The sequence below is a fragment of the Eleutherodactylus coqui genome, chromosome 6 (assembly GCF_035609145.1).
Source record: "Eleutherodactylus coqui strain aEleCoq1 chromosome 6, aEleCoq1.hap1, whole genome shotgun sequence".
Taxonomy (NCBI): Eukaryota; Metazoa; Chordata; class Amphibia; order Anura; family Eleutherodactylidae; genus Eleutherodactylus; species Eleutherodactylus coqui.
The window spans coordinates 95,727,732-95,799,820 of record NC_089842.1 but is presented as its reverse complement, the minus strand read 5'-3'; the positions used below and the strand labels follow the sequence as shown (position 1 = coordinate 95,799,820).

Below are 72,089 nucleotides of genomic sequence, written 5' to 3'. Positions count from 1 at the left end.
CTGGGCCCCAATGCAAAATCTTAAATTCAACTCCCAACTGTAATACTTCATTTATAGTACTGGTCTCCTCATATGGGCAAGAGAGACACTATGAAAGCCTTGCAACCATTCCCACTAAAGTTACATGGGTACACCCCTGCATCAAGTATATTAAAGCTAAATTCCCTGGAAATCAGTTATAATCTGTGCATGCATCCAGCAGGAAGTGCTTAACTTCTCTCTGCGCCACCACAGGAGAAATGAAGTATTACACAGTTCTTTTTTAAATCAATGCATATTCTGTGTCATACATTAACATAGTGGGTTTTCCAGGGCAAGAGATGTTCTTAAGGGCTCTTTTACATGGGCTGATAAATCATTAAGATTCCTGCACCCAGCCGCCCGTTCCACCTCCCTTCACTGAACAATGCTTGGATGACCCGTTGGGCATCTGCCACTGACAGGTCGTCCCTTGTAAAAGGGCCCTTACACTCTGGTTTATGGGACCCCTCACTATTTACTCAGAGTTAATAGTAAATAAGTAAATACGTTTTTTAAACCAGAAAAACATTTTGATTTTACATCTCAAGAATACATACATACCAAAGTCTGAAGGGGTTAAACAATAAAACTCCCCTCAGACCAAAATTTGCTTTGGAATGAATTAATATTGACATTAGCCAAAGGGAAGTAGTTCATAGTTTTACATATGAATGCTAACCAGGAATATATCCATCCTACTTAGTAAACTGCTCGCATTTCTATGTAGAAGTACTTTGCGTTTCAAATTCTTACCTTTGTTCCAGTGATCCAAATGAGCTTAAAAGGGGGTTTTCCAACATTTCAAAAAGTGTCCCGGGGAGGGGAGTGTAAAATTGTGTAAAAAAAAAATAAAACGAAATAGCCATTAATCACCCACTTGTTTGATGTCATTGCTTCCTGTATCAGCAGAAGGGTTAGCGTTGGTGGCAATGTGAGGATGAATAATGGCTACGTATTTAGCATTTTTTCACCATTTCCTACCCTAGAGCACTTTTTGTTTTTTTTAACTGTAAGAAACACCTTTAGCCTACTTTTACACTGGATCAGTGTCAGGCTCTTAAGCGTCCCACAGACATCCCAATGATTATTGCTCCTATCCTTTCACAAAGGAGTGACAATCGCTCACTGAATGGAGAACTGTTTAGATTGGCCAACAGTTGCTTGGATTTTATTGTAGGTGAGCTAAAAAACAATGCTCTTCCCATGTTTACGACACAACAGTGGTTCATAATTGATCGTTTGAGCGTTTACTCCGGCTACTATCAGCCCGTGTAAAAGTATCCTTAAAAACCTAAAGCCTAGTGAAGGCTCCCAGGGCTGCCATGCATGCGCGTCTATTAAGCCCTGACTGAGGCATTGAAAATAACAATATAGTGCTATACTGAAGTATTGCAGTATATAGTACAAACAAACAAGTGATCGCAAGTTCAAGATTTTTGAATATATAAAAAATGATAATTACATTCACTGGTAATTTGATTTTCCAGAACATAGTGATAATTTTTTTTCTGTAAAGTCTTTGGTTCAAAAGAAGAGTATATAAGAGGCCAGTGACCGAGGCATGTCCCTCTGTTATACACGGGCTTGTCACAGCTTGCACTCCTCTAAACACTCAGGAAAAGAATGTATTCCTTTATACATTTATATAGTAACCCCTTGCTCTCCCCCGGCACCCATCTAAAGTTTCATGTGCCGGTCATACACTGGATAAACTGTGAAACCCATTTTTTTTTTCGGCAGAGCCCCGGGTGTAAGCATGCAAGAGGGTGATAACTAAACACAATAACCAGTATATAGCATAACTGGAGAGCAGACGGAATCACTCCTATGGTGCAAACACCTGTACACTCGCACAAGTGCACACACCTACAACATACACAAATACTGGGATGCAAATCAAACAATAGGCAAACAGAGAGGCAAGAGCACTGAGAAGCAGAATTACTTCAGGGTTGCCAACTGTCCTGCATCGGCAGTAGTTCTGAAGAGGCGGTGGTCTACCCATCTCAAAATTGCTTAGGTGGTTTTATCCCAGTGATACATAGTGCATAGTACAGATGTGTCCATCCTTAACTTGTCTCTATACCCAACATATTTCGAATTGCATACTGTGAGATATTAAACAAACATTAAAAAAAAAGTTTATGTCCAACGGATGCCACCCACCACCTATAAACTCCCATATTAAAAAAAAAGAAAATATGCAATTAATATTATATCACTGTCAGGGTGGTTCACATCTTTCAGAACCTCCGGCCAAAGGTTCCATCACCAATGCAGCTGAAAATACCGGAAGAGAAAGCACTGCAAGAGCAGGAAAGTGAAATCCTCAGCACAGACATGAAACCACCCTTACCGTAAGGAGACATTGGGGAGCACTGATTTCAAGTTGCAACTCCTATTCAGTCATCGTGTTACGGCACTCTGCCCCCCAGAGCGCCAGGTGGGGTGCCCTGATCTTCCCGCACCCCACTGTCCCTGCCTACTTGCCTCGGTCCTGGCTAACCCCAGGCGGACAACTGGGCGGCGGTCCCTGCGCTGGCTAGGGACCTGGCGACTACCTAGATGGAACTACTAACAGGGGACAGAGTGCCGACAGAAGAGGCAGGTGGAACAAACCAACAAAACTTACAAGCAGAGTAAGTCTGGAGATGGAGCTCACAGGTAAACAGACAGGCTACTGACGAGCAACTAGCACAGACTGGGACAGACCTGACTAGAGGCTAGCAGAACCAATAACTGGCAGTGAGCTCAGGTCACTGCCAGCCTTTTAACTAAAAGCCTCCGCCCAGGGGCAGAGAGTGGGAGGAGCCGACTCTCCCACTGTTGCATAAGGAAGGTGGAGGAGAGCGGGCGGCACCCTACGGGCGGACACGCCCACGCCGCTGCACGCTGGCTGCTCCACGCCGCTGCACGCTGGCTGCTCCACGCCGCCGGGAGAGCCCCGACAGCAGAGCTCTGGGACGCCGGAGCCGACATCGGAGCGCCGCGCGCCGGCCGTGGGAACCAGCGCCGCCCTGCATGGCAACATTACCCCCCCTCTGACGGGGGACCTCCGGGCCCCCGGAAACTCGACCAGGCTTATACGGAAAACGACGGTGGAACCGCCGTACCAACACGGGAGCGTGAACATCACGTGCGGCCACCCAGGAGTGATCTTCTGGTCGAAACCCCTTCCAGGCCACCAAATATTGTAGGGTTCCTCGACACCGACGAGAATCCAGTATCTCCTGGACCTCGTATTCAACTTCATCCCGGACCAGGGTGGGCGGAGGGGGACCGGAGGTGGGCATCACCGAAGGGACAAAAGGTTTCAATAGCGACTTATGGAATACCCTGTGAACCCTCCATGTGGGTGGCAGCCCCAGCTCGTAGGCAAGAGGGTTCACCACACGTGTGATGGCAAACGGCCCTACGTAACGTGGCGCCAGCTTCAAGGACGGAACCCGCAATTTGAGATTTTTAGAAGACAGGTATACCTTCTGTCCCACCCTGTAAGGTTCAGACACAGACAGACTCTTCCCACTACGCAACTGCATACGGGCCCCCGCTGCCTCCAAGTTCCTCTGTACCTCTTTCCATACCCCCTGAAGCGTATCTGTGGCGACATCCGCTGCAGGGCAGACCGACGGGGTAGGGACTGCTGTAAGGAATCGAGGATGCTGACCGTATACACAAAAAAATGGAGACACCCCAGTGGAAGAACAAAGGCGGTTGTTTAGTGCAAACTCTGCCAAGGGCAGGAACTCTGCCCACTGATGAGCCTTTTCGCTAGCAAACAACCGTAAATATTGCACTAAATCTTGGTTCTTCCGCTCAGTCTGACCATTAGTCTGCGGGTGGAACGCTGAAGAGAAGGAAAGCGACGTTCCCAGGTTTCTGCAGAAGGCACGCCAAAACTGCGACACAAACTGAACCCCGCGATCAGATACAATATTTTGGGGAACCCCATGTAGGCGAATTATTTCCTTTACAAAAATCGTGGCGAATTCTTTTGCCGAGGGTAGCTTTTTTAACGCCACAAAATGTGCCATCTTGGAGAACCGGTCGACCACCACTAAGATAGTGGTGCACTTCTGGGATTCTGGAAGGTCAGTGATGAAATCTACTGATAGGTGCGACCATGGGGTGGAAGGAACCGGTAGCGGTCTCAGAGGACCCTCCGGAGGACGCCGCCGACTCTTATTGCGAGCACAGACCGAGCAACCCCTCACAAAGTTGCGGATCTCCTGAGACATGCCTGGCCACCAGAAGTGTCTGGAACAAAGCTCCAGGGTCCCCTGGAACCCTGGATGCCCGGCGAGAACCGACGAGTGAGACTCATCCATGACTCTAGGGCGTAGGGTCTCAGGCACAAACCATCTGCCCTCCGGCACCCCCGAAGGAGCGTCCTGCTGAGCATCCTGTAGTTGAGGGACGAAGTTAGACTCCACAACTGCCACCACCACGCCGGGGGCTAAGATATTCTCGGGAGTCATGGTCTCACTATCCGGTACCCCGAAACTCCGTGACAGGGCGTCCGCCTTCACGTTCTTCTCTCCTGGGATATATGTCACGACGAAATTAAACCTGGCGAAGAACAGCGCCCACCTGGCTTGACGAGCTGTGAGTCTTTTAGCATTGGCGAGATATACCAGATTCTTGTGATCAGTATATACGGTAATTGGGTGTCTAGCACCCTCAAGATGGTGTCGCCACTCTTCCAGGGCCCATTTGATAGCCAATAGTTCGTGGTTACCCACGTCGTAGTTGCGCTCTGCTGAATTGAACTTCCGCGAAAAGAACGCACATGGGCTATACCCAGACCTCCCACTGACTTCCTGCGACAATACTGCTCCTGTCCCCACTTCAGACGCGTCTACCTCAATAAAAAAAGGTAGTTGTGCGTCCGGCTGTATTAGCACCGGGGCAGTCGTGAATGCCTTTTTTAGACGGCTAAAGGCCTCAAGGGCTGCAGGCGACCACTTACCCAAGTTGGCCCCCTTCTTAGTCAGGTCGGTACGATGGAGGACCCCAAGATTACAGTTCACGGTGGGGATCCTCCACTCGGAAGAACTGTCCTTCCTGGTTATGGAGAAAATGTCGGTTGATGTGGTGCTTGGTATGCCCTGGTTGGCACTGCACAATCCCCAATTTGATTGGTCCACCCGGGAATTGACTCATTGGGGATCATCCTGTCATGACCACCTGTCTACCATAGCTGTGTGCTCCGCAGATACGGTGCTCATTCCGGAGTATTTGTCAGACTTTCAGGATGTATTCTCCAAAAAACTGTCTAAGGCTCTGCCTCCTCATAGGGAGTGGGACTGTGGTATTGATCTGATTCCCGACAGCCCCATCCCTAAGGGAGCCATTTTCAATTTGTCAGGCCGTGAGCATGAAGCCCTCAAGTCCTATGTCTCGGAGGCTCTGGCCAACCGGCATATCCGGCCGTCCAGGTCCCCTGCCGGGGCGGGTCTCTTCTTTGTAGAGAAGAAGGACGGGACACTAAGGCCTTGTGTGGATTATCGGGCCCTGAATAAAATCACTGTGAAGAACCAGTGCTCCTTGCCCCTAATTCCTGACTTGTTGAATCAGGTGGTAGGGGCCCACTGGTTCTCCAAACTGGACTTGCGGGGGGCTTACAATTTAATTCGCATTAGAGAGGGAGATGAATGGAAGACGGCGTTCAACACCCCGTTAGGACATTTTGAATGTCTGGTCATGCCTTTTGGACTTTGTAATGCCCCCGCTGTGTTTCAGGGTTTTATGAACGCGGTCTTCCACGACTTTCTGGGGGTATTTCTGGTCATCTATCTTGACGACATTCTGGTGTACTCGCCTGACTGGGACTCACATGTGCGGCACCTGAGGTTGGTCCTGACCCGTTTGCGCGAGTATCAACTTTTCGTCAAGTTAGAGAAATGTACGTTTGGTTCTAAACAAATATCCTTCCTTGGTTATGTAATCTCACCCACAGAGATTCAGATGGAGTCTGATAAAGTAGCAGCAATCTCCCAATGGGTCAGACCAGACAACCTCAAGGCTCTTCAGCGGTTCTTAGGTTTTGCAAATTTTTACCGCAAATTCATTAGGAATTACTCAGTTATTGCTCAACCTCTGACCGACCTGACTCTACGGGTTTGCCTGTCCTGCTTCCTAGACCTGAGCCTCCTGTCTGCCTTCACTGCTAGCTCCATAGCCTCCCTTAAGGACCCGGGAACGGGATGGGAAATTGACAGGTCTTTAACTGCGTCCGAGAGGCCCTGCAGAAAAACGTCTTTCAGCGCGCTATCGTTCCATGCCGTATCCCCCGCATAGCGTCTGAAGTTGGAGCAATAATCCTCCACACAAGCCGACCCCTGCCGCAGCGCCAACAACCGCGAAACCGCCAACCCCACTCGGTCCGGTTCATCGAAGATACCCCCGAGTTCCTGAAAAAAGGAGTCCACAGACTGCAGGCAGGGGGAACCCTCGGGGATGGAAAAGGCCCATGTCTGGGGAGAGCCCCGCAGCAGGGACATTATCAGCCCGACCCTCTGAGCCTCTGACCCGGAAGAACGGGGACGCATCCGAAAAAACAGGCGGCACGCCTGTCGGAAAACAAAAAACTTGTTCCTCTCCCCAGAAAACGCCTCGGGAAGAGGGCACTTGGGTTCGGGGCTGGTTGCGGCGTCCGATCCCTGCAACACCCCCCGCTGCTCCTGGGCCACCATGCGGGCAGATAAATCCTGGATCACAGGCACCAGGGCCTGCAGCTGGTTTGTGAGGGAACTGATCGCCTCCATGACAAACGGTTTTTAAGGGCCAGTTATTATGTTACGGCACTCTGCCCCCCAGAGCGCCAGGTGGGGTGCCCTGATCTTCCCGCACCCCACTGTCCCTGCCTACTTGCCTCGGTCCTGGCTAACCCCAGGCGGACAACTGGGCGGCGGTCCCTGCGCTGGCTAGGGACCTGGCAACTACCTAGATGGAACTACTAACAGGGGACAGAGTGCCGACAGAAGAGGCAGGTGGAACAAACCAACAAAACTTACAAGCAGAGTAAGTCTGGAGATGGAGCTCACAGGTAAACAGACAGGCTACTGACGAGCAACTAGCACAGACTGGGACAGACCTGACTAGAGGCTAGCAGAACCAATAACTGGCAGTGAGCTCAGGTCACTGCCAGCCTTTTAACTAAAAGCCTCTGCCCAGGGGCGGAGAGTGGGAGGAGCCGACTCTCCCACTGTTGCATAAGGAAGGTGGAGGAGAGCGGGCGGCACCCTACGGGCGGACACGCCCACGCCGCTGCACGCTGGCTGCTCCACGCCGCTGCACGCTGGCTGCTCCACGCCGCCGGGAGAGCCCCGACAGCAGAGCTCTGGGACGCCGGAGCCGACATCGGAGCGCCGCGCGCCGGCCGTGGGAACCAGCGCCGCCCTGCATGGTAACACATCGTTCCATGGAAGTTAGCACTGGGACTTATCAGTTCTGGGCATCAAGAGAGGTTCCAGCATCAAGACCCCCACCATCACCCTAAAGTGACTTCTCGAATATGATTGATATGTATTTGATGACATGTCTGATTATGACTATGATGGCTAAGCGGTTAAATTACATAGTATAGGTTTCATATTCTATACTGAGGTAAAACTTGGAGCATAGTCTTTGAGAATCTTTGACACCAACTCAGATTTCTGCCTAAAGAATAGAGGGGCCTTGGAATCCATTAATAATACTCCTTGTTAGGCCCAACCTTGAATCTGCCGCCTTTTTTACGGAAAAATAACGCTGCAGACTGTGTTATTTTTCTGTAAAAAACAAAGGAAATCTGACAGGATGGAAGCAAATGCAAACCTTTCAGTTTGCTTTCCGTTTTTTTTGTTTTGTCCCGTTTTGCAGGCGTGGTTTTCCCTAAGGCCGGGATCGTAGACATGAGCAATGTTTTGCAAAACATCGCATCTCCTATTGTTTTCAATGGGGCTGGCGGCAACTTCGCACCACGTGCTAGGTGCAGGTGGTGCATTGCGAGGTTTCACCATTGAAAACAAAGGGAGAAAGTCTACGATCCTCAACTGCGGCTGAGGATCACTACTTCACCGAAGTGATGCGAGGCGTTTTAGTTACAAAAGCGCCTCTGTGGCAAAATCGCATTTTGGGGAGCCTCAGGATGCAAACAAGAATGTTCCGAGCAACCAGAGGTCTTGTAAAAGGTGAGAAATAATATAAGTAAAGCTGAGCGAGCATACTCGCTAAGGGCAATTACTTGAGCGAGCATTGCCCTAAGCGAGTACCTGCCCGCTCGAAAGAAAAGATTCAGGTGACGGCGGGGTGCAGGGAGCAGTGGGGGAGAGCGGTGGGGGGGGGGAGCTAACGGAGGGAAGATCTCTCTCTCCCCCGTGCTCCCTCCCGCAACTCACCGTTCACCCGCGCCGGCACCCGAATCTTTTCTTCCGAGCGGGCAGGTACTCGCTAAGGACAATGCTCGCTCATCTCTAGACATAAGTCATCAGCATGTTTTTGCATTCAATGTTCTATTTCTTCAAATGTATACAGGATGTTTGCCAAAGCCATAATTTGAATAGCCATACAATGGATGAGTGGACCTTGCAGTTGGATGACTAACCAGTTCCTCCTGCTGTTCCTACGACCCTGGCATTGAAGCTCTATTTCTGACCAGCCAAGACCCAACCATGATATTGATGCTGTCTATATCACACCAACATATTCCAATATTGTGGGAGAACATACAGACTTCATGCATGGTCAATTGTGAATCCAGGTTCCCAGCTCTGCAAGGTAACAGTGCTAGCCTCTGAACCACTGTGCTGCCCATTTCACTTAGCATATATTAGTCCTTGAATCAAGACTATTTAACTCCCAGGGGATTGTCTAGACTGGATACAATTGCAGCAAATTCTCAGCTGTGAGGCGTATTAAATGAAGTTCATCACCATCTTATTCTCCCATAAACACCACAGTGCATGCGCCTATTGAAGTGTGGTGCACTCACAGTGACTGTAACGTACATTGACTGGAGATGTCATTCGTAAGGCAAGTCAGCTGATAAGATGGTTCAGGAGAGGAGATATAGGGGCTGCAAATTGAGCTGTCAGACGAGCTCAATGATGGATCTGCTAGTGAACAGCTTTCTGCAGCTTGCTATATACTGTGATATATAGGAACTGCAGAAACTAAATAGTGCAACTTTTTTAATAAAACCCTATTGCAAAAATGTTTTTCAGCCCAAAATAAAGGTATACAACAAAAAATATGCCGTGAAGGAACTAGAGCCTGTAAAAGGGATTATCCAGGCAGAGAAAGGCGTTTCAAAGCAGCTCAAAGTGGAGGCAAAAATGGTTCATCAGGTGAGGTTAGTATAACGTTTTATGTTTTGCCTATTTTAATTTCATTTTCTGCCTGGATAACTCTTTTAATATATAACATTTTTATTTGAATCCAGAATATTTCTACCGACTCTGACTCCACAGCCTGAGTATAGGGTCGGACCATACAGAACCATATTTCAAGTTTGGCAATAGCGTGGGCGTGACATGACAGGGGCCTCTTTTGTTTCTTCACTGTTATGTCTCTCATAAAATAAACTCCAGTTTCACCGTCCGGACCCGATGAATAAGAGGAGGCTGAGTGCTCACAGAAATGATTAGCAGGAAAGCTAAAACAATTAGGAAAACAATGTTGGCAGGAGGCGTGCAATATGACACTTGTCAGCGGCATTCATTTCTAGGAATTCATATGGCTGCACAAAACAGGTTGTACAACAAAATATTAATAGTCAGGAAATCTGCAATATTTAATAATGACTGAAACCTATACAATATGTTACGGAAAATAACAGAAGGGGGTGGTGTATGCCGGGCAGGACCATTTCTATCTTTGAGGAAGGACCATGGCGATTAAAGGGTAACTAAACTTTTTAAAAACTTTTGACATGTCACAGTGGCACTTCGGACGTTTTGATTGGTGCTGAGACTCCCACCGGTTGCTAAAATGAATGGACAGAGGAATTAATCTACATGCTCTGACTGTTCGACTGTTTCTGCCACTGCTCGGAGCAGTGTAAGGGCTCTACAGAAAGCCTATCGAGTCCATACACCACTTGCTTTGACAGTTGAATGAGCCCAGCGCCCAGCTAAGTGGCTGCCCATTTGTTTAAGCATCGGGGGCTCCTTCCAAATGCTTTCCATGTGTTATTTCAGGTTTTTGCATTGGTTCTAACCATCCTAGAGCATAGGGGTAGAATAATACAACGCTTTGTCATCTCTCTCCAAGGGCTCCATAATAGTCACATGGTCTTTTACTATGTTATCTATACTCCTGTGTTTCATTTGCATTGTTAGGCCAATTCCCCAGCTGTTCTGGAAATTGTCACTTTTAATAGTATCCACATTTTCTAGTCTAGTGCAATACAACATCCCAATGATGATGACCAATCCCTCAAGTCCCTCCATACCCAGTCATCCATTGCCCCAAGGTGCACCAGGTATAGCAGCACTTCTGGTACCAGATGCGTTTGTCAGAGAAGCTACCCCTGGCCTATCCAAACTTAGTCCATTCCCATGAATGTTATGCAAGGTTTCTCCTCTCTGAAAACAAGTGACATCAGCATGGATTAGTGTCCATAAGATGCATCATGTACATGAGCTGGGGAGCCAGTAAGGGACACCTTGGATTCAGCCAGTGGTGTCTGGTGGCCGCTTATTTCCGTTTCCGCTAACATGGTCTGCCAGTCATCAGGATGACAGGTAAACCTACTGCGTAATCACAGTTCACAATAGAAGCAGTTCTACATATGAAAATCAGGGGTAAAAAAATTAGATATCGCTGCGATGAACGCACAATCAGACTTGCTTGGACAGACAGATTTGTAGTCTATCGATGCTGTAAACTTTATTATAAAATAAACTTTACTTTGGTAATAAATAAAGAAATCCTCTAGTTCTCACCTGAGTATTAGTGGTGGGATAATGCTTATTGTTGGGTTCTCTTACTGATTAGCAGTGGATGGTTTTAGCGAACCAAAACAGTCTAACAGACAAACCCAAACCTCGGGTGATTCATCTTGGCTGAACTCACTAAAATGTTCTTCTTCATCTTCTCATAGACACCAGTTGTAGTGGTGAAGTTCCAATTCGGTTCAAACTAATTTGGAACAAACCAAATTTTTTTGCCAAAATTCAGCTAATCAACCAAACTGAATTTTCAAAAAGTTTGCATATCACTAATAGTGGATATTGTGTAAGATAATGTGTGGCAACCATGCAGTAATAACTACATATATTGTATGTGGAGTACAACACCGAAGCCCAATTGGCAGCCTATTAGTCACATCTGACTTGGACCCAGCAGAAAATATCTTTTTAGGGTGTAGACTGCCTACGGCCAGCTGCTCACAACCGGGTCGGATTCTGCATGCAAGAGCCCTCAGCAGAATCTGACCCTGTGCCCAACCAGCATCCACACGTACCTTTCATTTCTTCTTCTTTTCTGTACTACAGATGGTTCACACAATATCAGCAGTACAGGTTTTTTTTCTTAAACCCCTGCTTTTCCCGCATCATCGCCTAGCGATGACACAGAATCCGTGACCTTCCCACAATGTCAATTACAGCAGGGCCGAAGGTCGGACGCCCTCCATTGACTTCAATGGAAGCCGTACACACGGAATCCGCTTAATAGAACATGCTGCAATTCTTTCTTGGCAAGCGGAAAATCGCAATTGATTTCCGCTCGTATGCAGAAAAAAGCATTTTTCAATAGCTTATTATGGGCGGTATTTGCTGCAGAATCTGGAGGCGGACGCCTACTCTGGATTACACAATGCAAATCCGGCAGCCAGCCTAATAATGAATTTTAAAGTCAAATGGGTTTCTCACAGCTGACACAGGGCTGCTCACTTAGATAGGGTTTTTTGTAGCGCTAGAACCCCTTTCCACAAGGTATGAAGATGGAAAAGCTATCATAAACTTTCTTGCGATAGTCCATAATACAGGATAATTAACAGGTACGCGCACAAAATGTGTTACAGCCGGTATGAAAACTTGTAAAAACTTGCACATGAACACAGCCCCCCACAAAGCAGATGGGTATAGTTCGCGTGAAACTTCTTGGGCTCTGGTGGATCAAGTGAAAATTATGTAAATTATATATGTAAATGTATATGTAAATTAGCTAGCTCTGGTGGATCACGTGAAAATGATGTAAATTATATATGTAAATGTATATGTAAATGAGCTACTGCGCAGGTCTGTTTCCTCTATCGCCAGAGCCCCAAAAGTTTTGCATGAACTCTACATAAACAATGAAATATCAAAGAGGTAAATAAGTTCTATGTCTATTATAAGTATTATGTACACAATCTGTGTAGGGTGTATTATGTCATTTACAGAACGTCTAAACATTAATGATGACCTGCCTAAATGGAGTCCGCTCATGTAGACCCCTATTTATATTTCGTGCAGCCCCAAATCTTTTTCTTGCTGACATGGACCCCCAGCAAGTCAAAATTGACCCCTGGGGGTTCATATAGACCACTTTGGGAACCACTGGTCTAAATGAAGAGAGAGCATGAATTTATTACTTATATAGTTAAAGGAGATGTCCCGAGGCAGCAAGTGGGTCTATACACTTCTGCATGGCCATAATAATGCACTTTGTAATGTACATTGTGCATTAATTATGAGCCATACAGAAGTTATAAAAAGTTTTATACTTACCTGCTCCGTTGCTAGCGTCCTCGTCTCCATGGAGCCGACTAATTTTTGGCCTCCGATGGCCAAATTAGCCGCGCTTGCGCAGTCCGGGTCTTCAGCTTTCTTCTATGGAGCCGCTCGTGCCAGAGAGCGGCTCCGTGTAGCTCCGCCCCGTCACGTGCCGATTCCAGCCAATCAGGAGGCTGGAATCGGCAGTGGACCGCACAGAAGAGCTGCGGTCCACGAAGGTAGAAGATCCCGGCGGCCATCTTCAGCGGTAAGTATTGAAGTCACCGGACCGCCGGGATTCAGGTAAGCGCTGTGCGGGTGGTTTTTTTAACCCCTGCATCGGGGTTGTCTCGCGCCGAACGGGGGGGGGGGTTTAAAAAAAAAAAACCCGTTTCGGCGCGGGACATCTCCTTTAAAGCTTTATTATCAGCCCCTGGTGTGGATATTCTAGCCCTGATTGAAATAGCTGTTTTGATAAAAATGCTAGAACTACTATAGATAACATCTGTCATGTTGGTACAAGGCACAGACCATAATAACCAACAGTCGGCATTTGACTAAACTCTTAGGCGTCATGTCCACGGGGAAAATCAGGCCCGCTACGGATTCTCCATGGAGGATCCGTAGCAGGTCCCTCCTGCCCCGCGGACATGAGGGCTGAAAATAGCAATTACTCACCTCTCGCACGCTCCAGATCTTCCCTTCTTCGCGGCTTGATCATCTCTCCATCGCGGCCGGATCTTCTTTCTTCAGCCCGGCAGATCTGCACGGCACACCGGTTGCGCGCCCTGTGCATGCGCCGGCCCGGAGAAAAAAGATCCGGCCGCAACGGAGAGAAGATCAAGCCGCGAAGAAGGGAAGATCTGGAGCAGGTGAGTATATTCTGACTTTAGGTCTCCCGCGGATCTGGACGGCTTCCATAGGCTTCAATAGAAGCCTGCGGGAGCCGTCCCCGCGGGAGACCCGCACCTTTTATTGACCATCCGCAGGTATTTATCTACCCGCGGGTGGATCCACGTGCGGGTGATCCGCTGCTGATTTTAATTATTATTTTGCCCGTGGACATGAGGCCTAAGACATCATCATAGCCCATAAAGTTGGGTAAGAAATCAGCATGTTCAACATGAATTTGCAATTTCTACTGCAAAGTGGGAGGGACAATCGTGGGAATGGGATGATACAAGGTTTGTACTATTGTAATAGGCAGAAGTAGTTACCTACCTCTAACATTACTAGAAGCGATTTCTCTATATATTTCACATAGTTGTGTTATGAAATTGACCCAAGAATTATAGTATGTAAGTTCCTTATTGCATTATGTACATAACATATCTGCTACTCTCACACTCAACTCTCTTTCAGGGGTTGAGATACGCCTGCCTGTGAGCGATCACTATCAGTATGCAAGTTCTGTGTGCCCAATTACAACACATAGGCAAGATGAGACCTGCACAAATTCAGAACATTCCTCAACTATTACTATGATCTGCATTATTAATACCAGGGGCAAGACTCTACTGAATGCCTGTCCATGAGATCTAACTGCAATAGTAGATGAGAAGGGTTCTCTGATAACATCTCTCAGAATGAGTGGAACAGGCGCGGGGGGATGTTGCTGCACTTATAACCCGTATACTGCCCCAGGGGTATAAACATATCTCAAGAGTACACTAAAAATAGTCAGGCAATAGGCATTTACTACCATAACTAATAACGTAACCATGTCTAAACTGACAGCACAGCCAGCTTTTCATGGAATTGAAGAATAATGTGTCAGCCCTACTTATCAGGGGTCCAACAGGTCAAGTGTACTCAGTCAAGAATTTTAATAGGTTAAACATGACTTCACATTCACCTGTATCACTTTGAAAAGTAATTAAAAGAGTGAAATGTGCTCAGTAGACCCATAGTGAAAACCAAAATGGAGCCCTTATGTTGGTGCTGGAAAATGAAGGCCTATATTTTTCACCCCTTCCCACTCTTGAAGGAGATAAGGGCAGGATGACCATGGAATCGTTGCTGTCGGCCATAGTTTGTTATGGGAGCTGCACACTATTGGATATATGCGTTATGCTGCTGCTCATAAGCCGTCCATTAGAAAGCTTATTGCCTCGGCCTATCTACAATGGTACCAGGAGCATCGTCATTGGACAGTTGAGCAATGAAGGACGTTCTATGGAGCAACAAATCACGCTACTCCATCGTCAAATCCAATGGACATACCTGGGTATAGAGGATGCCTGTGAAACACCCTTTGCTTAGGTGTGTTGTGCCAACAGTTAAGTACGGCAGAGGTTCCGTTATGGTTTGGGGATATTTTCCGTGGTATAGTCTCGGTCTGTTGGTTGTAATGGCAAAAACAATGAACACAACAGAGGTATACCTTAACATTCTAGGCAATAATGTGCTGCTGACAATGTGGCAATACTCTGAGAATGGTCAACAATACGTCCAACAAAACAACAAGCCTTGTCACAAATCTAACACTGTTTTCTGTTTGTTTGAGGATATGAACGTTCTATGACTCGACTGGCCTGCACAGAGTCCCCACCTGAACCCTTCTGAACATCTTTGGGACAAATTAGAATGGCGGATCACGAAACATGAACAACATCCATCTTTTTTGAAAGAAGTTGCCAGACGTTTGCAGGATGAATGGAGGGAAAATACCAGCTGAAGTATATCAGACATTAGGATAAAGTATGCCACAGATTAAATTATTCCTGTGGACTGTAGCATGTAATCTGGTAAAAATGAGCAAATATTTATTTATCCATCAGGAAACTTGGTGGAAACAATGCTTAGAAGTATATTCCAATGATCCAATGGGCATTATTGATGTAAAGATGAACTACCTAGCTTCTTCCCAAACTTGGATAGCTGGCAGCAGGAGAGATATCTGGTTAAAAACAATGACAAAGAATGGGATTTGAGTAACTGTAGCAGTAACCATTGTGAACCCTGAGCCACAGATCGTAATATAATGGGGAGCATAAATCAACTTCAAGAGTATAAGAAGGTTGTATATAATTATCTTCTATACCTAAAGCACCAACATATTCTGCAGTGCTGGACAATAACTTCTCATACAAGTCAGTTCCGGTGCGGACATACCTTAGAAGTAGGCACCGCTGCTCACAGTTAACTTATAGCCATGTTCAGCTAATAATTACCTCTCATCTCTGGGACCTCCTGTAGTATTTCAGGAAAGCCCCTTCTTCTATTTATTGCTTCCTCCAGGGACATGTGTGATCTCTAAGGTGCTTATTATCTTAATGTATTTTTCATCATATGTTTATGCCAGCTCAGACATGGTGGTAGAAATAAAAAAAAAAACATTTCCCCCGCTGATTAACCCTTTCCATTGCACTCTGTAGCCACACAAGGTCTATGAACATAAGATGACTCGTTGAAGTGGAATCTGCTTACTTTAGGATTAGAGATGAGCGAGTATACTCGCTAAGGCACATTACTCGAGTGAGTAGTGTCTTAGCCGAGTACCTCCCCGCTCGTCTCTAAAGATTTGGGGGCCGGTGGCGGCGGGGGAGAGTGGGGAGGAACAGACGGGAGATCTTTCCCCCCCCCCCCCCCCCCCGCTGCAACTCACCTGTCACTGGGCATGGGTATTGACATTCCTTTAAGTTGAAGACATAATTACTGGGTAGCACACAAGGAATTGCTAGTTATGCAGTTCTCTAATATAACCTTAAAGAGATTGCCCCACTGCTAGGATTGATAACCTATCTTCAGGATAGGTTATCCATAGCTGATCAATGGGGGCTGTCGTCCACTACCCCTGATGATCAGCTATTTGCCGGGGCTGGTGTTCGCATGTATGGAGCTACTTTGTGGCCATAAGCAGACAGTGCTGTACGTTGTGCAGTGGCCCAGCATGGTATTGCCGGATGAGTCCCATAAAAGTGAATGATGAAAAGTTAACAATCTTAAGATACTTTTACATGTGCCAACAGTCGTCCAAGTGATCGCTCAAAAATTACGGGCAGCTGTTGGGCTGTATAAACATGGAACCGAACAGGGAAAGTGAGTTGGAGTTGCTTGGTTTTCAGCTCACCTAAACACCAAGTGGCTATTGTCCCGTGTAAATAGGCAGTAGTTTATCTATGAATGACTGCCTGTTTATTCTGAATAGAGGTGGGCGAATGGAAGATCTGCAGCACACTCTGCTTCCATTCAGTGAATGATTACTGCTCTTATGTTAAAGCACAAGAGCAATAACATTGGGGCAGCTGTCAGATACTCAACCATCATCCTATGTAAAAGTTTCCTAGAAGTAAGATAAGTTAACCCTTTCAGCGGATACAGTACAGTGTAGGGTTGTCCCACCGTGCAGGAGAGATAAGAGGCAAAACGTAGCAGCAAATGATAAATATCTTTACTTGGCAGCTGAATAGCAGTACAGTCACAAAGTTGCCAACAGGAATTAACAATACGGCCACTTCAGGTAATACACAGGAATCAATGATACACAGTCACTTGAATTAGTTTATGAGTTTCAACAGTACGGGCACTTTAATGGCTTATGGATTTCAAACGGTATGGGCACTTCAAGTAGCTTACAGGTTTCATCACTACCTGCATTTCAAATAGCATATGAGTTGTAGAACATTGCAACACAGTTTCAAATACTGTGGCTATATAACCTGGAACACTCAGCACCATAGAACTTGGAATCTTTGTACATTGCATCAGATTGCGGCTTTTTCCAGAATCAAGTACAGTATCTTAACTACGCAATAAAGCCTTCATAGTATCACAGTCCCAGGACATGTATTCATCAATACTGACCTCCGAACTTCTGACACACTCTGGACTTCACCACCTACGCAGGTACATCCCTGCTCTTTATGTATTCTCAGTTGCTTAATCTTCCCAGACACCTTTATATGCAGTTTCTTTATAATGCCATCTCTTTAGTACTCAATCTCTTTGTGTTACTTATCCGGCTTTGCTTACTCTATGGACATACATCTCATCTCTGACTGGTTCATCCTCATAGTCCTATGATACTAGACACTCTGGACAGTTTTGATAAAAAATACCATGGACCCAAAAACACACAAAAAGTGAGAAAAAAATGCCGCAAATGCTTGGTTTGTAGTGTGTTTCATAAGTCCTAATTGAGCTAAAGTTAACATCTGGGATCCCAGCATTTTTGCTGGGAAAAACACCAAAAACACCTGGAAAAATGAAGCAAAAAGTGCTACTATAAAGCCACCCTAGCAGATCCATAGATAGTGCTAGATATTGCCAAGCACTAGGCTGACAGCGTACTTGAGTGGATGAGTATTCCTTGCTGTCCCTCTTGACCACATACATACCTTGTTAATTGTTATTGCAGCACTTGTAATCTAAGAAGCAGGTGCCCGGTACCTGCATTAGGAGAACAACCTCCGAAAACAGGTGCTCCAGACTCTACAAGTGACTTACAAACAAGGACCATGAATGTTCTTCAAGTGAGCGAAAATCTGTAGGCGATGTTCCAGCGAGGGTAAACAGATACATGGTGGAATACTGGAAGTGCAACATTCCAATTACTGGAAGTTACCGAGCTGCACATCTCTTCTGCAATTATTTCCAAGAACAAAATCAACTTGTTTGTGTATTTTTTTAAATTGATTTTTGATTATAAAAGCTAAGGTCTATGATAAGCTTAAGGCTCCTTCCACACGGGTGACGCGATCGCGCCACGAGGAAATCGCAGCGATATCGCATCTGTGTTCTGTGTGATATTTCTGTGTTTTCTCATGGCGATATCGTGATTTTGTGTGACTGGAAAGTCACGTGACTTTGTAGCGTTTTTTTTGCCGTGATTTTTGGGGGGCTTGAAATATAAGCCCTAACCCGAAAATAAGCCCTAGCAGCAGTAAAAAAAAAAAATAATAATAATACATCACCTAAGAGGCTCTTTCATCTCCGGCCCTTGTCTTTAGTCTTCTGTCAGCACTTCCTGAATGGGAGGATCAAAATTGGAGGAGCCTCCAGGAAGGGCTCGCTATGATTGGTTCTCGAGTGCCGTGGCTCAGCCAATCAGAGCCAGCGTTCGATGAACCAATCACAGCCATTCATTTATTCATTGAATAGTTGCACTTGTTCGAAGGCTGCGAGTCGCATTCAGCTGCATGCAGCCAGAACCTTGCCTTCCTGTGGTGGCCTATGGCTGCATGATTTGGCCCCCAAAAGGGCAGTAATATTGTCAAAATCATGCACCCATTGCCCACTGCGGGTGGAGTTTTGGCCACATGCGGCTACCACACAATGGAAAAACAGCTTTACAGCTTAGACCCATTTGACGGAGCTGAGCTGCAATAGCACACACAAGCTGTGGTTTAGGTGGCGTTGTTTTTTGAAGAAAGTCCTGTTTTCTAATGGACTACAACCCCTTAAGGCCCAATGTCCACGGGCGGTTTTGATTTGCGGAATCCGCACAGGTCACACGCGCGGAAGATCCGCCATTCAAAGTGCCCATAGAGAGGCATTGGCATCCGCAACGGAATTTAAGCATGGGGATTTGATTTGTGGACGGTTTGGTGTGGAAAACAAATTGCAGTACGCTCCATTTCAGTGCGGGTTCCACGCAGACAGGCTCAACAGAAGTCAATGGGGGAGGACGAACCGCAGTGCATCCGCAAGTACAATTGCACTGTGGATTTGAAGGTGAAAATCAATCAGGGAGGTGGGGAAAAGGCTGGGAAGTGGGGTAGCAGATTTTTTTCTGTGTGAATGATCCGCTGTGCATCCGCACGGAAAAACCATTACATTCGCGATTTCCCGCAAATGGTTTCCGCAGGACTCCCGCTGCAGAAATGCGCATGCGGAATCCGATCCACCCGTGGATATGAGGCCTAAATATAGGACATATCACAAATTTTTGCTTCCATGGCCCATAGCAAAATGGGACCATCTGCATACTGAGGCTAATGTTGTGCGACTGCCGAGTGTCAAGATGCTGCTGTCCTTAGGCTAGTTTCACACGGGCAACAAAATTGCACGATTTTCTCGTGATGCGACAGCGCTACAAATCGTATGTATGTGAAGTTCATGCTTTCCTATGGGTTCTTTCACATTATCGATGTTTTGTAGACTACTACATTGCGAGAATATAAAATCGCGGCATGCTCTATACAGCGACGATTTGCGATGTTTTGTACCCCTTGTTTCCCTATGGAGCCTTCTGCAGTAGGAAATCCCCCAGTTTGAGCCCTAAAATAAACCCTATCTGCATGAAAAAAAACACAATACATCACCTAACAGGCGCTGTCTGCTCAGCCGCCCTTCTCGCAGGTCCCCGGAACACTTGCTTGCACTTTTGCCCTCGCGCTTCCTGGTTAGGGCTTCAAAAACCCCGCCTTCATGAATAGGTTGGCCCTGATTGGTTCATCAAGCGCTGCAGTGATTCATCGAGCGCTGCCGAGAACCAATCACAGCCCTCGCATTCAGTGATAAGTGCGGCTGAGCAGACAGCGCCTGTTAGGTGATGTATTGTGTTTTTTTTTTAAATGCAGCCAGAGCTTATTTTCAGGGTAGGGCTTTTATTTCAAGCCCCCTCAAACATCCTGCAGCGACACAAAATCGTAATATGACCGTGAGAAAACGCAGCGAAATAGCACAGACCACAGATGTGATATCGTGTCACTCGCGTAAAAGAGGCCTTACAATCTCGTGACCCTTACATGAGATTTGCGCTGACTTTTCATGCGCTATCCTATGACGGTCGTGGATTTTTAGAGCAGAAGTTTGGATGTAGATTCTATTTTCAAGCATTAAAAAATAACTTTATGACCATGAAAACATGTTTTTGGGGCGGTCACCGGTCACTCTCCTGTGTGATGTAGAAAAGATGATCTAGCCCACCTCCTGACATGTTAGTAAATACTTGGTTTAGCCCTAAAATAATTCTGGGGCGTCTTTTCTTAGAGCTCGGCACGGTTCCATTCCTCCAGGTAAGGTATATCATAAATTGACAACAGGTTGTTACTACACCCCTTGTCAACAGAGCCTGTCCCTACACAATCTGACTCTGTCAGCACTGATTGGAAAGTAGTAACATATAAAGGGATATGCCCAAGTGACGGGGGAATAGTAACTATGATCAGACTGAAAGTACCACCATGAACTTTTCAATTAACCCTTTCCGAACTTTATACAACTGCAGGTACTTCTATTACTGTATTTACCAACCTAGAGCAGCAGAGATATTTTGTTTCACCTCTACATCAGTGTAGTCTAGCAGGAATATTACCATTAACCCCTTCCTGGCCCAGGGCATATAAACACATCCTGGGTGGGAAGGAGTTCCATTGAATTACTGTATATTTATGAATAGCATGGGCTCAAGAGCCGAACCTGTGCCATCCACAGAAAGAGATGGCTATTACTGATAGACGGCCTCCTACTGTAACAGCAGGGATTGGTGAGAACACTGATCCAAGCTGTTAACCCCTTGTATGCCATAATGTTGACCACAGCATGTGCAAGGTTCATAGAGGGAGGGCGTTCCCTCTGTGGCATCATTGACCCTCCACCATGAAATCACAGAAAGCTGATGATTTGCTACAGCAACTAGCTGCCAGGAAATAGTTTCCTGTCTGCCATGGCCCGAGTTTGCTTTAATAAGCAATAATACACTGCAGTACAGAAGTGAGAATGTAAATCGTTGGAACACATGGTAGTGACTGGGACCCAAACTGGATTGTAACTATGAAATCCCAGGGTGGTGACAAAGTTATGGTGTGGTGTGGCATCTAAGGTGCCAAATGGATTGGCCCATCTTCATCAGTGGCACCCTCAACGCTAACTGGTACATTCAAATGTTGCAGAACACGGTACTGCCGAATGTCCTCAATGAAAGTGGGTTGCTGCCACAGTTCTTCCAACAGAATGGCGCACCAACACATTACATGTTGGCCGTGCGTTAATTCCTTCATTGCTCAGAAGGAACAAGTAGTGTAGCAGCCGAGGTCACCCAACCACACATGCCTTGATTAGCACCTGAAGGCCAGTTTAGCCAAAATGTGGCTCTTCTGAAGTAGCAGATCACCCCAGATGTCTTGAATAACGCGACTGCAGACTGGAAGCAGCGGGTACGCCTATGTCTTGATGTGGGTGGCGCAAACATCAAGCACATTCTTTAAATTCTAGCATGAGATGGATCCTGTAACATTTGTATAGGAATACACATATGGAGACTTTTGCTTCAACCTATAAAATAGCGCCTGATATAAAACTATATTCAATTATACATTTGAAATTCCCATATCTGCGGGGCTATATTTGGAGATCTGCTTGTATAGTAGCGTTTCCCATGATCTGCATGTATTGTTGAATTTATGTATTTATGATAATACTTACTGTTTACAAATCAACTTTAGTGACCATATAAATAAGGACATAACATAATTTACTAATAGAACTACAAGATTTCCTTGATTTTAAGTAGAAGTCTATGATAAGCTTAAGCCGCCGCGAGCTTGGGTATCGCTGCAGATAATTACACCTGAATATATAAACCGTCAGCCCTGACATGAGCCGCCTCATTATGCTGATCCATGCTTAAGTAATTATCATAAACACAAGACTCACTTTAAGGATTAAACAGATGAGATGTAGTTACAGTAGGTTGTGGAGTTGTCCTCATTTCACACCGTAGAATGATACCGCTTCTTCTTCAGAAGTGTGACTAAGGCTGCCAGTGCACGGCCAAGGCATAATATCGCTAGCAACATTCCGACGCAGGGGAAGAGGGGGGGAGCACTAACATCTAATAGAGAGGCTCCCCGCGGAAAATCGCAGCATGCCACAATTTGAATCACGTGAGCGGAGATTCGCCCCGATTCTCTGCTCGTGGACGTCAGGCTGTGCTTTCCATAGTTAGCCTGTGGAAAGTGTGTCATGCGATGTCCACGGGTGATTGATCGCCGCGGGTCTCGCAATGAAAACTCACCCATGCACAGGCAGACTAAGTAAGATGCATCATCTTAAATGTAGATCTAAACACAGAGCTATAGCAAAAACAACAAAGTATTCTCCACTTGTAAGGTTCCATCTGCCTATCATCCTACATAAACTAACATTTGGCATGGGGACCCTGCACAGCCATGCATTATTCAGCACCCATGTCCCCATAAGAAAAAGTAAATGCCTGCAATGTTTATCCAACCAAAATCTTAATGTTTTGGATTTTTTTGCATTCAGTAGTTGCACTCAGATACTTCTTAATACCTGGGCTGAAGAAAGATGGGCAAGAACCAGTACGGCTACTATTACAGCTCTTATAAAGGGTTATTCCCCCAGCTTGCAGACATAGTTATGCAGCCTTCCAAGAAGGGGAGCTGCATCAGTATATAAACTAGGCATATGTACGGAAAAGCTTTGTGTCAGGCCAGAATCGTAGCATGGTTTCCCTTCACCAGGACCAGGATTCAGCATACATCCCTAGCCCCCTTAGCTTAATACTCTGCGCAAGGCCGTGTCATATCTATACCTGCTACCCCGTCCCCTGCCACCCAAAACAGCAGCAAAACAGGACTTTGGGTAAATTCTCAACATTTGTCTAGATTCTCATGAACATTGATTCGGTCCCAAAAACCAAAAGGTCTTCAGTCTAAGAGTTTGTGGATGCTAGATGAGACATCCTTGTATCTGCCCATTGACAGCACTATCTTCCTGTTTAAACAGGTCTAGTCCAGACTAGACCGTACAACTTATATAAACTAGGTAATACCAGGGTGGATGACAGTCAATCACTGGCATCGGTATATGCCTCCGAAGGGTACAGGCTTGCAGTGAATGCTCTTCGGTCGTAAGGATAGAGGCCCTTTGGATGGTGAGAGGCAATGCAAGACGGATGTCACCACCTTTGCTTTAGTAGATGCTTTAACCCTTTCCAATCCACTGTCTGACCTCTGAAGACATTATGATTTAAGGCTGTACAGCTCCGATGTTGGAAGACGTCCGTCGAGGTTCTCTTACTGTATATTGCCAGCCTCTCTGCTGTTGGAGTCTATCCAATGTGTCACCTCATGCAGTACTGGCTTTAGCCAGCAGATAGCGCCGTTGTATAACTGCAGAAAGAGTAAGCCCCCTAGGAAAACCAGGATGCAAATTGGATTGGAAAGGGTTAATATGTAAAACAGACCTCAGTAAGCCACAATATACACCTTTTCCCACCAACTACAATTTACAGGTATGTCAGGGGAAACACCGTGAGACGGTCTTTGAGTATTTACTGCTAAGAGAGCAGACTCACTAGTACAAATGGCACCTCTCCATCTTTCATGTGGTACTTCTAGATATTGTCACATAGAGGACCACGTGAATTCTCCCCTCTTGCAGCAGTCGCACTCACTCTCAAACAGCGCACTGACGCCAACCACCACGCACGTGTTCACACATACTTATAGGGCACGTATTACTCTCACGAGACTGACTCCCCAGATAAGTGTGCATTGTTACTTTAAGAAACTTTAAAGAAAAACTTTTTAAAAAGTATAGGTTTATTTCCAGAAACCTTTATCACCCTTCTACACCTGACTTCCCCCATTAATATAGTCATTTGGCTCCTCACAGATGCTGGGAGATATGTGGGTGACACAGATCAGGCAAGTCGGATAGTTCCTTATCTAATGCCTTGCTGCTACGCCAATCGTCCCAGTTTCCTGCAACATGAGACACTAAAATACACCCATCCTGGACTTGGGATTGCCTGAATCTTTGGTCAACTTAGTCAAAATTGCATTTCAAGGAGGCTTGTGTGGAGGTTTCAAGGTTCAGCTTCATTTTTTTCAAAAACTGCCAGGGACGAATATGATCAGTGTGGCTGAACGAATGAGATAGATTGCTTCTTTCTAGTCTTCCCAATAAACGTGTGAATTATCAAGTTTCAGTCAAGGTGAATTCTGCTGTCATTTTGATGTGAGGTAGTAGATTGCACAGTGGTAAGATGCCACCAAGTGGTCACTCCTGGTAATGCAGGTTTAAAGTGACAAGATGGTTCTATAGAGGAAGCAGACCAAGACACTTTGAATGCTTTCAGTTGAGCTCTTAATTAAAGACACATACTGCCCCTTTGGAAGAAACTAGTGTGGGCTCCTTTATCTTGTGTTGAATTTAATAGTGCGCGCTGCAATACTGGCCCTGGCTGCTGCATTATGGTCAGCGCTTTCGGCTTCCTCTGCTGACCATAGTGACAGCAGCACCATGAACCAGTTGATTGACAGGGATCCGAGTGATGGGTTCTTGTCAGCTATCAATGGCAAAAGTTTAAAAAAAAGTGTCCCGCAATAACCCTTCAATACTTCTAGAACATATGTATTCAACTAGGTTTTAACAGGTCTGTTGACCTGGGTGAAGATCCAAGCAGAACACCAACAGTTAAGATGTCCTCTAGTTAACATTTCACTAACTTTGTACTACTGCTTACATCATGATTCATTATTTGTTTGTGGAAAAACAAGACCGGAACTCAAAATTAATTAAAACCTCAGACCCAGTCTACTAAAATTAAAAATCCTACCCTAGAACGGACTCCAAAAATAAATTAAAAGCTCACACTAGTCCCTAAGGTTAGCTAACCAGTGGAGTCCAACAACTCCTGATCTCCATTGATGTCCAATATTTTTTATGTTTTTTTAAGTGATGGCTACACACGTGCAACACTGCTCCATTAGATTCAAAGGGACCCCCGGAGATTGCAAAGAGCTTGAACCCTGCTGTCTCCAGCAGGTCCCACTGAAGTTAATGGAATGGTGGTCACACCACTGTCAAATTCTTCAGGACACATGAGGGGTGATATCTTGGGATGGGTGTGGTCCCAGCAGTTGAACGACCACGGATCAGTAAGTTATCTCCTATCCTGAGGATAAGAGATAATTTGCCAAAATGAGAAACTCCTTTAATTCAAATTCCAGACCAGATAAAATATATATGTATGTATTACAAAAGATACTGTACACAATTACTACTACTAAGCTCCTCTTCACTTATGCGCTAGGACTCAACAGTAATTCTGCTAGATACATTGGAGGAGACACTGCCCTCCTCCAATGCCTGTATGGTGCCAGGTTTGCTGGGTGCATTCACCTGGTGTTCCAGGTCCATACCTGTGGTCCACCATTTGAGCATCTCTGCTCTTAGATGATGCATGTAGCGTACAAAGACTTACTTGGAGAAGGGAAGTTCCCATGCATAGGGAAACGTCCCTTAATGAGCCACCAGAGGAGTAGTCATCAAACTGTGGAATCAGTATTTCATCATTTCTAGTCTCACACAGAGCAATATAGACAAAAGTTTCATTTATACAGGACGAATGTCGGGCAAACGATGCCCGACACTCATCCCTGTGTCTCCTCGCTCCAGCACGGGAACTAGCAGAGCTGTCTCGCAACAGAGAGCGGCCAGCAGGGGGGCGGGGGCAGTGCAGGAGATTTCTCTCCTGCCCCTCTCCATTGAGATAACCCAGCAGCCGTTCGCTACTGAATAAAAGATCAGCAATGAAGCTCATCGTTTAGTTTGAACAGCGGCCGTTCAGTAATGAACAGCTGCTGTGTTATCTCAATGGAGAGGGGCGGGGGAGCGAGGGGAGAGAAATCTCCTGCACTACCCAGTCCCCTGCTGGTCACTCCGTGAGCGAGACGGCTCTGCTAGCTCCTGTGCAGGAGCACTGGAGCGCGGGCATACAGGGACCAGTGTTGGGCATCGTTTGCCTGGCATTCGTCCCGTGTAAATGTAGCTTAATGTAGCTCAATGCATAATAACACAATCATGCGGTCCTCAGATATCCACACAGTTATCAATATTAAAAAGGAAAAGACGCACCACAATGAAAGATTTGTCTATTTTATAAAATAGATAATTAATAATTCACTACAGGTTTACATTTGTGTTTAGAATCTCTTCCCTCTTGCAGGTTTTCTCTTTTTGTTCATAGCGTATATTTTCTGCACTAAGTATACAGAACATCTCAGTGTAATAAACTTGGTACAAAGCTAACCTTTCACACACATTAAATATTGAAATTCCTAAATGTACATCCATTACGATAACGAAATTCTGCACCTTCCGTCCACAGCAGCTGAAGACATTCATGGCTACTTAGGTTTTCGGGTTCATATACACATTTCTTCACATTTTCCTTATTATGTCGGTAAAAGAACCGAATCCAAATAGTACAATTGTAACTAAAAAGTGTACAGTATTTGGAGTGACAAAAGGTTTTAATAAATTGTTTTACATTGTCTTTTCAATGTATCCTGAACTACTGCACCTCTACTTGTTCTCTTTGGAAAAAAAGAGTTTGGGGGACTATTAGGAGGATCAAGACTCTTGCAGCCACTAAATGTAACACTTGGATCTACTAAAATCCAGAATGAAAACAGTCGCCCTCTGTTGGCAGTGTATATAAGTGCCCTATAGTGGCGAAAACTAGTTTGGCGCCAACATTCTAAGACCACTGGCAATGCTCAAGCCTGAGAGAGCATTTACCCAAGCAGAGCAGCTACGGTTCTGTGCCAAAGCCACTGGGAAGCAAGTGGAGTTTCACCCATGTCCTCAGTGGCTAAAGGTGCCCCAAGGACCATATTATACTGTAAGACTTCCCAGCTACTGCTGAAGTCTCAAAGTTATAGCTACAGTAATCTACACTTAGTTTCCCCTTGTGGTTTATGGCGCCTACAAAGCTGTTCGTAGTCTCTCGTTTCAGTCTCGGCGTACGCATGGCTCGAACTTCTTAAAGTGCATTCGACTTCTGAAGAGTTTAGTCTGAATCCGTCTCCAGATCAGAAGACTCCTGTTGTTGTAGCATCCTTTGTGCAGCCTCATCTAAAGGCTCCAGCCTCCCGTCAGAGGTTACTCCCATGGGCTGGATGATTTGTTCTCTGTGCACAAAAAAAATGTGATTAGATACACGTGGCTTCAAAGAAGTGTAATTGCAAAGCAACACATAGAAGACACATTAAAGAAGATCTTCCCGGCACTCTGGGTCCTCCATCCTCTGGGAGAACCTGGATCCCAACAACTGATACACCAAGCGGCCATTGGTTTTACATCCAGGCAAAGACTGAATGGAGATGTGACAAAGCATATTTGCACTTCTACATTTAAGTCTATGGGCGTTCTGAAATCTGCTCTAAGCACCATATTGTACAATAAAAATATAAATGTCATCACTAATTTAAAAAAAAAATTTAAAAAATGAAAAAATAAAAATAAAAAAAAACACAACCCCTCCCCCCCCCAAAAAAAAACAAAACACGCAGGATGTACAATAGGTTAATTTAGGAAAATATTAAACAATATATGAAACAAGTGTATTTTACGTTTTGAGAGCGCTCACTCATACAAGGGTCCATCGCTATTCCATGTGAAAGGACTTGCCTAAGAATGTTGTAATACAATATCGACACCCATGTTACACTTAAAGGGGTTGTCCAGTTACAACAAGCTGACTTTTTAAGATTAGGTCCAAATGAGTTAAAATAAAACAAATGATCCTTATCCATCCTCAGCCCCAGTGCTGCAGCCCCGTGATCCTCCCAGTCTGTACTGACAGCCTAAGTCAAGTGACCACTGCCTGCCAATCAAAGCCTGCAGCGTCACTGCCAATTCTCCTAGCATCAGTACTCACATCCTGGGTATCATGATGCCAGGAGTTTAGAATGTTGACACTGCAGCTGCTGATCGGCAGGCAGCGGTCACCTGATTTTCACTGTCACAGAACAGGAGGATTGCAAAGCTGCAGCGCTAGATTGTCGGGGCCGAGGAAGGATAAGTACCATTTGTTTTATTGTTTTAACTCATTTGGATCGAATTTCAAAAAGTCAGGTTGTCACTGGACATCGCCTTTAAGGCCATAGGCAATTAGGTTATCTTGGGTCAACTGAGTACAAAGTACGGGAAGTGCTACAGCACACAAGTTTAGACACAATGCAGGTAAATACACCACATCTTAAATCATTGCTATGACTGCCTCAATGTAACTAGGATATAACCACCTTGCATTGTGCTGTATATATACTGTTAACCCTTTCAAAACAGAGCTACATACTAGAGATGAGCGAGTATACTCACTAAGGCACATTACTCGAGGGAGTAGTGCCTTAGCTGAGTATCTCACCGCTTGTCTCTAAAGATTCGGGGGTCGGCGCGGGTGACAGGTGAGTTGCGGCGGGGAGTGGGGGGGGGGGGTAGGAGAGAGGGAGAGAGATCTCCCCTCCGTTCCTCCCCTCTCTGCCCCGCTGCTCCCCGCCCCCCCGAATCTTTAGAGACGAGCAGGGAGATACTCGGCTAAGGCACTACTCGCTCATCTCTACTACATACCCATAGACCATCTGACTGTATGTACTGTTTATGCAATTTGCAACCATGAGATAGATACTCCATCCCCACCATGAATCTTAGTACAAAGCAGCGACTGCTGTAAAGGCATATATTTGCACAATTATCCCACAACAGCCTGATTAACAAATATGGATCTACTGGATCATTTAATTAAGCATCTGCGTGAAAAATGTATATCAGCCAAAAGTGATGAAATTCTCACCGAGATAACTTGTCAAACATGCTGACCAGCTTCATAGCCTCATACTCCTTCTGTTCCTCCGTCATTCCATCCATAGGATTAGGCTGCTTCTCTTCTACACGTCCAGTCACGGGGTTAATGCTACACAAATGTTAAAACAAAATTTTTAAATGTTGCTGAGTAAAAGGAAGTCACCACAACATTCTGCCCTTTGATACTTCACAACTTTAACCATTCCTCAAGACATCTGCTTGTCGTCAATGGACAAAAAAAAACAAAAAAACTGCCCAGGTCATGTGATGGATACAAGTCAACGGCTCACTACAAGACACAACTCTGATAGGAGCCATCAACCTGTGTGTTAATGGTTTTATCACCTGGAAGTAAATAAAGGTTACTATTGGACGACGACAACCAAAGATCTTGTGAGGAGCGAAGATAGAAAAAGTCTTTGGAAATGTAAATTATACAAAGAATAATTGTTATTTGGCTGAAAAAAAAAAGATGAACAAATCCGGTTTTCCCCTTTAGCAGCCTGACAAAGGAAAACAATAGAAATAAATTGTATTTAAAGCCCCTTCATGACAGCCGCCAATAAACGTACACTGGGCAATCATGAGGGGTGTGTGGAGTGGGCTTGGGAGCAAAGTATAACCGCCGGTATAACTAACACAATCAGAGCTCGCTCTGATCATGGCGGTTAACTTTTCAGATGCTGTGGTCAAAGATGACCATGGGTCTAAACAGTCAGAGATGGCTCCCTCCCTCGCGGCACCCACCGCAACAAGATTGGGAAAGCATGGCCTACTTAAGGCTTCCACGTATGCCATAGATCGAGGACTCTCAAGCCTTGCCTGTGGCAGGGCTTCATGGACATCAAAAATCACTTGATACTGCAATGCTGAAAGAGAACCAGTCAGGTACTTTATGCTGTGCTCAATGAGGGTGCACATTGTAGTGATAGACATGCAGATTCCAGTAGGGCAGGAACTTTGGAGAACTTACAACTTGTTTCTGTATCTTTCTGCAGCTCTCATCAAGAGCTGAGTTCAGCTTATTTATGAGGACCTACAGAGGATGGGCAGGGTTACTAGGTCCTCATGAATAAGCTGGACTCAACTCTCGCTGAGAGCTGCGGAAACAAGTTGTAAGTAGAGATGAGCGAGTATACTCGCTAAAGGCAATTGCTCGAGCAAGCATTGCCTTCATCGAGTACCTGCCCGCTCGAGATGAAACATTCGGGTGCCGGCGGCGGGCTGGGAGCTACGGGGGAGAGCGGAGCGGAACGGAGGGGAGATCTCTCCCTCCCTCTCTCCCCCCCGCTCCCTCCTGCTGACAGCCGCTACTCACCGCTCCCCCGCGCCGGCACCCGAACGTTTCATCTCGAGTGGGCAGGTACTCGATAAAGGCAATGCTCGCTCGAGCAATTGCCTTTACCGAGTATACTCGCTCATCTCTAGTTGTAAGTTCTCCAAAATCCAAGCACATTACCCCATCAGTGACACACCACTGCAATCAGCAGGTCTAGCACTAGAATGTGCTGTCCCCAGTAAGCACAGAATAAAAAGTACCTTACAGGTTCCCTTGTGTATATTACAAGTTATCAAGGCTCAAGTCCCCAATGGGGACTAAAAAGTGTAAGGGGGGGGAAAAAAAATTAAAAGTTTAAGAGTGAAAAAAAAATATTAAAAAAAAGGTTCAACAAAAAAAAAAAACAATTTTCCCCATTAGAAAAAAAAAAAAAAAACCAAAACCCGTACATCTTTGGCATCATCATTTATGTAAAAGTCCAATACATCACAACATTTATCACTTCCTTCTCCTGACCCAGATGACATCTAGCCTCACTGTTGATGGATGCCGTGCAGGTGTCAAGGCAGCTGGAGGCCTTCTGAAAGGCCCCAGGGCTATCACTGCAAATTGCCTATCGAGCCATGCCGCTTGATAGAATGCCTGTGAGATCGAGATATAATGTAACGCAATGGCATTACATTACACTGCAGGAGCAATCAAAGCATTGCAAGTTCATGTCCCCTCTGGGGACTAAAAATAAATAAATAACAATAAGTTTAAAAAAGTTTTCCAAGTTATTTAAAAAAAAAAAAAGTTATAAAAGTTTAAACCCCTACAATTTTTCCATATTTATTATAAAATAATCTAAATAATAAAACAAATATTTGGTATCACTGCGTCCGTAAATGTCCGGTCTATCAAAGCAACACATTATTTACCATGCACGGTGAACGTTGGCAGAAAAAAAAATAAAGAACGCCATAATTGTGGGTTTTTTTGGTCACCCTCACCTCCAAGAAAAAAAAAATACAATAAAAAGTGATCAAAAAGTCGTATTTATTCCAGAATGGTACCAATGGAAATTACAGGATGTCCCACACAAAATGAGTCCTCACACAACTATGTCAACGGAAAAATAAAAAAAAGTTATGGCTGTCAGAAGATGGAACAGAAAATAATTTAAAAAAATTAAATATCTTCGAAAAAAACAAAACAAAACGTGGTACAACGAAAAAAATCCCCACTATATGAATTTGGTATTGCACTGACCACTAGAATAAAGTTATCATGCCGTTTTTGTTGCAGTGCGTACATCATAGAAAGAAGACACACCCAAAGATTGTGAAATCTCTTTTTTTTCCATTTCACTCCACTTAAAACAAATTTTTTTGAAGTTTTTCAGTACATTACAGTAAATAGTACCACTGAAAAATAGGAAATTTTACATTTTTACTACTCAAACCTTAATTTGCTCTACTTCTTTACTGTTCGCAAACCTGGTAGCTTAAGGATTATAAAGTATTTGAGATCTCTATAAAGGACACCCCACTATGAGCATATGGCTTTCTACTGGCCATAATGATAAGTCGGTGGTGCACTTACTTAGGTTTGGCTTCTCTGTATTCTTCTGTATCTGTGTCTTCATCCTCAGAGTATCGCCCTTCCCCGCGTCCTCCTGCCAGCAATCCCCGGGCAGCAAGCAGGCCAGCAGCATTACCATATCCAGTGTATTTCACAAACCGAGATACTGTATGTCAAAAGGAAAAAAAACATGTTATTATGAATAGTGGATATAATCCGTTATAGCAGGGCAGAAGAAAAGCCTGAGGCCTTCAGGTCTAGTTCCAACTGCAAGAAGCTGGATGGGGTCAGAGACGGCACCTAGCTCCATCACTCACTGCAGAAGCAGCCAGAGACTACTATGGCCAGGCAGAGAAAGTACATAATGCTGTATGCTCCTCCTGCGGAGAATAATTCAGCAAGCTACATACTGCAGTTAGCAATAGTGCATGGAATATTTTCCATTATTTCCCCTCAATGCAATCATTTTACATATATTTTAAATTATTTTAAATTAATATTGCCATAATATACAACACTAGAAAGATGCTTTACCATTAAAAAAAACCTAGTGTGTTCAGTGACATCACTTCTAGCCCTTCTCAGATAAACCCACCCTCTACTCATAGTGACATCATCAGTCCTCCCTAGATAACCATGCCTCCTTATGCTTGTTTCCATATTCTTCCTGCTCTGTCCTAATCAACTAGCATTTTGTCATTAGTCCTCCGCCTACCAGTGATAATGAGGCGGCATTCAATTTCAATGCAGGCTGTAAAAGAGATGCTCATTTTTGTACTAGTCTGAAAATCAGCCTTCCTAGCCCCTACATGTCAGCACATGTAAAAACCTTAGACAGTAACTGCACTTTTTAAAAACTTGAAATGTGAGAGCAACATGTCAAAAGTTTTCATCAGTGGGCTTGCAGGTGCTAAAATCCCTGCTGATCACTGAAAGGAAGGTACTGCAGTGCACACCTGTGTGCTGTGCTCCTTCGGCTGTCTTCACTGCCCATCGGCCCCTCTCTGCAGCTGAAGCTGGATGCATGGATGTCTATAGAAGTCTATACAGTATGTCCATTTTCAGGTACCGAGGGGAGCCGACAGGAAGCAAAGGTTCACAGCACTCAGGTTAGCACAGCAGCCCCTTCATTTCAGCGATCAGCGGGGGTCTCAAACCCCGACCCCTGTTGCTAAAAATTTTGACGTGTCTAGAAGTTTTTTTTAAAGCGCAGTTACTATTTTTCTGGAGATTAAAAAAAAAAGTTACAGGTGTAATAATGTCCCTTGGTAACGAGTGTTCCTCTTTGATATCACTGACGAGCACATGACAGTTTGCTATAAACCCCGATTACATCCTTTATCACTCACCATTTTCTTTACAAAGGACAAAAAGGAATTCTGCCGCACAGTGTTTAACATCCGTGTCTACGTGGGTCATCAGACGGACCAGCTTGTTGCGTAGGGTATTTCCAACCTCCGGGCGGTTCTTTACATCTCTCAGAGGTGGTAACACCTAAAAGTCAGACATTCTGGTAAGCAATGTTGAGGTCAGAGTAGCGCTTGGTAAAAGTTACAGAATTACTTAAAAGGGCTGCTTGCTTTGTACACTCCCATCTTGTTAGGAGGTCTCCCCGACAATAAACTAGTCCTACTTAGTTAGAGAAACCCCAACAAATAGTTTTGGGGGGGGGGGGGGGAATCCTGCAACAATTCAAACTCCCTGCAGCACTCCCATCAGGACAACGAACCATTACATAATCCCGTTGAAATCAATGACCTTTCTAGTTAATTCATTGGCCTGTCAATTCCTCCAGATAGAAAAAAAAACTCTGCTTTTAATTGAGAATTTCCGAATATGGCTTTTAAACATTTCTAATAAAGTGTTATTACCGAGATCCCCACCCCCACCCATTAGCTGCAGGATTTCTCAGTTAATGAATTTGCCAAAGGGGAGTAGCACTTGTTGAAATGCAATTAATAACTTGGGTTGAGTGATGGCAAATAGTTTGTTCCGGTCTCACCTTAGCCCGGAGGAACTTTCGAGTCTCTCGATGGACACGTGAGCTTTCGGTAAGGAGGTTCAAAACAGGAGTCAGCGTCTCTCGTAACTTGTGTCCCTGCAGTGACCAAAATGAAATAAACTTTTATTTGTGTTTTACGTGAAAGTGATAGATACGAGAAAGCGTACAAGGGTAACTAGACAGGTGGTTACAGGAACGTATTAGAGAAGCCCAAACAGAAGACAGCATATACTTTGAGAAATAAGCATGGTTTGCGTTTCACTGACCCTGTCCAACCTCCTGTCCAGGAACTGAAGCAGAACCTCCACCGTGTCCATGTTCATTCCCATGTACTCCACAGAGCCGAGCTCCACCTTAGGGGTCAGCAGGACATCAAGACACATGAGAGGTAGGTTCACCAGAAGATTCACCGTGTGCCTGTACAAGAGTGCAGAAAAGTTATTGACTAGTTTTAGAATGCGAGGACCAGCTCCAAAGTTACGCTATAGTGGAAACCGCTGCCAGGACCTGCAAGTCCTGCGTTTCCCGCCCACACAATGATGACTGACAGCTGTCAGTCCCTCGGTGTAGATAAGGGTGGGGGATCAGGACTCTCAGACATTGACAGTTACTTAAGTGGAGCTCAGCAGCGGGGACCAGTGTCAATGTCAAGGCTAGGACAAATTACTTCACACATACACCAGTCACAAGGTGCTGTAAGGAGATAAGCGTGTTTTGTGAGTTGCGCCAAACACAATACGCCACAGGTAAATTTGGCAATATTTGCACCATTCTTTACATATAAATGCATGCAACCTTTGTGTGTATAATGTCAGTGCCAGTTAAGATTCCTACCCATGGAATTCCTCTGTCCGATCCTCGCCATCACTTTGTCTGAGCAAGCAGTGCCTAAGAATAGCTGCCAGGTGGCGATAGAGAGCTGCATCTTCCTGTGATCAGCAGGGAAAAAAGTAAGACAAAAAGTGAATGGATAGTTCACAAAAGTAGAAATAAAAGTGACAAAACTGTAAAATATACCCAAAACTGCTACATTTAGAACTTGTAAAGGTTAGCAATACCTGTTATATAAAAAGGCTTTTATCCTGTTCAATTGCCCTTTAAAATCAATCAGCCTTGGACCCACAGTGCATGCGCTTCATTTTTAGCGAGATATGTTTGGAAATGCCATAAATAATCAGGACCCTTAGGAGTTTGCTTTCTCAGATTTATGGTCACCAGGGAATGATCCGAGTACAACATCCCTTCTAAGGAACTGCAAATTGGTTTTCATGAATAGTGGCTTGGAAACCGAAATAGTCAATCCTTGACTAGGAGTTTTGTGAATATAAGTAATGAGTAAATTCCCCATCCATGAGGTGGGTATATATCCACAGACCAGTCATACTCTAGAAAGGACCATGTAAAGTATCTTGTTTCCCATCTTTAGAGTCTAAAACTACCTTTACATGAGCCCAGAGTCACCCGAATTATTGCTCAAAAAGACAATTTTGGCCAATTACCGGCTCTTGCACACACGGCCGCCGGACAGGGTACAGAGCTCAGTTGTCACTAGCCGTTCCATTTCAGGCCCAGTGTTCCCTCTTTGAACTACTCCAATTTACTGTGAATGGAGGTGGATGGCAAGAAAAGACCTCAGACCCCTCCACCTCCATTATCAGACAGACTATCCCTCCTGTGTTAAGACACAAGAGACTGTCGCTGGGACGGCTGTCGGGCACTTATGCACCCAACCGTCATCCCGTGTAAAGGCCCATTTAGACAACGATTATCGCTAGAGATGAGCGAGTATACTCGCTAAAGGCAATTGCTCGAGCGAGCATTGCCTTTAGCGAGTACCTGCCCGCTCGGGACTGAAGGTTTGGGTGCCGGCGCGGGGGAGCGGTGAGTAGCGGCTGTCAGCAGGAGGGAGCGAGGGGGAGAGAGGGATCTCCCCTCCGTTCCGCCCCACTCTCCCCCGCTCTCCCCCGCAGCCGGCACCCGAACCTTCAGTCTCGAGCGGGCAGGTACTTGCTAAAGGCAATGCTCGCTTGAGCAATTGCCTTTAGCGAGTATACTCGCTCATCTCTAATTATCGCTCAAAGTCGCTCAGAGGCCGTCTTTTGAGCGATAATCGTTGTGTCTAACTGCACTGACATTGTGCAGTTTTCGTTAAGCCGTCGCTGATCATGGTCTTTCAGCATGCTGAAATATCAGCGATCTGTTATCAGGAATTCACAGCGAAATACAGCTGATACTATTGTTTCAGCTGCATCCTGCTCCCTGAACACAGGCGGGATAGAAAGAACACCGCGCTCCAGCTCTGTTATTCAATCCCCGCTTGGAGCGCTCGGCTGTATAACAGCCGGGCACCCCGGGCGGGAAACAGCTGGATGCAGAAGACAAGCAGCCTCGCTTGTCTTCTGCATCCCCCGCTCAGAGCGCAAGGTGATCGCTCATCGTTTGAGCGATCATCTTACCGTGTAATGCACACAATGATTATCGCTCAAAATACATCTTTTGAGCAATAATCGGGGTCTAAATGGGCCTTTAAGGTACCATAACTAAAATCTCCTTGCACGATCACCTGTCCCCAAAGATTCTCACTCCCAAATCCCTAAAGAAAATGTCCATTGTCCAAGTTTGTGCATCTAGAGTTAAATGTGAAGGGTCTTTTTCCTTTCATTACAGAACTGCATGTTTGAAAAGATTGTGCTTCATTGTAATATGCTCATTAGACGACAGCGCAGCTCATGTGAAGTGACCGGCCAAAGTGCATGATCCGGCTCATTCTGGATAAAGAACAAGAATTCCTCTTTCACATGACTTCTAAGCCAAGAAACAAAACTGAAAACCTTAAGAACAAATAGAAACCAAGAAAAGATTTCCTATTCTACAGTTTTTGATCAGCTCAACACATTTTATACCAAAAATAAGAGAGACACACACTGGGACATGTAAAAAGCATAGAATGAAAAAAAAAACAACAATTTTTATCTGAACCTCCCACTCCCGTCGCTAGGCTTTTTCCCGAGCTGCATCAGTTCACTGGTATGCGCTACCCCAATCAGGTTAATTCCCAAAGATTTTAGTGTGCCCTAAAAATACGTCTTTATATGGAGGAGGTCTACCATATTCCCTAATCTAACTCATCTTTATTTACCCCACTTCTATAGTCCCTCTTGGAAACCTGACTCCTTCATTCCACTGCATCCCCCACACCCCCAATGCACTTCATATCTGTATATACACAGATATTAGTGGCCAAGCAGGAGTCCAGGAAAGCTGAATGACTACCTGACTGCTATTACAACAACTACAGGTGGGTTGCATCCAACTTATCCAGAATGGCAAATAAACCTACTTTGATGTGCAATACCTTTCTTTCTCCAGTATTGCTGCAGATAACTGAATGGCAGATTTTCCACCCAATATTACAAAAGCTTACCGATGACGTTGAGGATTTACAAGGGATGTCTGGGTCAGAACTATTTGTCACCTATTCTGCATTACCAACCTGGGGTACTACAGTGTGTAAGTAGACGTCAGCTAACAGCGAGACGGATAATGGCTGATCGTGGGGGATCCAAAGTCCCTTTCCAAGCATCTATTCAGGAACTACCCTGAGGATAGGTCCTCAATATTTCAGAGCCAAACAACCCCTTTAGTGCTGGTCATATTGGTTGAAAACCAGCATTCCTGGTTTATTAGACCAGTTCCCAAAAACGAGATGATCACAGAAAGTCTTGCTGTCGCATCGATAAGCTGTGATCTGAGGAGGAACCTTTTATGAAGATTTTAAGTTGCCTGCAGCGTTGTGCCATTCCTCTGATATTCTTCCTAGGAATGTATGACTAAATTGACAACTGGGTGTTACCAGCTGAGGGTGTGTCCATTCTGACCCTGTCTAAATAGTGCCAAAAGTGTCAGACTGTAAAGAAATTCAATATTAAAAACATACAGCATTCTGGGATGGACTAAGGGTAACAATTATATCAAACTACTAATGACGGCCTGTCCGTGCGTGGGTTTGTGAGTGACTTGCATGCTCCGCCTCTGATAACATGATGGTGATGTCATCAAAGGTCCTTTATCCCTAGTGAGGGAGTTACATGCTCCGCTCCTGATCACATGACGTTGATATCATCGGTCCTGTATGCACACGGCTGCCGTTTGGCTAGGTGTTACCTACTATTCCATAGCAACTGTGGAACTTCCCCACTTGTGATAAAGAAACGTTGATGACGTCACTGTCATGTGATCAGGGGCGGAGCATGTAAGTCATTCACTCGGGATGAGCGTCACCGTCATGTGATCATGGGTGGAGTATGACGGTGACATCATCACAGGTCCTTCATCTCCAGTGCTGTGTTGCTTCTGATCCCTGTTGTATGGTATGAGCAATGTATGTAGCAGTGCTGTGTGTGTGACATGCATGTAGCACAGCTGTGTGGCACATTGCACTACCACAAACATTTGCTAATAATTACTAGTATAATATAGATTATCTAGTAATAATAATTACATATACACATACATCAAGAGTAGAACACACTCACTGGGTGACTCGGGGGACCCACAGCTGTGGGGTCCTCCGCTACACCATAAACTAGGTAAGGCTTCAATCAAACATCATACACATGGGGGCATCCCTTGACACTTTGTGACATTGGAGGTCGGCAGATAAAGCTCATGGATCTAGTTGATTTGACAGATTATGTACCAGGTGAAAGTGAGTGTATATGTATACCAGCACTCTGAGGAATGCAACCCAGACAAGAAACGATAAGAAATCCACAAAAACGTGGGGATACTGCTTACTCCACAAAAGGGGTATGTATGAATACTCCCTTCTGCAGCTCAGTATATATATATCATACAGTCTCAAATCAAAAAGACTTCAGTCAATGGCTGGACCGACCAACTTTATTCAGGTGCCAACACTATAGACTACAACAGGTTTCTTAGGTCCTATATAGCCTCTCATCGGGCAAGTAACATAAGTTTCATAAATACTTTTAGGCACCAATATTCCTATATGTATAGTGCTAACCTTTTATATTGAGGCAATACATCTATCAGCCCAATCAGTGTGATGTCATCACCGTGGTTGACAAAGGCAACGGGAAGTCCATATAAAACCCTGAGAACTTCAGGTGTGAGAGCCTACAAACTGTAAGCACTGATATGGAGAGAGCTTAGAATATTTTGCATATATAATATGCCCCATTGGGTTAATATATGCCCCATATATAATATGCCCCATTGATGGCTGCTGAAGTTACGGCCATGCAGAACAGAGGTGTAGCTAAGGTGGGGGGGGGGGAGCGAGGTGGGTGCTGGAGGTCAGACAGAGCATGTTTGGGTTGTATTCCTCAGAGTGCTGGTATACATATACATTTCCTTTGTTTTTTACCTAGTGTCCGGCTGTAGGGACACACCACTTTGACAAGAGTGCTGCTAGTGCCCAATTTTCTGCCTATACATTTCCAGGAGGAATAACAGAGGAGTGGCATAATGCAGTGTTCCGATAAAAAATGCTCCAGAATTGTTTTTAACACAAACCACTTTAATGGAAACCATTAGAAGCCTGGACCTTAATGGATAATGGATTATATATTTACTTTTAGAAATGTTCCTCGGTCTTGCTAAAATGGAGTAACACTGACCTCTCATTTAATTTAGTGCTGCAAGGCTCTCATTAATCAGAGCGATTATGACATTAATTAATGTAAATTGCTCTGAGTAATTTCCAGTTAATTGAGTCTGAGAAGTGGCATAATACAGGGCCATCAGAGCAGTACTCGGACATTGCCAAAAACAGGCCACCTACCAATAGCTCTGCTTACACTGAACAGTTATGTGCAATAGTTGTCCGCTCGCTGTAAACACGCTGCGACTGCACAATAAGCCGGAGATCACTAATTTATTGACTTTTTTAAAAAAGGACCTAAAAATTATTGTCCATTAACTTCATTAAGTAGGGATCTGCTACTTGTTAGAGGAACACAAGCAATCTCAAACGTGATTAAAGGCCAATTTACACGTAACGATTATCGCTCAAAATTCGTTCAAACGACCGAAAATGAGCGATAATCGTTACATATAAACGCAGGCATCGTACACTTATCGTCTGAACGATGATTTTAAGGTAAACTTAAAATCCATTGTTCAGCCCCAAAGACATAAAGTATCTCTCAATAGACCGCGTGCTATGTTCTCAATGAAAGGCAGGAGATTACAATGTATTCTGCCGGCAGCCCCCAAGGAGATCAATGCAGCTGTGTGCACAGCTGGGCGTGTGATTAATCACACACTGGGCTCTGCAAACAGCTCCTGGAGGCCCCTTTAAATGCAAATAAAGATGATATTACATTATGATGTCCAATGTAATAATTGGCTGTGATTGAACCATTCATCGAGCACTGGCTGTGATTGGCTAAGCATCAACCAATCACAGCCAGCGCTTCCAGGAGTCACGTGCATATCGCCAGATCCGCAAGGCTTTTGTGTTGGATTGTTGCATGCTACAAAACATCGCATGTGTGAAGGAACCCATAGGAAAGCATATGCTTCTCATACATGCGATCTGTAACATTGTAGCAACGCAACAAAATTGTGCGACTTTGTCACCCGTGTGAAGGAGGCCTAAAGCTCGGCATGACGATCAGTGGTCAGCTTTACAAATTTAGCTTCACGTGTAAAGTAACCCTTAAAGGAGGAGCAGTCATGGGGATACATCCACTAATGAACCCTTTATCTGTCGGATTTGCTGTCAGTTAATGACAGTACTCTGATTTTCACCCAAAGGCTGAAAATCTATGTAAACTTAAGCCCCATTTACAGAAACAGAGGATTGCTCAAAATTTGTCAGAAACTGACAGCTTTGAGCGATCATTTTGCATGAGCTACTAATGGGTTAGTCAAGCTGATTAGTAGCTAACTAGCTTCATTTGCATGTATTTAGAGAACAGCGGGTGGTCTGTTCTCTAAATACATCACTTTGGTTCTCCAGCGGGACAGCTGCTGAAAGAATGTCATCAGCACTGCCCGCGGAGAACTTAGCCTGCATTCCCTCTTATCAGGGACGACGGATTTTAAGCTGAGTTGAACTCAGCGATGGACGAAAAATGCACGGTAAGTGCACGATGGGCACACATTTACAAGCAACGATTATCGCTCAAAAGATGGCGAATTTTGAGCAATAATCGGTGTGTAGAAGGGCCTTTAATACTTCTCAAAACTACTGTAAGGTTTTGTTACAATGGCATCCAGTATAGACAATCCTCTATGAGCTGCAAGTCTTTATCTGGACCTAATACTTTGCTACAAATTTATCAATGAAGGAAAACTTGAGCCCACGATTGATCAGCTGGCGTTTGCCACTTGGGACCCCGACCAATCAGGTGTTCCGATGCCCGCTGTCACCGGTAATGAGCGGAAGCAGAATGCTTCGACCCCTGTGTAGTGGCCAGTGCTTGTAATTGCAGGTACAGCTTCCTTTAAAATCAATGAGAGCTGCTCTTACAATTACCAGCACTGGCCATTACATGGGGGTTGGGGAAATTTGTCTTCACTCTGGCAAAATGCATAGGGTACAGAGGCAGCAGATTCTGAAACGCCCAAACGGTCGGGGCCCCAAGCAGTGGAACCCAGCCAATCAACAATAAAAAATTGCTTTGAAAACCCCTTTAAGTCAGGGAAGATTACTTGGACTGGATGCATATGTTGCAACCTCCCAGCTGTAAGTAGTATGAGGTATGTACAAGTTTCTCAGAAGAAGATTCCCATTATCTGACAGCGAGAAGAGATGTTAAATATGGTAAATACGGGGTTGACAAATAACATGGCTGCTATTACAGTGCTACTTGTAATTGTCTAGATCGGCTTGGTTTAGGAGGATGGTGGAGGGTTCAAAAAGAGGAACCATTCATAACTTCTATTTATGACAAGCCACAATATCCTGAGAATGTGTCACCTTAATATCTAATATAGGGAATAGGTGAGCAAACTTAATTTTTTTCTATTGGCCTTAAAGGGCCTGTTCCACAAAAATAAGTTATCTCCCATCCACACAATAGGGCATAACTACCTGATCACTGGGACCAGTGATTACGAGAATGGGCGTCCTGAAGGTCCAGCAAATGACTAGAGCAATGGTCACACATGTACCCTATAGCTCCATTCATTTAAAGGTATTTGCCAGGGAGAGTTCAGACGCTCGTTATCTCCAGCAGTCCGAATTAAATGAATGGAGTGCTGGTGTGTATGCAGGAACCTAGCTCCATCCATTCGTAGACTTTCAAAATGCCTGTTCTCGTGATCAATGGAGGTCCCAGCAGTCAGACCCCCACTGATCAGCTAGTAAACTCCTAGCCTGTAGAATAGGGATGTTATTTTCACGGTATAACCCTGTTAAGGACAACAAGAATTTTCTGTTTTGTCTCACAGCATTCTATTAATCATATCTCTTTACGGTTATCTTGCAAAGAAAAAAAAACTGCTATGCTAGGTTTTTTGTTAGAAATCTTAATTTTATGGTATAAATAAGTTAAATATTTAATCTATATGACTTTTATTTTACAAGGGTGTCTACCCTGAAGACTGGAGATGCTGTTTGTTATTTTCTCTATGAGGGGGGAATTATAGGTTAGGGACTGATTTTCCTTCACATAAGGATTTAACCCCTTGAGTGGCACGCCCAGAAATTTTTCAGGAGGAGTTCCACTGCCCATACCGATGCAGTCCGGAAGATTTCCGGGCTGTGTTTCACTATGGAAGCTGCAGAGCACATTGCCATAAGCTGTGGCAGTGTGCTCTGCCTGCACAGTCCCACACAGAACAGTGCAGGACTTTGAAAAAAGCAGCAGGAAGATATTACCAATTTGCCGGCAATCTCCCGCTTCTATTTTCAAACTTCTGCACTGCTTTGTTTACAGGTTGCTATGGAGACCATTGGCTTGTCAGAAGCCAGTGGATGGTCTCTGTGGCAGGGAGAGCTGGTGCTTCGCTGTCAGAGGATAGCCAGGCACCATCTCTTACACAGCAGGGAATAGAGAAAATCCCTGATCTTTGCTATGTTAACCCTTTACATGCCGCGGTCTATACAACTGCAGCATGTAAAGGGCTGACAAAGGGAGGGGGCTCCCTCTGACAAAGGATAGCTGGGCACCAGCTCTTACACAGCAGAGAATGGAGAAAAACTCCGATCTCTGCTGTGTTAACCCTTTACATGCGGCGGTCTATGCGACTGCAGCATGTAAAGGGCTGTCACCATCAGAGCCCCTGAATGTGATCAGGGGGTCCTGATGGGTTTCTGTGGAAGTCCCCTAAATGGACAAAAAAAAAATTTTGAAAATAAAAACACTTTTCTCAATTTACTTTGTAAAAAAAAATTTAAAACAAAATTACACATGTGGTATCCCTGCATCGTAATGACCTAGAGAAGGAAGATAGTACATTATTTAACCCCTTAATGAAGCAGCCCCTTTTTTTCTTTTTTTATGCATCAATGCAACAATCCTTAACCTATTTCAATTAAGGGCGCAAGTGGGCTATTAAGCCGTTAATTGATGCTAAACTAATCACCGACCCACGGGTGGGTGTTTTCTGTGTTTTGTGCGTTTGTCTTTTCTAGCCCAGGGCTGTTTTAATTTTAATTTATTCATTAAAAGTTATATTTTAGGAAGTTACTCTTAACTCAGTGACGCTCTATTAAATAAGTTCTCTCTGCCACAGCGAAATACAAGGGTGGAATGGATGCAAAAAAAAAAATATATATGTTGCCAAATTTTTCAAGTAATTTGCTTACCCTTTTACAATTAAGAATAACTTTATTATACTTGCCATTATGAGTTTAGCGATACCCAATATGTGTGTATTGTTTACAATTAAATCATTTTGGTTCTATAAAAACAATTTAAAATAAGTAGTTACTGTATTTTTCTTCATTTTAATTGCTATTTTACCTTTTTTAAAGCGATCCTCTGGTTTCATGATCAGAAAGTGGAGGGGGGTACAATACCTGTAGTTGATTGTGTCAGCCGCCCCTCTCTTCAGCCAGTTCCTGGGGCTTTTTTCAGTCAGCCAATATGGCTGCCGCCATCTTTAGACTACCTGATGGTCTATAGTGCCTTAGACTATCAAAACTATCACATGATCAGCACTGGCCAATCACAGAGCAATGCACAGTGTAATTAGAAAACAGCACCAGGAAATGCACTGGTGGAACGAAGGGAAGGCTAACAGTCAACTGCAGGTAACATATCCCCCGCAGGATCAGCTGGGGTCCTAGTGGTCGAATGCCCTACCAATTGAACTTTAATTGCATAAAGCATGTATTACATTTACATAAGAAGTGGAAAAAACTATTGTAATATAGAAAATAAAGTATTCTTTATTACTATTTACACTCACCTCATCAACTTCCCTGCGGCTGATATCAAAGGTGATATTGAAAAGAGTCTTTAGGATTTCCATCACTCTTTCAGTTTCTTCTTTACCTAAAGGTGGTGCTAGACGGTCTGTTACCACCTCATAGATGTCAGACCATTTCAAAGCCAAAGTGCTTTCCAAAGCATCAGTTAGAAGACTAACGCCTCTCAACTCCCTGGCAAGTTGTCTCCGTACGTCCACTCTGAGGGCTGTGAGAAGGAAGAGCAAGCGGAGGTCGAAGAACTTACTCTCGTGAGATGACCTGGTCTCATTGTAAAGCTTGAGGCGACGAGCTAAGCCACACACCAGGCGTAACTCCGTGGCCACTTCTTGTGCCTCAACACTGTTGTAAACAATATTGCAGAGACCCTTTAGGGCTTCCACCGCACTCTCACTGTCCGGAATACGGGGCACCTCCATCTCTTCCGAGTAGTCCAGACCGGCATATCTAGCCAAGATTTGCATTGCAGAGCGGCTGGTGAAAGGGCCTAATCCATATTTGTCTCGGGAAAGGATGCGTATGGTTTCCAGGCAGGCTAACTGGCAGGAAGGCTGCAGATCCCGCTCCAGGTACTTGATCACCACTTCTCCAAGTTTCTAAAAGAGGTACAAGAAACATTGTAGAATGAGCAAAAGAAAAAAAAAAAGGTATCTTCACAACAATGTGCTACAGAAGACTTAGTCTCTTCAAAGAAATTCCCATCAAAGTGAAGGTTCTGAATTGTATTTTAAGCACCATGATACATGAAAACTGAAAAGCACTAGTATAGTCCAAATCCACAAACAAGAAACCCAAGATTCTTCTAAGGTTTGAGGCAAGTTGTCAATGAGGGGACATTACAACTAGTTCGTCACCGAGACAGAAAAGAATTCCCTAGAGGAATAACTGGATCACCGAGGGAACCACTAACTAAGAAATAAAATATAGCCTTTATTAATTAAATTAAAAAGTGTAACATATATTAAAAGGGCGTGTTTTGACTCTTTATACGTAGCGTGCCTGTCACGACCAATAGGCACTTTACCAATGATGTAATACCTTGAACCGGTCTTATTAGAAAAAACCACTAATAGTGTACCCTGATAGTACCTTTAAGCTATATACACCTGGGGGGTAAGTACCAGAGTATATGCTCAAGTGGATATGATAACACTATTATCACCATATCATCTATCCCATTGGGGATAACGCAAAAGGTAAGATATGTATCCTTTATGGTGAAATGTAGACGAAAAATCGTCTTTCAATAAAGCCCACACGATTTCGTCAAATCACTTGTTCAAGGTATACATTCATCTAGTATGCGATTGGTGGTTAAAGTATACTGCTCACCATCTGCATACAAGAGAATTGCTGCTTAGTGCTTATTAACAAAATGCACTAAGTACTTATAACCCCAACAGTGGCACCCAAAGGTCATAATTAGACCCGGTACCACTACCAATTTATAAGTTATAAGTGACTATAAGAAGAACCAATACAGAGGACAGGACTAGATGTTAGTCCACAGCAAATTGCCCAATGATTGGACTTCTGTACGGTGCTAAACCCGTGTAGATAGCACATATGGAATCAGTGTCCAGGAGCAGGACTGGTTAAATAGCGTCACAAACACTCCTGACACTTGATATTAACAAGCTGATTAGCCCACTTGGTCATATAGTAGTAAGTGACCACAACATACAGTCACACTACTGATCACTTAATTTTATGCACAATACCATCTACGCGTTTCAACAGCTTATAACACATAAGCTGTATCATCAGGATGGTCTATTGGATTGCAATAACAAGATAAAGAAATTGCATCACAAATTTAGCCAAGTGTTGCAGCAGCCATTGATGGATGTGACTGCAATGCAACCCTAGCTTCTATGAACGGGTAGCGAAGTGAACAGCCTGACCGGCTGTATACAAATGAGCAGCAATGGTCCGTAGCCCAGATGACAGGGCTTAAGAAGACCAAACCACGCCCCCCTGTAACGGGGCTCGTCTCCGCTCAGCCAATCTGCTGTGTTTCCTCTCCTGTCACTTATCAGACCGGGATCTCGCGATAACGGAGATCCCGCGCATGCGCAGGACCGCACAGCGTTCATGGATGCCAACCAGCGCCAACCAGGACTCCGGCAGACGCAGCGGCACCCAGACACTATGCAGAGCCGGCGCACATCGTGCACAGGGGAAAGCGGGTCACAATACAGCCCCAAACAGGACAATAATAGTAAAGGTGTAAAACGGGAAATGGATACAGTAGCTGCAGTTAATTATATTAGCAGCATAAACAGCATATACTGATGCATGGAAGCAGGTAAGTATTGGTGCATATAGATGATACTCAATACAAATCATTACAGCATGATGGAATTACTTATGGATCTGGGACCTATATATTCACATATTACCATGGTCCCAGATTTTTTGTAACGACCAGCAACCATTACTGTATGGATTATGCATAAATGAACAATTAAAGGCATATACCAGTGCATGGAAGAAGGTAAGTATTATAGTATATAGCTAATAACAAATACACTCCATTAGACATGATGAATATAATTATGGACCTGGGACCCCTATATTGGCGTCCAAGCATTGTCCCCGGATTATTTAGTTACGACCAGTCTCCCATATTGCCACCCTGATATATGATACAAGTAGAGGGTGACAGTAGAGAACCAAAATGTAGAAAATAGTGTACAATATATGCATCAAAGCAAGCACACATACATTATATGCCCCACACATACCAGTGGTGGAAATAATGGTGCGATACCATAATATACTAGTAATCATTGGTAACATAGCTCAAAGGCATGATATATACCATAAACCAGATCAATTGTTCCACTAAAAGCAGAATACTGCATGTCTGCTACACTACATCAAGCGGTTATATAAATGCAGAAAACGATAGCTGGTCGTTAAAAACAAGTGATTTGACGAAATCGTGTGGGCTTTATTGAAAGACGATTTTTCGTCTACATTTCACCATAAAGGATACATATCTTACCTTTTGCGTTATCCCCAATGGGATAGATGATATGGTGATAATAGTGTTATCATATCCATTTGAGCATATACTCTGGTACTTACCCCCCAGGTGTATATAGCTTAAAGGTATTATCAAGGTACACTATAAGTGGTTTTTTCTAATAAGACCGGTTCAAGGTATTACATCATTGGTAAAGTGCCTATTGGTCGTGACAGGCACGCTACGTATAAAGAGTCAAAACACGCCCTTTTAATATATGTTACACTTTTTAATTTAATTAATAAAGACATTACAACTACACCATTATGTCAACTTGTTGATGTTTTAAAACAACTTCCCCCTTTGTTTTTTTTTTGGATTCTGGCTATCACTAGCCAACTCCAATTTTTATAGCACCCAGTGATACTATTCTTATCCATCTAGGGCATCTTAAAGCAAGACTCCTTTAGAGGTAAAACTCCTTTTGAGACTTATCATATATTTCTTCAATTAAGGCATCTGATCAATTTTGGCTGGAGCACTCTTACACTGAATATTTATATCATCAATGGTTTATCATTTGCACATCTCACCTGTCGCAGTTTGAGATCCTGATCCTCCGAATAATCTGAGTCATAGTCAGAGTCTGACTTGGGGACCCAGTCCCGGAATTTCTTTTTCCTGAACTACAGGTATGAATGGAGGTGAAAATGAAGATGGAAATCAAAAGGGGATTCAGAAGAATGGGCAGCAATAATAGAGATCAGGTAATAGTGCTAAATTGCTGGCCAGAATTCTACTACAACCACCATCACTTTGTAGGGGCCCAGGAATTGGAGATAAAAGCACAGTAGACATCAACTAAGGGATAAGTAGTATGCAAAGTTGACAATGACCCAACAGCTAAAGAATCACAAAGCTTTAAGTAAATCTTAAAATTTTATAAAAAACAACAACAGTTAATATCTGAACTAATATTAAGACACTTCAAATCACATTGGACATTCATTCGTTTTACTTTGAGATATTGGCTAGGGGTAAATGGGGGCTCTGGCTGTGTGACCAAAGCACGCCGTGTAGCCCTGAGATCTTGCAGGTTCACTGATGTCACGGTACTACTCACAAAAAAAAAAAAAAAGCCATCGAAGTCGGACATTTAGCAATCTGCAGGTCGCGGTAAAGTGCAAGTTGCACCTCCACTCCATTGACTACAGTAGAAGTTCGAGGTTTCAGGGCTACACAGTGGCCTTCGTTCGCACATCCAAAGTCGCAATCTAGCTCTGGCCATTATTGTACAGTAGACCTTTATTCACAGATGATCTGAACGGATTGAAAATTCTTATGACTATCCAACTTGTCATCTATATAACCTCACAAGGGCCCTTCCCACAGATCTAAGGGCGCTTTGTAGCACACCATGCACGTATTTCACGAAAATTCCCATACACTACCTTGGTGTGTATGTGCACATAGTATGCGCCAAGATAAAGTATGCCGCAATTTCTTTTACACGCTGTGTGTAAGAGGCAACTGAAAGTCAATGTTGAGACTGGTACTGCATATTATGCACATAATACGCTGTAGTATACGCTCGTGATCAGGTTTACCGCGTCTTATGGGCACATGATACGTGGTAGTTTGTAGGCAATCAAATACATTGCCTTATGCTGGTTCGCTCACGTTTGCCTGTAGGTATTGCATAATACGCAAGCACAAAAAAATCTCCCGTGCCATATGTAAAAGCAGCTGAGAGGTCCGGTTGGCGTACCAGACCAGCTTCGCCAACTGCATTTTTTTCAGCAAAGTCCGCCTCCTCAGCACCTTATAGCGTGGATGATATAGTTGGCGTCATCCACGCATCTCACTAAAGTCTTGCGCCTTTGATGTTGCTGAGCTTCTGGTACATGTTCAGACAAGATACTCGATTCTGCCTGGGTCCGATTAAACTTCCCAGGCAACTGGGAACTGCCTTGAAGGAAGATTAAGAGGGTTCTTTCGAGATTTATCAATCTGATGACCTATTTCTAGGGTAGGCCACTAATGTGACATCATGAGGGGGGGTCTAATACTAGGTGCCCCAACAAGCAGCTGACTGAATTTAAATGGTACTGAGCTACAATGACAGGCCTAGTAAGCAATGAAGGGGATGTAGTGCTCATTGGAGTGCTGTGACCCCTTCAATAAGCGTATGGTCATGAGGGGTGTCATCAAGATCAAGTTTGAAAACCCATTTAAGCCTCTTGACTCACATCAGGGTCAATAACTGACATTTAAAACGAAAACTGTAAAAAATAAAAACGCTCCAGGGCATAAACTGATGATTGACAAGCGGCCATGTCCTGGGACTCATTAGTTGTACTAAATCTCACAATTCCCAATGCTCTCTGCACAATCAAAATATCTCAGATACTTCCAAAAATGGACACGTGATCAGGATGAGAGCGGGGACCAGGTGTATGCATCTGTCCTAAGTATACAAGAGGTGTCCACATAGGACTTCTACATGAGGTGCACCTATTTAGTAACTTCTGAAAATTTCTGGCAGTACTGAAGACGTCCAATTAGACATCCCTTACTAATAATCATTAAAATGTTCTTGGAAAATATTAATAATATTTACAAATCAGGTAGAATTGCCCTTAAATTTTAATCTCAGTGAAAAATGACTTGTGCTGCGAGTACCAATGCCCTTGTGGTCACAGGTAAGGTTTCCACATAAGGGTTTGTGAACCTAATGCACAACACGGGGGGAATTTCTGCTCCTGGGGAGTCGAACAATTCTGTTATTTTATTTTATGCACTTAAAAATACAAATGAGAAAGACTCCATTTTTGCTGCTTCTCACCCCCATCTAAACTGAGGCAGCCGATTTTAAATAGTTCATTGCCTCTCGATGGCCAGTGAATGAATGTTCCTTGTAAAAGAGAATGGATTTGACTTTAAGCAAATCTTCAGCTGACGCACATTTTGCATTGCCAAGGGACATGAATCTCATCTTTCCCAACCCAAGGGAGAACTATGACGACACCACTTTACGATCACCGAGGACTCATCACAGGCTGATTAGAAACAAACAACGTTGTCTGTTCCATTTCATAAGTGGCAGTCTATCGCTGAGAGTTACAATGGTTTGACATCCAAAACAGGTCTTTATAAACATATCCAAAAACGGTGTGAAATATTTCAATGCAGAAACCCATCTCACAGTCAAAAGCACTAATACAATATATTAATGCGACTATCCTGATCAGTAGGAGACCATATACAGGTTTCAAAAAATTACTTAAAGTGATCTTTCAATCTTGAAACAAAGTTCTATCCCAGAATCGGAGAGGGTGGGTGATATATTACCTGCAGTTCTTCTCTGCAGTCCTGAGTCTCTGCCAGTTTCAAGTCCCATTTTTGGCTGTCTAAATTGGCCGATACAATCTTCAAGCTACCCAATCCCCATAGTACATTGATGGTGTCAGACTATACCTGCTCTCCGATTGGCCGGTACTGTTCAGGTGATCAGCACTGGCCAATCAAAGAGCAGTGAACAGTGTGCAGTTAGCTAGAAAATTATAGCCATCATCTTGAACAGCCAAAAACTGGGAGCGGAACCGATAAGTCGGGTGGACAGCAGAGAAGTACAAATGCAGGTAATATATCCACAACCCCTCAGTCCCAGACAGAGTTCAGTCTTGAAACCAGAGAGTCGCTTTAAAAAACGCTGTACTAAACCTAGATTAATTTTAATGGGACTTCTCAGACGAGCGTTTTAGCACGGTGTTTCTAACACCCCGTTAAACGAATGCTGTCTGTTCTATTTTAGTGCAGCTCTTTTTAAATGTACCACATCACCCATTGCAATGATAGGGTGCGTTAAAACGCTGTTGAATACAGCGTTTTGGAACAGCGTTCTTAAAACGCTGTCAAGCATGGCATTTTTACAAACGCTTGTGTAAGACTGGCCTAGAACTTGAAATTAGTAGTTATTTGTCTGATGTATAGCCAATTCCAAGTCAGTCCCCATAAGGAGATGGACAAGTGACAACTAAAGAATAAAAATAAAAATGACTTGCATCAAGTTCCAAAACAATCTAGCACATATTTTAACTTGGTTATATAAATCTAGTTAGTGGTGAACCGAACCAGAATAAACCAATTTCAGGTCGAACTTTGCTAAAAGTTTGGTTCACCAAAATTCTACCCAAAACAGGGTTGTACCGTTTCGGTTCGCTCAATACTAGTCCTGAACACTCTCAGGGCTTAGTCACACTGGCGCATCGGCGTCCATACACGGCCTCCGATGCGCCCGTGTGACTGAGCCCTTACTGCACGAAGAAGACGGCCGCACTTCAGGATGGATGACTCCCCGCAGCGCCGAAGAAAGAACACATGACCGGCAATGAAGCCGGTCACATGTTCTTTCTTCCGGCGCTGCAGAGAGACGTCCGTCCTGAAGTGCAGCCGTCTTCTTCGTGCAGTAACACGGGCACCGATGCGCCTGTGTGACTAAGCCCTCAAAGTATTGAGGGCTTTTATAGCTCTTAGACAATGTTATACACCAGTTTTAGAGGTTTTAATGAACTTCAGGTTTGGTTTGAACCAAACATTTTGAAAAAGTTCATTGAAACATCAGAACTGAACTTTTGAAAAGTTTGCTCATCACTAGTTCCACAAGGGTCAACCCCTTTTAGTCTGGTGCAGCAAAACAGGAGATTTCTAGGGAAAACTGCATCCATCCTGCATTTTCTCTGCAGTGACTGTTAAAAAGTAAGCAATTCTGATGAATTACGAGGAGTGCTCAGGTCCAGAACAGGAGAAGCTTTTACAGAGCAGCTCTCAGTTCTGGATAACCCAATGATAGACCCCCTCTACATAGAATGAACAAGGGTTCTCTTCATGAGCAAAACCCTTTTACCACAATTGGCCATAAAAATCTAATTTGAAGCAAAGTGGATATCCAAAAAACTTTCAAGTACAGTTCCTCCTTATGGAGAATTCCAAGTTGGCGTGAGAAGACATATAGGCCATGCAATGCTCCTCTAGGAAATAAGGTATGCAAATTGCAGATGAAAAAAAATGCCTCTGCAGCACCACCTGATGGAAGGTAGCCTCCCTATAAAATCAATCAATGATCTTCTTAAAGGCCTTACAACATGAGTAAGGATATAAAGCCAAATCAGACTCTTCTGCAAAAGGAAGAGATACCCATGTGTAGACATTTGTTTCAGGGTTCTTGTTCCTCGTCAGTGAATAGTAGGGCGCTGGTTAGCTGGATATAAAAAAATAAAAAAAATTGCAATCTGGAACTAGGAACATACCGTTTTTCCTTCTGGAGACAGTAAAGTTGGTATGAGGAAACGTATATAGGCCATGCAATGCTCCTCTGGGTAATAATGTAAACAAATGGGAGTTGGAAAAATTCCTACGAGGCGCTACACCATATATCTTATTTCCCAGAGGAGCATTGCAAATAACAATTATGGCTTATTTTTAGGATACGCATTTAGTCACTAAAACCCCACCGATCTATCGGAATGCAGGACAGTGGCACTCCGATATCTAACAAGACAAGTCCAGCCCAGCCAGCCCCATTCCTAAATACAGGCAAGTAATCAAGGTTATATCCTGGAAATCCCTTTAAGCATAGGAATGTCAAATTGATTCAGCAGATTCACGTGGTTCTGAATACAGTGGGTGAATTGTTTATTATTTACTTCAATTTACAAAAACCAAAAACTATTTGCCCAATACATCCAATGACCGTCCAACTGTAAATTAATCTGCCAATCGACGAACCATAAAATGAGACAAACGGACTCCTTAGGCCACTCTCACAGAGGCATTTATATTTTTTAGAGCGTTCAGCGGTCGTTTTAAAAGGCCAGCTAAAAACGCTGTACTGAGCCTTCATTGATTTCAATAGGGCTTCTCAGTCAAACGTTTTAGCAAAGCGTGTCTATCACGCGCTAAAACGAACGCTGTATGTTCCATTTCCGTGAGTTTGGCGTGTTTTTAACAGACTACATCACCCACTGCCATGAAAAAGTGAATTAAAAATGCTGTCAAACGCATTAAAAATAAAAAAAAATAAAAAAACAACAAAAATATGACTACACATCCAAAGTAATGAAGAAGACCTATAGAATATGCTGCAGAAGCTTAATCAAAGTAGAAAGGGATGGGCTATCTGCCTTCCAATTCTCTATCAGAAAGCTGGGACCATGAACTCATCTGACATAATTACATCACTGCACTTATGGGCGTTATTACCATTAAAGGGGTATACAGGATGCAGTATCACCTTCCAGGAAAACTATTAGTTCCTTAGAGGCAAAAAGGGGGGATTACTACTTTTTAAGGTGAGGAACAGTGGGCATTATTACTGCGCGGAAGCGCAAAGGGGACAACACGACTATCATATTATAGAGCACTTAGAAGATCACTATTACTCTGTGGGGTACAATAGATGGTACTTTTACTACATGATGCACTATTACCCGATACATAATATGGGGGAATACCTTTTGTGAACTCTGGAACTAATATTTTCAAGGCTGCCTTTTATTTGCACTAATTTGGGGTGGGGTGTAATTATAGTTATGACAACTATTATTTCTAAGACACAGTACTGAGGACATCAATTCACACAGCAAGTACAGTAATGGTGGCAGATGGGGCATCAGTAGGCACAGAATTGGGGAAAGGAGGATGAAAAGTTTGTGTGGATTGGGAAAAGGTTGGTGAGGTACTGGAAATGTGAGGAGCCCAAGATATAGGTGTTGCATATTTTGCAAAAGTAAGTTTTGGCTGGTAGAAGTCATCATGGTGGTAAGGGTCAGTTGGAAACGATGGAAAAAAAGTGAGCAACTCCAGTCAGAGAAGACATACATTTGTGAGTCAACAGATATTGCTGTATTGTAATCACTTCTTCACAGACACCCTGTAGATCGTATACCTGGTGTATACCACTATATGGTCACTGCGTGTTGGTAATATTGATCTTTGATGAGCTCTATGGTTAGAATGTGTGTCTACAGTTGTAAACATGCGTTATCTGGGTTGAGGGCCTAGTCAGGATGTCCCCCCCTCCACCCCACCACCCTTACGCTGAACCCTCAGCTACGCCTCTATGTTGCAGGGGGTCACTCCTGCATGGTGTGCAACTCAACCAGTTATATGTATCTGCACATATATATCTAATATGTCCACACAGAGACCTGCACAGCACTAGGGGGAGGGGTGCAGTCTACTGCTAGACTACTGTATTATGTTACCTCTTCCAGGTCCTCACGCTGCAATTCAAAGATTAGACACAAAAAAAAGTAAATCCAAGTCGAAAAAGAAAAAAGGGGGCACAGTGGGTCAAGTAAAAAATGTGACAACAGTAGGATGATGTGACATAAAGTACTGTAACCCATGGCAACCAAGAAACAGGCAGAACAGCACAAAAGGGCGAACAATAGCACAGTTTGTATCAAATATATCCAGAAAAGATGAATGATATGTCAGACACACCACAGGACTTATTAGATTAATTTCTTCCATTTCCTTCCAAAATGTCCAGGCTGTTGCACAGCCATGCTACCATAATGCTTCTGTTGGAGAATACTTCTGTAATATAGTGTATTATGGAGCACGACACAATTTATTTCTCTCACCGATTCTGAAATTAAAAAATTACTTCTTGTGCCTCCCTATAAAGTTGAAGAATAGAGGTACGTCTGCCCTATGCCAATATAGGGCATCCACATAGCAAGGATCCTAGTTTGGTAGTAGCGTTACCTGGCATGCAACCTGCTCAGTATAATGGGGGGGGGGGGGACAAACAACTGTTTTTGGGTCCTATTCTTTTTAATATATTAATGACCTAGTAGAAGGATTGCGCAGTAAAATATCAATATTTACAGATGACACAAATCTATGTAAAGATGTTAATTCAAGAGAGGACACAAGGCAGTTGCAAAAGGATCTGGATAAGTTGGGGGCAGAAAAGCGGAAAATTATGTTTAAGACTAATAAATGTAACATTCTGCACATGGGCAGAGGAAATACATGTCACCATTACACACTAAATGGGAAACCACTGGGGAACACTTACAGTTAACTAAAATCCCCAAGTTTCCATGTCAGCTTAACTGGAACAATCAGTGTCAGGCAGCTGCTGCCAAGGCAAATAGGATAATGGAGTGCATGAGAAGAGGTCTAGGAGCACATGACAAGAACATTGTTCTTCCTCTTTACAAGTCACTGGTCAGACCATACATGGAATATTGTGGACAGTTTTGGGCACCGGTACTCAAGGAGGACATATCAGAGCTTGAGCGGGTACAAAGGCGGGCAACTAAAATAATAATAGGAATGGGCGGACTACAATACCCATAGAGCATCAAAATTGGGATTATTTATTTTAGAAAAAAGATGGCTGTGGGGGGGGGGGGGGTGACCTAATAACTATCGATGGATATATCAGGGGACAATACAGAGATCTCTCCCATCATCTAGTTATACCCAGGACTGTGACTGTAATAAGGGGCGCCCGCTACGTCTAGAGGAAAGAACACCAACATAGAAGGGGGTTCTTTACTGTAGGATGAAGTGAGACTATGGAACTCTCTGCCTGAGGACGTGATGACAAATTCGATAAAAGAGAACAAGAGGGGCCTGGAAGTTTTTCTTGAGCGATACAATATTATGTAATAATCATTAATAACTTCAAGGGATTATTCTGATTGTCAGATTGGAATCCGGAAGGAATTTTTTCCCTTAAAATTGGCTTCTACTTCATTGGTGTTTTTTGATTCTTTCTGGATTAACATTGGGGGTGGGGGGATGGGGGTAATAGGTTGTACTGGATGGACAGATGCCTTTTTTCAGCCTTATATACTATGTTACTATGTTTAGCTCCTAAACGAGAAAGATCAGTAATTAAAGCTCTGAAAAGGAATACTATTAAAGGGATTACAGTGTCTCATGAAGATAGCAAAGTCCTGCATCTTATCACCAAGCAAGAGGACATAAACAAGTGTATTGCATCATAGCGAGGTAGTATATTGTATAGCAGATAAAACAACATGTTCTCAAAATAGTGGTCATCCGACACCACATACTGTAAGTGTCAAGTGGATGATAGGCAATCTGAAATGTGTTAGGACTTTCCGTCTTTTTGTTCCACTTTTCTCCTCTAAAAATGGAACAGAAAGTTTTGTGTTTTTCCCCATTGATTTTAATGGATTTTCAAAAAGTTGGAATGCTTTCAGTTTGCTTCCTTTCCGTTAAAAGGGGTTTTGCCATTACAAAAAAAAAAAATCCTATACTTACCTATTCCTTCCCAGGCAGTCTTCATACCATATCTCCTCCCCCAGATCTTCTCCTGGCTCCTCCAGTCCCCCCGGGTTCCTGTGATGTAGCATACATTCTCAGCATTCTGCTTCCTGCAGGCCAGTGTACGCTATGTCACTAGTGATGTAGTGTTCACTGCCTAGCAGGGAATGCCAAATCCTTGGCAGCCTGCTTTAGCGCACAGGCGCGGGGTTTCGCCTCTAGTTTTCATATAGTATACGTATGAACACTCGCGGCGAGACACCGCTCGTTCTTAGTCGCAGCAAAAGCCGGCATGCTAAAGCAGTTGCCAAGGATTTGGCTTTCCCCACTAGGCAGAAAGCTGAAGTGCAGAGAATGTATACTTCGGCACAGGAAGAAGAGGATCCAGACGACTTGCAGTGAGGTGACCCAGGGGACTAGAGGAGCTAGGAGAAGACCGGTGAGGTGAAGATCTGGTAAGAAGATTGCCTGGGGAGGAATAGGTAAGTATTTAAGTCTCCATTTACTAAATGGAACAAATAGTGCAGGCTGCCGTGTTACTTGTTCCGTTAAAGAAAAAAAAATCAAACAGAGACTTAACAGAATGAAAGCAAACTGAAAACTTTCTGCCTTCTTGAAAACCCATTGTAATCAATGAGGAAAAAGGGCAGCGTTTAATTTTATTTTAATTCAGCTTTTCTGCAAAAACTGCAGAGTCGGAAATCCTTAGTGCAGATGTAAATGAGCGCTTACTGAACACTGACAAATATTTTAACCTCCCTTAGAATGAATTCTCACCTTTCTCTGCTCCCTCTGTTCCGTATTGAAGAAGAAACATTGGGAATTCTGTAGGAGAAAAAGGAAATCATTAACTCTCGGAGATTACAAACAAGCAACATTATACTTTCCTCCCCACTTAAAAAAAAAAAATCATAATTCTTATTTATCCATCGTAGATGTCTAAGGGCTTGTTTTTGGGGGGTTTAGATGTATTATTCAATGGTACTATTTAATATGTACTGGGGGGAAAAAACGTTAAAAAAAAATTCTAAGTGTATTAAATTGCAATTCTGCCATCATTTCGCTAGGTCTTGTTCCTACATTATACACACTGCAGCAAAAAAAAATTTTCTGTCGCCATCTTTTGACATAACCTTTTTACATTTTTGTAAACTGTGCAGGACAAATAATGCGTTACTTTGATAGATCGGACTTTTACGGACACAGGGATACCAAATGTGTTTTTCTTAATTGTTTCTAAATTATGGGAAAGGCTGTGGGGGGGGGGGGGGGGGAAGAGAGGGCTTTTACATTTTATTTTTGGGTTGAAGCACTCCGCTCTGGTCATGTGTTCGGTAACTATAGCAGCAGTTTCACTTCTCAGCTATAAAGAAAAAGCAAAGATTGGAACAGTCCTTTAATTAAAGTGAAATTTGCTTTATTTGAAAAGTCACACCCATACCTAAATCCCTTTTATCATTAAAGACACATAATAAGCTTTATGATCTGGTCAAGCAATCTAATTTTCCTCAATCTTTGGCCCCCTGCACACGGGCGGTAATTCCGCAGCGGGATTTCCCGCAGAATTTCCGCCCGTGCCCGCCTGCATAGGATTGCATTACAAAACACAATCCTATGCAGACGGCCACGATTTGTCCGCGTTAAAACACGTGAGGAAAACAAATCGCGGCAAGTCCTATTTCTGCGAGACCTGCACAGAAATGTCAGTAGTGACGGGCCGGCTCCGCTCTGCGCATGTGCACATAGCAGAGACGGAAGACACCGGGAGCGGGTGAGCCATAGTCAATTTTCCCATATTAAGGGGTAAATTCATTCGAACTAAAAATACAGCAATCAGAATAAGGCTGCCTGTTCATGGGCGATGATCGGCCGCTGATAAATCGCTGGTGGATCACGCTATGTGAAACTTTCCATAGCGTTGCTATGGAAAGCGCAGTGCCGGCGTCCACGAGTGGAGATTCATAGCAATTCTCTGCTAGCAGGATTTAAATCTGTTAGATTGGCTCACCGCCGAGACCTGTCAGCGCTCCCCCTCCTCCCCCGCTGGTGATATTCCGCCTCGGACGTGAACGGGGGGGGGGGGGGGGCGCCTAAATCCATGGTTCACTGTTGCAATATTACTATTTTTAAGAAAGTCATCCAGGCCCCTCTTAAATTCAATGGATTTTCACAATATCTTATGAGAGAGAGTTCCATAGTCTCCCTGCTCTAACAGAAAAGAATCTCCTTCTATTATAATGACACATGAATTGTCAGCAATGGCAGATTGTAGTGACCCCTCAACTCTCGAGTTTCATTTTCACGTAAGGGAAGCAAAGTCCCTGTAAAAATATCCAGTAAAAGTCCTTTAATTAGAAGCCAATGGGGTTCTGACGAATTTTCTTGATTATTAAAGAATTTTTTTTTTTTTTTTTTTTTAAACAGAGGAAGTAAAAAGGCCTAAAGTAACTTTAAATCAGAGGAATTTCCTAATTGGGACTCTCTGCTGGGTTTCCCGGTGTGATGAATTCTCATGTTGGTAAAAATGTATCAGACTTTCCAGATTAGGAAATGTCAGTTTAGAGAATTCCAATACATTTTGGGCCTATTTAGATTAATACAAATTATATCTATGGCCTTTGGAGAACTAACAAAATAGATAAATATTGATTCTGGCAGGAATATGGCTGCCTGGATGAAGCAACAATGCTGAAGCATAACGTGTATGGAAGATTTCCGATATTTTTAGCACAAGCAGTCTAAAACAAAAACATCAGGGAAATCTAACTTAAGCCGCTTTCACATCTGCGCCCCAATCTCCGTACGGAGGTTCTGATCAGGCACAAAATACCGGAAGAAAATGCGCTGCATGCAGAGCCATTACATCCGGTAAAATACCGGACAGCTGAGCTGAAACCACATGGACCCCATTATAGTCAATGGGGTCCGTTCGTCGCTGTTCGGTTCCATCATAAGACGGATCAGTTCAGCCATGGAATTCCTATAACGGAGCAGAAAAACAGAACCCCCAGCGCAGATGTGAAAACAGGCTTAATTATGGGAATGATAATATTAAGTAGTAAGCCTACTGGCAGACAGCTACTGCGCGCACACACGGTAAACATAATCACATGGTATTCCGCAGTATACCGAGCGCCCTACTGGGAACAATTACACCTTGTTTATGAAGAAAAGATGTATCAGAGGCGAAGAATCAAAAATCCCGCCTGCCAGATGTGCGCAGTCTCTAGGCCAAGACAAAATGAATAAACATCACTAACAATGTGGTAGCCAGTTCAATTTTAACGCCATCTATATCTATATACACCAGCTGATATACCCGGCTTCGCCGGAGTTAATTTGGTGTAGGTGTTTACCTACATTCATGAAGTCATGGTTACTTCAGAGGTACTGAGGAATAAAATATGTATACACATAGAGGAGCGTTAGATTCTCCTCAGACTGCATGTACCGATGTCCCTCTGCAGAATGTGCCACCCCTACCACTTTCCTCACTTATTACCCTTTTATTTAAATTTAATCCTAGACTGGAGGTTGCAGACCCTACTTAGCCTTAAAGGGGTTGTCCCGCGCCGAAACGGGGTTTTTTTTTGTTTTTTTTTTAACCCCCCCCCCCGTTCGGCGCGAGACAACCCCGATGCAGGGGTTAAAAAAACAAACCGGAGAGTGCTTACCTGAATCCCGGCGGTCCGGCGTCTTCATACTCACCTGCTGAAGATGGCCGCCGGGGTCTGCTCCCTCCGTGGACCGCAGCTCTTCTGTGCGGTCCATTGCCGAGTCCAGCCTCCTGATTGGCTGGAATCGGCACGTGACGGGGCGGAGCTACACGGAGCCGGCATTCTGCACGAGCGGCTGCATTGAAGAGAGCAGAAGACCCGGACTGCGCAAGCGCGGCTAATTTGGCCATCGGAGGCCGAAAATTAGTCGGCACCATGGAGACGAGGACGCCAGCAACGGAGCAGGTAAGTATAAAACTTTTGATAACTTCTGTATGGCTCATAATTAATGCACAATGTACATTACAAAGTGCATTAATATGGCCATACAGAAGTGTATAGACCCACTTGCTGCCGCGGGACAACCCCTTTAAAGACATGCTCCATCCCTGCAGTCCATGGCCGCTTCCTTATGTACTTTACAGCCTTTCAGTATATGCAGATAGAGCTGAGGTAGATTCTCCTCAGTATATACACATAGAGGTCAGTTATAGTCTCCTCAGTATATAAACACAGAGGTCAATTAGATTGTTGTGCCAAATTTCACGCTTGTACGATAGCGAGAAGTTACATTACATAGGGGTGCACTTACTTTTGCAATTGGCATTGAATACTAGAGTTGTGGCTCCTTTGCTTTTCTTATTTAGGACCTAAAGAATGCTCATGCCAAATTTCACTCTTGTACGACAGTGGGAAGTTACATTACATAGGGGTGCACTTACTTTTGCAATGTGAATGCATCTATGAAAATCCATGTACTTTCATTGACTCCATTCATCGCATATCTCACGGTCGTAAATTGCATGAGCAATACGTGGTGAAATTACAGTCGTGTGAATGAGCCTTAACTCTGACCTTGTAAGGCCGTCTGCACATGGGCAGATTTGCATTGCGGAAACTGGAGCGGGCGTCAATTGCATGCTATGGCAGAACGCGATTTCCTCTACACAAGCGGAAATCGATTGCGATTTCCTGCTCGCGGAGGAGTAATTACAGCATGCTATGATTCTGTGTGGATTCCATGTGAACGGCTTTCATTGAAGTCAATGGAAGCCGTCCGACACGCGGCCCTTCCACAATCATCATTGCGGAAAGATCGCGAGAACCACATCATAGCCTAGCAATGGCGCGGCATAATCTGTACTGCGCATGTGCGCCGGCCGCCACATCCTCAGCACAGATTGTGAAGACTACCGACAGGGCACAGGGTTGGATTCCACTTGCGGAATCCGACTCAGCCATGTGCAGGCAGCCTTACTCATAACGACTAAGTAAAGCACAGCTTTAGGGCTTATTCATACAAGCCATATCTCGCATGAGCTTTGTGCGATGTGATGCCCACAAAATAAAAGCCACCCTTATGAATGAATTCCATCACACGAGCGATGCGCATATATATTTATATTATACATACATGTTGTATCTTTGGATAAGGCGTTCCGAGAGAACCCCCATTGTTTTCAATAATTCCCTAAAAGACTTCGCATTGTATCAATATAGCCTTCATTTATTGAATCCACTCTGGAAAAATGAAAGCTGCGTTGTCATTGGTTGCTATGGACAACAAGATGAAATGTACAACACATGGCGAACGCATTACCTTTATTATAAGAGCACCAAAATTAGACTGTACAGACAGCACAACATAAAATTCCACTACAGACAATGTTTCCTCCTGCCGCAGCTCTAAATATTTCATGATCTGGAAGTGGTTACATCCGACCCATTTTCGGCAGCACAAGATAATGCTGCCATCACTAGAATGATGGTCAAAATCTTGCGCACGTGTACTCTGGGGAGTGTTATGTTAGGAGCGCTGCTGGAGGAGATCTATGGTCTGCAGGAGTTAGGAGTACATCCAGACGTAGCAGAGACTTTCCACTGAGGATCAGTACAGGTTACTGCTAAATATTAAAAAGGGGAAAATTCATAGTGAAAATGAAGGAAAAAAAGGAGGTCTTCAGCAATCCAAAATTAACCCTTTCCAATCCAATTTGTATCCTGGTTTTCCTAGGGGGCTTACTCTTTTTCTGCCGTTATACAACAGCGCTATATGCTGGCTAAAGCCAGTACTGCACGAGGTGACACGTTGGATAGGCTCCAACAGCAGAGAGGCTGGCAATATACAGTAAGAGAACCCTGACGGACGTCTTTCAACACCGGAGCTGTACAGCCTTAAATCATAATGTCTTCAGAGATTAGACAGTGGATTGGAAAGGGTTAGGAGAGGCCAGGAAGAGGCCTGAGCAGACAGATGAAGGGGAACCAAGTAGTCAGCGGGAAAACATGGCTGGCGCCGTGAACAAGCAGAATGTAGCTCGTCAGTCAAATTGGTGGGATAAAGAGCGAACGCTAAGTGATATGTGATAAAGGTCATAAAGGTCATAAAATGCGAGAGAATTCGTCTCTCTTCACACAATGTTTTTTAATCCAACAGTAGCTCCATCTTGGCCTGTCTTATTATGCAGAGAGCTGCGTGGGATAGAACCACAGGCGTCAACTGCAGAGATGGCGACACATTGATCTCCGCTTCATGTGGCGTCTAGCCCTGTCCGTTGTTTCCTGCTCTTGTGTAAGCAGCATAAATTCTAAACCTGGTGGTAGATGCTCTTTGAGGGTATGTTTACATGGGGTGGAAGTGCTGCAGGAGGTCCGGGGCGGAAATTCCGTGGCACTTCCACATCCAAAACAGTTAAAATCCAAATTATTGGTGCACATTTTTACTCAAAAGTACGAAGTCTTTGGCTAGCAGCGCACTCCTTGACCCGGTGGCGAAAAGATAGGACACGCAATGCGGTGCGGGAAATCATTGCTCGCGTATATGACTCAAATGACTCACGTGAAACGTGGGGGTCTCGTAATGCACAAATCTTACGCACGTTTCTCGGCCGTGTGAAACTGGCCTTAGGCCATATTTGAGAGAGGGTTAGGTGGGCCACTATTGATTTCAATGAGAGCTGCGCCTGCAATTACGAGCACCGGCCACTACACAGAGGTCGGAGCAGCAGCTTCCACTCCAACCCCGCTGTATCCTAGCAGTGACAGCTGATGCTGCCTGGGAATCTCCTTTAACAAATCCCAGTAAGGTCAGAGAGTGCACGCCACGCCATCACCTCCTCCATATACCGACCACTGTACCTGTCCTGAAGCCATAAATTTCCAGTGTAACCAGCAGCGGTAGGCCCTCTGTCCACAGCAGTAAACCGCCGGCGAATCGCGCTGACCGACGCTTCCCATAGCATTGCTATGGAAAGCGCCGGCACCTGTCCACAAGCGGAGAATCATTGCGATTCTCCGCTCACGGCGGGCAATTTGCAGCATGCTGCGAATTGCCCTGAATTCCCCACGGTCAGCGGCTCCTTCTTCCGGGCGGCAGCTCCCGCGGCGGAGCTTCGCCGGGGGATAAAGCATCGCCTGTGGACAGCCGGCTGTAAAGTAGTTATTTAGTTGGGATCTGCTGTCATTACTTGTAGATAAGAGGTATGGCAAACAACATCATCTGCAACTGGTTGTCTACTCGAAAACTAATCCCCCAGCGGTCTAAGTCTATATGCCAAATATAGAGGAAACTTTGTCAAACAGATAACAGAGCAATGTCTGTTTTGATTATTAATAGCGAATATTTTAGTACGGGAATTCTGTCTCATCGCCGTTTGCAGCACCTGTGACCAAGCCTGTTTGCGCCTTAATGACCAAGCCAAATTTTGTCACTTTGACATAGAATAACTCCATTAAGGTTTTGCATATCTAAGCAATTCTCACATTGTTTTTTCGCCACAAATTGCACTTCATTTAGATATTAAAAATAGACCGATAGAATTTGTATATATTTATTAAAAGCGCCAAACTTGGGAAAATTTTAAAAAGAAAAATTGTAATTTTTCTTACATTTTCAATTGCAATATCTTAAATATGTGGAAACATACTGCACACATTTTTGATAGGATATATATTTCCATCTGTTTGCTTTATTCTGGATGCACATTGGAAAAACTGTAGTTTTTTTTTAACCATTTAGGAGACGTACAAATTCATAGGTGTCAGAATGATAGATACCCCCACACCCCTTAATGTATTCCCCGAAGGGGTGTCAGGAGTATTTTTACCCCACAGTTTATTTTCAGGAATTAATGCAATTTAGAGGAGAAAAAATACAATTTCATATTTTTGCAAATATATCATTTTAAAGGCAGGTTTTCTTTCTATAGTGCACATGAAGATTAGGATTTACACCCCAAAAAGGGTACCCGTTTGTCCTGTGTTCAGAAACATACCCATTGTGGCCCTAATCCTATGTCCGTATGCACAACGGGGCCCAAACCGAAAGAAGCAGCTGGTGGCTTTCAGAACAGAGATTTTGCTTAAAGGGGTTGTCCCACGCCGAAATGGTTTTTTGTTTTTTTTTGCATAGGCCCCCCGTTCAGCGCAGGACAAACCCAAGGGATATGTTGAAATTTAAAAAAAAATTTTACTTACCCGAATCCCCTCTCTGCAATTTCTTCCTTCTTTTCCTCCAAGATGGCCGCCGGGATATTCACCCACGATGCACCGCGGGTCTTCTCCCATGGTGCACCGTGGATGTCTTGCGTTCCATTGCTGATTCCAGCCTCCTGATTGGCTGGAATCGGCACACGTGACGGGGCGGAGCTACGCGATGACATGTAGAAGGGGCGGAGCCAGAACGTCGCTCGTGCCCGGACCGACCAGAAGGGAGAAGACCCTTCTGCGCAAGCGCGTCTAATCGGGAGATTAGACGCTGAAATTAGACGGAGCCATGGAGACGGGGATGCTAGCAACGGAGCAGGTAAGTGAATAACTTCTGTATGGCTCATATTTAATGCACGATGTATATTACAAAGTGCTTTAATATGGCCATACAGAAGTGTATACCCCCACTTGCTGCCGCGAGACAACCCCTTTAAAGGTGTTTTAGGCCCCATAGCATACTTGTAGAGCCCTTGAGAGGCCAAAACGACATAGAACCCCCACAAATGACCCCATTTTGAAAACTAGACCCCTTAACGAATTTATCTAGGGGTGTACTGCGTATTTTGACCCCACAGGTTTTTAATGAATCTAAGCAAAGCAAAAAGAAAAAAAATTCAGATTTTCCATTTTTTGGCAATTGTGACATTTTAATAACAGTTTTTTTTTTTTGTACAGCACACGTGTAAATGAAGACTTGCACCCCAAAATGGATACCCCCATTCGTCCCGTGTTCAGAAACATTCCCATTGTGGCCCTAATCTCCTTACTGGACACATGGCTAGGCCTATAAAGTAGGGAACACCCATTGGATTTCAGAGCACAACTGAATGAATTCCAGGCCCTATTGCTCACTTGTGCAGAAAAAAAAAAATATAGACTCCCTTCCGATCCATGAAGGCATGTGAAACATTAACTTTTTAAAAACTTTTCTGTGATCGCCGGCATCCATTGGATACCGGCGATCACGGGCCTGGGGACCGCCCACCATGACATCTCCAGCCTCCTACCTTCAGTAGCTGGGAGCCAGGAGATTTTAAATGTCCCGTATCGATCTGGTCTTCTGCACATGAGTCAACATTTTTCCTTTGGCGCGCTCATGCGCAGAAGGGATTATTGAGGTCCTAGATTTAGGTTAGGCCATCAATAATACGTCTGTAACCCAAGATCCACGCAGATCAGGCCAGTGTGCTGATGCACTGAGTTAATTTCTGTAAGAAGCAGACAGCTCTGTTCTCACTACAGTGGCCAGGCATGGTATTACAGGGAAAGTTCTCATTCATTTCAGTGGGAACTTTGCCTGTAATTCCAAGCAGCGAGAATGGAGCCATCTGCAGAAATCAGCTAAGTTTACAAGCACACTAGCCTGGCAAAAAGCTGATTGGCAGGGGTCCCAGGTGGTAGACATGTGCCAATCTTCTATTGATGACCTATCCGGCAGATAATCCAATAATAGATTATAACTGGACATCCCCTTGCACTGCACAAAAATCCCATGTGGAATCGCAGGGAAGGAGCAAACTGTGAGCATCAAAATTAAATGCACTTGTCAATAACAGAGTGAGAATTCCTTATCCATTTCTGTAGCCAAGCTGCCCCGGAAACATCTGATATGATGGACTTTGAAAGCCCAAATGGGAATTCTACACTCAGATGGCACCATCAGCTCTATCATTGAATCACATTATCTAAACCCACATGGTTTTCCCTCTTCACCTAATTAACGCAACGCATCTTTCATACACAGTACCAGATCTCATGCGGAGCCCATTAATCATATGGTGGAAAACCCATTAAAAGTCTTGTGTGCCTAGACATGAATAATAAATTACTGGACTTCGGTGATAGGAATAGAAGAAAATATCTGCAAGTGTACCGCACTTATTACTCTGCAGTACGAAAAGCAATGGCTAGGGATCTTGAGACTTTAAGTTCTATTACAATTAGGGTTACAATCTTGAAATTAGATCCATACTAAAGGCTAATATACAGGGCGCAGTTACAGCTCTGGAACCGTATATTTAGTGCCAAGGAAGGAATTGGATCAAGTTCTATGTGTTCAAGGAAACTAAAAAGTGACCTATGCAAACCAATTAAAAGTCACTTTAGCCTGCAATTAGCTCATCTAATTTCCCCCTACCCCATGAACATGCTGTTTATTTTGTTCCCCGAAAGTGCACCGATTGTTGGGACCCACACTACACGGTTATTACAGGGGTAAGCTGCCAGAATACGCTGCATGGAAAAAAAAGGGTTGGTGGCAGCAAGCTATCCAGAGCAAAGCCCATTTATTGCTCTCCACTATGGCCAACAGAGAGGTTCCTAACAGGGGAACTCGACGCCATGACTCCATATGCCCCAATGTGAACAGTCCCTGTAAATAAAGGACAAGAGCTTTTATGGGCGATATTCCAACGCAAGTTCCATCTAACTGCGCTATGGACGGAACTCACACAGGAAAGGTATCCATTCATTTGAATGGGTCCATGTATACAAGCAATTTTTCATCAGCCCCATGGTCCAAATTTGAAAAATTCGCTGCATGTCCTAGTCTCGAGTGAGACTAGGACGTGTAATGTGTGGTATCCCACACATCAGGCGGCACACGGATGGGGTTAGGTGTCCAATGTGAGTTGCGCCTAAGACTCTCAGGAGCAGCTTGCTCTCTGCCGTGTGAATACAGCCCAAGGAGTGAGCAGTTACAAGTTGCCTAATGTGTTTGATTGACAGTGACCATAAGGAACGGCCACACATGGTGGGTCCACTGCAGATTTCCAGTACAAGAATATACACAGTAGCTTCAAATCTCAACCACATGCTGCAAAATTGACTAGGCAGTGTGGATTTTAAATCCACAGCATGTAAATTAATGCTGTGGATTTTCAATACAGATCTCTCCCTTTGAAACACAAAGAAAAGAGTTTGCTACATTTCCAGAACAAAATCTGCAATAAAACGACACCATTTATTGCAATTTTTGCCACTACAGATTTTCCGCAGGTTTGCTGTGGAAGATCCACTTTATGAGAACTCACCGTTCAGCTGACCACTGGTGCCAACAATGTGCCACAATGTTATTATCAGAGGTGTAGAATCTGCAGAAGTCAATTCTTGGAGAGAAGGATGGGAGGAAGCACCAAACTGCTGTTTGATATAATTGCTAAATAGGGCTCCGCATTTTCATCACGGCTGCACTTTAAAATCCCATCTTGGCATCTCTAAGTGGTTCTGCATGGTATTAATCTAATCACCCATGGATGTCATTCTGGTAATCATCTGCTGCAAAAGTATTCCAGTCTGTTGACACCAGTGTCATGGCTTCCACTCAACATGCTGCCATGTCGGATCTGGTTTCTGACAAATCCCAATGAATCTTGACAGATCTCATTAACTTATGAGTTCTGTCAGGTTTCCACTGTGAATACTTTGGACAGCAACAACAGTGCTTAGGAGATATTGTGCAAACTGTCATCTCTCACAGCATTCAGATATGTTTAGGGGTAAAGGCGAACACCACGAAAAACTCAGATACTACTATAGTTCACCGCAATACCTTTACCTTGGGTAAGGGTCTGTTTAGACTGCCGATTTGCCATGTGAACAGTGTCAGAGTTCACTTGGGCAGCCCATTTATACCGGCAGATACATTGTTGGCTCACGAGAAGTAGTTCAGTCGTTCACATTCAGTGTATAAGTGAGGACGACTGAACGATTGGTATTTAAACCAAACGAATAGTGAACGAGCCAATGAAGAATTTTATGCCTGCATAAAATGAATGATGAATGAAAAGTGAAGGATTTTTCATTCAATTGTTGTCTGTATTTATACTGAACGACTATTGCTCATTTGAAACACAATCATTTTGTATAATTCGACCCTGTGCCTCGCCGTCGGACATGCACAGTACAGATTTTTTTTTTTAAACTCCTGCTTTACCCGCGGAATCCGCCGCCTGTCTGCAGTGTCAACTGCGGACGGGCGGCGGGACAGAACGGCTTCCATTGACTTCAATGGAAGCCATCCGTGCGGGAACCACAGTAAAATGGAGCATGCTGCGATTTTTCATCCACGAGCAGAAACTGCAATTGATTTCCGCTCGTGTGCATGAAGAATCATTTTTCAATAGCATGCTATCGAGGGTTAATGCTGCGGAATCCCGCTCCAGATTCCGAAGCACAAAACCGCCCATGTGCATGAGGCCCAAGATATGGGAAGTGTTTGGTGGAGGCCTCATGCTGCATAATTGGTTTAGGTAGTTTTCACATTTGCGCTGAAGGCTTTGTTCAGCGCCCCTGGTTAAAAAAAAAGTCCAGACAGAACAGTGTAACATGCTGTACTATCTTGTCTGGGAAGATGCCGGAAGGTTGAACAGGAGTCGGATGGAACCTATCATAGTCAATGAGGGTCTTTCTGACACCACTTATTTCCATTAGGTAACTTTCAGACAAGTAGATTTAAAATTCGTACTTGGTCTGTATTTTGCAGACTGTAATAAGGAACTAATGTAAATCTATGTATCTATTCATATGGCCATTTTTTTTTTCTTAAGTGCCGCATGACCTATTTTTGTCCATTTTTGCCCCAATATTAGTATTTTCTAAATGGGCAACTATGAATCTGTATTTGTCCAGTAGAAAATAAAACCAAGGACAGCTAATATGGAGGCAAATACCGATCCCATACTGATGACATGTAGATGTCATGTCATCTGTAACACGCCTGTATTCTGGACCCGTATTAAAGACCTGTTACAATACGCTTGTTAAAACTGGCCTTATAGGACGGACCTGGCATTCTATTCTCCTGCTACTATGACGGAAAGAGGGGAAAACAAGTGCCAGCGGGTGGCATGGAGGACGCACACTGGTTACCACTATTTCTTTTTGCAACAGTAATTAAACAAAAGTCTCATTGATGAAACTGGAGGGGCTGAAAACAGCAGCAGGCGGGGTCCGGCATAGTTTTCAGCTTTTTTATTTATTTTTTAAACACGTTGAAAAGAACCAAAAAAAAAAAAACTTTACAGATGGGTCACATTGCCACCCTGAAGTCCCACACACTCATATCTGTCAAAAAGTGGTGCTTTATAAATATGGGCGTTCCACCAGAATACCACTATTTAAAAAAAAAAAAACTTTCTGGCCAAAAACTACATAGACACAAGTATTAATCTGCACCATTTTAGCTGCAGGGTCAAAAATATTCTTATTCGAGCATGAAGTACTATAGGGGGACAGAATATTGCAGCTATCTGTACTAATCAATGCATTTTAATGCTCAGTGGACCTCCACTTTAAAGGGATTGTCCAGTTGAAAACTTTTGAAGATCTATCCTTAGGATAGGTCATCAATGGTACATCAGCAGGGGTCCGTTGACTGGGAACCCTGCCAATCAGTTGTCTGCTGAGCTAATGCACTGAGCTGATTTCTGCAGGAAACAGACAGCTCCGTTCCCACTGTAGTGGTCAGGCTTGGTACTGCATGCAAAGTTGCCATTCATTTGAATGCTGTGGAAACTGAGCTGTGTGCTTCCTGCAGAAATCAGTTCAGTGTATAAGTGCAAGAACAGCTGGTTCTTGTACTTAGGTGGGGGTCAGGTGGGGGTCCTGAGCGGCAGACCCCACCTGATCTACTATTGCTGACCTATCCTGAGGATAGAACATCAATAGTTTTCAACTGGAAACCCCTTTAGGGCCCATCTACACCTGCAAGGACCAAGCTATTACAAGTTTAGCGATACCACTGTGATAGCAGGGCTCTTCTTTACACGTAAGATCTTTATCGCCACTGTCCACCCCATCAGAGGAGTTCTACATTACTACTCACCCATAACACACAAGCTGGAGAGCAGGGACAATACTAGAGGACATTTCTAGGACTTTACTCATGCTTTGCTTGCATTCAGTAAAGAGTGCAGAAAAAATAAAGAGCTTAATGTAAATAGGATCTGCATGCAATTCCCTCCACCCCCAGTTGTAGGGTTAGAAGCAAACAACCCCCTGCCTCCTCCCTGCATCCCTTACCTCCTTGTTATACTCCAGCAAGGCTTTCTGCACCAGCTCCTGCTCTCCAGTCTCCAGCTTGTCTAGGATGGCATCCAGATCCATGGCTGGGAGGGCAGAGTGTGTGCCTGCTGCTTGCCCTGTGCTTGCAGGAAGTGGACCAGGCTTAGCTTCTCTTCCTTCGACTCAGCCCTGGCACGGTGACGTCACGGGGCGGGGCTTGCCCGGGCTCAGCTGTCAATCATCGGCGCAGCTCACATCTCAGGGAACGTGTGCGGCTCCGGGCACAGGGCGAGCAATGTGCTGCTGCTGCTGTCATAATCACATGCTGGCATTAACCTGTGGATCATGCACAAGTCTGACGATTGTGGCGACAGCCTGGGGACTGGAGCCCCCTGCGACTGGACATAAGGGCCCCCCACTGGGGACACTGCCCAATCTCAGGGTGTGCTAGAAGGGTCCCCTTTAAGGCCGGTGTCTTTTACTGTATTTTTTTGCGAGCATGCACTCTTTTTTTTAATGGTCAATTAGGTTGAACTAGTTTACTGTGCGATTTTTAATAATAGGACCTGTTGCTTTGAATTGCGCGTGTAAGAAATGCATGTGACTGACCCCATTGACATCAATGGCTTCTATTGACTCGTAGTGCGCGTGCAAATTTTGCATGCGTATTAGGGCTCATTCACACGGGTGTAATGTCACCGCGTATTACGCTGTGAATGGAGGCAATGAAAGTCTATAGACAGCCCTTGAAGGCTGCGTATTGAAATGCTGCCCCTTCGCAATGCCTGTGAAGCGACAGCGCTTAGGGTGGATTCACACGAGCATATGCGTACATACATGCACATAAATCCGCGTGTTAACGTATGTCCAAAAACACGTGAATGCAGGTCCGTGCAGCATTGCTTTCAATGGGGCGATGGCTGCTGCCGGCGGCCCCATTGAATGCAATAGGATGCTGGTAACCCCTGCAGTCATTTTCAGGGAAGGGCTTGAAATATAAGCCCTTCCCTGAAAATCATTCCTGCTTTGTGTAAAAAAAAAAAAAAAAATATATATATATATATATATATATAT

General features: G+C 44.1%; 1 protein-coding gene across 1 annotated transcript; it reads right to left on the bottom strand.

Annotated features, from left to right (window-relative positions):
* Positions 1-26,544: 26,544 nt before the first annotated feature.
* On the bottom strand, positions 26,545-71,202 carry RIC8A (RIC8 guanine nucleotide exchange factor A). Its single transcript, XM_066607213.1, has 10 exons — positions 71,034-71,202; positions 57,586-57,633; positions 44,507-45,121; positions 34,949-35,043; positions 34,381-34,531; positions 34,115-34,210; positions 33,462-33,606; positions 32,134-32,278; positions 29,260-29,379; positions 26,545-27,595 (listed from the first exon to the last, which is right to left on the bottom strand). Exons 1-10 carry the CDS (start codon positions 71,115-71,117, stop codon positions 27,475-27,477), a joined length of 1,620 nt encoding a protein of 539 aa, XP_066463310.1. The 5' UTR covers positions 71,118-71,202; the 3' UTR covers positions 26,545-27,474.
* Positions 71,203-72,089: the final 887 nt, after the last annotated feature.

Bases quoted from the DNA above. Each gene is read 5' to 3' on its own strand.
- RIC8A (XM_066607213.1), bottom strand. From the start codon at position 71,117: ATGGATCTGGATGCCATCCTAGACAAGCTGGAGACTGGAGAGCAGGAG. The intron at 45,122-57,585 runs GTGAGAATTCAT...TACCTCTTTTAG, and splicing joins AACAGAGGGAGCAGAGAAAG to AAACTTGGAGAAGTGGTGAT. The intron at 32,279-33,461 runs GTGAGTGATAAA...TTTGACATACAG, and splicing joins TGTCCTTTGTAAAGAAAATG to TATCTCGGTTTGTGAAATAC.